This window comes from Lichenostomus cassidix, chromosome 1Ab, assembly GCF_008360975.1.
Source record: "Lichenostomus cassidix isolate B80296 chromosome 1Ab, HeHo_3.0, whole genome shotgun sequence".
NCBI classification, from domain to species: domain Eukaryota; kingdom Metazoa; phylum Chordata; class Aves; order Passeriformes; family Meliphagidae; genus Lichenostomus; species Lichenostomus cassidix.
In genome coordinates, this window is record NC_139481.1 from 7516962 (window position 1) to 7577909 (window position 60948).

Here is a 60948-nt window from a genome sequence, read left to right on the forward strand (position 1 = left end):
GGTTGGCTTTTGGCACAGGAGAGCTGCTCAAGTGCAAGTCCAGCACAGAGCTTATGCTGAACAGGAGCTCCACAGATGATCCAAAGCCCAGATTGTCTCCAGTTCCCTGGCACTGCAGTGAGAGCACTCCTGTCAGCTGCACTGAAGCTTTCCTGGGGATAGGGAATGTTGGCACAACACCATTTTGGTGTTTTCCACTGCTCCCCCTCCAAATACACTGACTTTCCCTTGATGCTGCAGATTTTCCATCAAAAGAGTAATTTCCCTCTGGGAGAATTTCCCTCCATCTACTGTTTGTCAGGGAGGCAATCAAAGTCTCGTGCTTTAAAAACATGGTTGGGAAAACCTCTAAAATCACATGCTATTGACAGGAGCAGCAATAACAGAGCAGAATGTGGCCTAAGAAGCTCCCTGACTTTCTCACTGAAGGATTATTCCCTGCAATCCCCCTCAGTGCACGTTGTCCAAGGTATTTTTTTTAATGAGGTGTTGACTAATTCCCTCGGGAAATTTTTCCACAGTCTGACAGCTCTCATTGTTAGCATTCTCCCCAGCCGAAATTTTGCTCCACCAGACTTTGTCTCCAACTATTTCCCTCTTTCCTTGGTGTATTCTGCATCTTTCAAATATTTGTAGGCAGTTATCATATCCCCTCTTTAGCTGTCTGTCAGCCAAGTTAAACATAATTAGCTTTTTTTAATCTCCCTCCATAAATCCAGCTTGCTTTCTTGAAATGCAGTGCCCTGCTCCTCCTGACGTGGCTGTTTGGTATTTTGGAGATACATATTTTGTGGTCACTGTTCACACGCCATCCCTGATACCAGTAGGAGGAGGCATCAGAAAATCAGACAGTAGGTCAGGGATGGTTTCTAGTCTAGGTCAAGTTTTGGCCTTTTTGTAACACAAGCTTAGCTTCACTGGCAAATAATTTTAGGGATTCCTTTGAATTTTGGTATCAGTTAATATTCACAGAATTCAAACCCTGTGGAGTATTTTCTCTAAGAGGTTAATTAGGAATTTTGTGCACATTTTATGGGTAGACTTACAACAGTAGGACACTTCTGGAAAATTAATTTACCTGTCACAACAATGTGTTAACTGATGTGGAAAAAAATAACTTTTTTTTCCCCCCCAAAAACAATTAGAAAATATTGTCCAGGACTGTTTGGGGTTGTTTTTTTGGTTTGTTTGGCACTAGTGAAACAAGTGTTCCAATGTCCCAGTACTCATTCCCTGAACATTTCCTACAGGATACCAAAACCCCATTTTTCAGATCTATGTAAATGACAGGGAAGCATTTCCCATCATATGCATCCCACAGGACTGGATGGAAGCTTAACCAGAGAATTGTTTTGTACCTTCTGATTCTGGACCCAGGCAGTATCTATGTACTCATTCACTCATTATTTAGGTATATTTATATGTACAATATCTTCTATCTATATCACAAATATATATATATATACATATATACATATATACATATATATATCCTTTGGGAATAAGAAGATAGGGTATTAAGTGCACACAGCAAACATGAATTGAGTATTCATATTTTCCAACGATTGTTAAATTTCTCCTTGAGATTAAAAGACTTCAGGGACCTAAAAACACTTCAATTTCAGAATTATTTATTTCATTTCAGGCTGCAGAGGTACACTGTTGAAATGCTGAAGAAATTCCTCCATATGGAGATTTTAAAAATGAACTCAGTTTGCTCAGTTCTCAAGGTGCCTCTGAAAATCTCAGCTTCATGTATTAGCAACAAATGACTGAAACAATTTCCCAAGGAATCTGATTGATTCTTCATCCACTGGAATGCTTGTACCAAGGCTGGGTAATTTTTTTTCCAAAGATAAGCTGTAATTTAAACAGATGCAAGTAATATCTGCTAAATCTGTACAACTTCTGTTTGGCAAAATGAGCAGATTAGAAGATAATCCTCTGTTTGCCCCTAAGCACACACTAACAGTTCCTTCCTTGCTGTATGAGCACAGATTTGTAGATTTTCACTTCTTCTCCCTCAAATACCACAGCTATGACAAAAAGTGTGAAGAGGCATCCTTCTTGTCAAAATTCCTTCAGGGAAATTAGCAGCTGAAGCAGGAAAATCCCTGCTGGAAGAAAATCCCCTGGAGCAGGGAGAGAAGTCTAGGCTTCCTTCAGTGTTAATATCCTTCCTGAGGGAAGATGTCTTTGTTCTTCTTAGGCTTCTGACATACAAATTCTCCAGTCTGCTCTAAATACAGCTGCAGAATGACTGAGCAGTGTGGCTGCTTGAAGTTTTGGGTATTTGGAAATTTAAATTAAATGCTCTAATTATAAATTGAAAGGAAGCTGGGGAAAAATTCTCTTTTTATTATTTTTTTTCAGTGTCTTACAGTGTTTTCACAACTTTTCCTATGAGAATGTGTCAACATCACTGAGACAGTAATTGTGCTATGTAGGTCTCCATTTTCCTTGGTTTAGCTCGCAGTAAGTTCATGAGTAATTCAAGTGTGGAAAAGCTGAGAGAGAGCTCCAAGTCCAAGCAAATAAAAATTAAAAGAGAGGGAGCTGCTTTTGTTGCAACAAGAAGTCAAAATGCCCTGAACTGCAGATTTTGCTCAGGGACAGAAGCCAAAATCCTGGCTGATTTTTATTTCTTTTGCTGACAATGGCACTTCTTTGGCAAGAACTGCCAACACCACTCCCATAGTCATCACAAAAGTGGAACAAAAGGCTTGAAATCCACCATGGGGGATCTGCCATGAGTAACCAGGATCAGTGCTGAGCTGTGCTCAGCCAAGCTCCATTCATTTCAGCTGTAGCCAAGGATGACCTGCCCACTACAGCAAGGAAGATTTTATGGGCTACAAAATGAAATATGGCAGTGACCCTGGATGTACTGGAGCAACCTCTTCAGTTCTTCTCTCTATCACTAAGCTTGCTGATTCAATTCCTTCTGAATCCATATTTATATAAAAGAAGATCAGGGTTATCATTATGATCTTGCCAAAGGGTTCATTCTGTATGCAATAACTCCTATAATGATCCCACCAGAAATGGGGAAATACTCTTCTGGGCATAGGAGAGGCTTATGAGGGACTATCTGCAGAAAAAGAAAAAAAAAAAAATTTCTGAGGGTTTTGCCAGTAACTTGAACAAGAATAGAGCTAAGCTTATGCTGAATGTTTTTGAAAATCCCAGCTTTGATTTGGTAATGACCATTTGTATGATGGACTACTGCAAGCCATTTATCTGCAGCAATAAATACTCAAAACAGAAGAAGAAAACAGGACATAGCCAGGCAAGCTGTGGTTTGTACCAAAGCTTCATATTTGCTGAAAGACAGATATATAATATTGCTCAGTTTTTTCAGGAAAACCACTACTGAAGCATTTTTGCCAGCCTCCTTGAGTGCATGTCAAAAAATAATACTGAAAACTGACCTTTGGGGATTTTCCTGGGTAGCATTTCACTGTCAGACAGAAAGCCATGGCCCTGAGTCAGCTAGGAATCAGCAGACCTACCTTGAAACATGTGAAAGTCATTTATAGGGGTAATTCAGTGAATCAGAGTTCATGTGAGAGAGATAAGGGGGGAAATTTCATTTAAAAGACTAAACTACAAGAAATCCTGGCAGAGTTATATTTGAAATGTCACATGGGTCCACTCCCTACTCTCTCTTTAAAATGAATTCACTTGTTCTAGCAAAAATATTCTCAATAAAAGTGATGGTGCTTTGCTGGAAGATGGACTAATGGTTGTTTACCAACCTGGTAGTAGAGTTCTGTTGTGGTGGAGTATGAAATCCAAGCAAAGCCTCCAAATACCAATACAGAACAGATTAATGGAGATCTTTCCTGTGCTAATAGCTAACTGGAGTCACAGTTTCCTGAATGCTCCCAAGCACCAGTCAAGGCAGCAACAACCAAGAGCTGCAAGGCAGATTTGGTGCCCAAATTTGCTGTGTCCTTGTAGGAATCATTCCCTGGAAATCAAACCTCCCCAGGGTGCCTCAAGTGGGACACTCAGGAGCCATAGAAGCTAAAACTTTCATAAAACCTCTAGCCTGAACCTACAGTGAATTAGTCCAACACAAAAATAGATATTTCTAACAAAACCTTGCCTGTTCTGATGAAAGACAATATTTGTAATCACTGGTAAGAAGCCCACAGTTGGTTATTTTTTCTAGTTCTTCCTCACCCCTCGAAGCAAGCTGAAATGACCTTCCAACAACAGTTTATTTCTTCTTGGCTTGATCTGAACAAAGCCTTTCTATTCCCATGAATGCAAAGGAGAGTATGGATGCTTTAGTGCTGAAAAATCAAATTTCTCCTTTGAGCTTTCTGCTGTCCTCTCAAAAAGCCAAGGGGGTTTTGTGGTGAGGAGTGCACACACCAGGGCAGGGGACTAAATTAATCCAGAGTTTTCTGATGCTTCCAACACCTTCCTTTCAGCAGGCAGTTTGTTGCTATGGCCTCACAGCATTTCTGGGAATTTGCCATGAGCATGGGATGTTCATGCAGGCAGCGTGGACAAGCTTTGGTCACCAGTGATGCAGCTTTTGCTCCATTTCTCAAACTGCCTTTAGCACAGTTTCTACAGCTGGAGGATCTTGCTTCAGCTTTTCACCAGGCTTCTTCAGAAGAGAAGGTTTAAGGGGGAAGGCATAGAAACTAATGCAGGAATTCCTGTCTCAGTGATTCCAGCTTTGCCAGAAGAAAAGCCAGGTACCTTTGGGGTGAACAGTAAGTTTTAATTAAGGTTTACTGAGTGTGTTGACAAAAAAAGGCTTTTCTGCTATTTGGAGCTATCAGGTCTGCTCACAACATGTGTTTTCTGAAGTATTTTTAGGGATGCCCTCTGTGCTTTTGCAGGTGTTGGGGAGCTTGCTGATGTCAGAGGGGAAAATATGCAAATCTCCCTTTGTTTGCATGGCAGAACTTTAACAAAAGCTGTCCCTGGCAGTCCATTGAAGTGCAGTGAGGGCTCTGATGCCTCTCTCACACTAAAGTTTCTGTTCCAGGGCTCCCTGGAAGGCTCTAAGGGTTCTCCTTCAGCCAGCAGGGTCTGTGCAACTGCAGCCCTGCTCCAATGGTGACAAGGGACAAATCTGGACCTCCTGCGAGCAAACCTAACTCCTTGTGCTTGCCATGGGAAAAGGAAGGAGGGAGGATCCAGTAAATCTGCTCCAATTTCAGAATGGAGCAGCAGGAAATGGATGTATTCACTTCTGTCCAGTGCAAGAGAAGACTTTGTTCTGTCTGTCCCTCTGTTCTGTCACCAAGATGAAATGTTACCCCTACTCTGCCTCCGTTTCTCTAATTATCTTACCCACCTAAGTTACTGCTAGATCAGGATATTAATTCAGAACTTTTCAGAATTTTGGCTCTAAAATAAGTAAAAAGCAACTGCAGTAATTTCTTCACAGAGCAGGTGACATTTGTTCATGTGCTGCTTATCTGGGCTGGTTGTGTCTTCTCTGTTAATGTCAAAAGAGGATAATTTCCATGCCCACCCAGACTAGTCTGGTGGGACACACTGGGGTAAGACTACATTATAAACTTGACCAAAGCATCATTTCCCTTAGGAAAGGACAAATTTATTGAACTGTAACACTCAAGCTCTGGGCTGTTGAAAACTCTGCAAGTATCTTGTTTTTCTAAGGGGCTGAAGCTTCCTGCCTTTTATGCAGTACTTGCAGTCACACACTCCTGAGAAATGAAAAACATTTTGATTTCCTAAAAAATCACCACTAACGATAAAATTCCTATTCAGCTGAAGAATAGTTCAATTTCCCCAAATTTTTACAATGCCCTGCTGTGCCAGTGTTTTGAAAGACCCCAAGCAGCTAAGGAAAGGCTCAGGATTTCAGAGTTACTGGCTTGGAGTGTCTCCCTTTTGAAATGTTCAGCCTGAGGTCCAGTAAGCCTTATCCTTGTGAGCAAAAATCCAGGTGTAGGCAGCTGGAATTGGCTTCTCAGAATCAGGTATTTCTAACACCACTTTTGAAAATACAGAATTCCTCACATGGACTAATCAAATGGTGAGCATGGGGGGCCAGAAGCTATTCCCACTCAACCCAACAGTTTCACAGTGACAGGAATTTGGTTTTCAAGGCTGGATGCTTGTCCAGGTTGGGTCAACATCAGTTTGCACCATCTGGGGATGCAATATTTGACTGTTACCCATTGCCTCTTTCCACTCTGACACATTTTTTTCCTGGCAGTGCAAAGGGCTTAACTACCTTGGGGTTTCTAAGGGCTGGAGCTAACTGAGCATTCCTTGTGGCACTGAGTTGTATGGGAATTTAGCAAAGATCTCTTCTCAGGCAGCAGATCCCTTGTCTCAAGGAATCTTCTGATTAAACCCTCAAGCTGTGGGACGTGCAGCTTAAGAGAACAACAGAGTTTGAAGGAACATTTAAAGAAATATTTTTGACAATTCCCAGTGCAGCTGGGATGATGACACACACTCTGGTCCTAGCAATCTCGCCTGGCAGGCGAGGTCTAGGGCTCTATATGTAAATACAAACACATATTTACATATTTCCTAACATCTGCTATGAATTTGTTTTCCCTTTGGTTCTATTTAAAGTATGTCTTGTCCTATTATCTCTGAGGCTGAAATTTGGAAGGGTTTCTTAATAAACTCTGTGTACTGCAGAGCCACAAGAAAAATTCTCCCTCCTCCACAGCTTTTCAAACAGTTCTACAGTTATTCCTTCCTCATATTTCTAAATGCAATAGCATCTCCCCAGCCTGTGAAAGGAGCAGTTTTCTACGTGGATTCCTGCTGGGAAGGGTAATAATCTCACCCCCAACTTCCAGGGATTTCTATTGGATTAGTCTAACCTGTTTGCCCTGTGCTGTAATTGTTCCTCAGCTTGGTGCTTCTTCCAGAGAGCTCCCAGCTAGCAGCTCAGGGTTCCAGCTATGGTTTCTGCATCCTGGAAGAAAAGCTGCAAAGGACCAGAGCCACCCCTGCAAAGATGGATCCCAACAGCCTCCAAGGCAGAGCAATGCCTCAGCCAGGGTTCTGCTGCAAAAAAAGATCTTGTGAGCAAAGCTCAGCACAGTCCTGACAGGATTTATGGAGTCTGTGAAGCAAAACTGAACAGGACAGCAAGCAGGATTTGGACTGCGTGGGAGAGAGACACACTTTGGTTGTGTTAAGTAAATAGGATAAAGTGAAAGGGGAAAGGGCAAAAAAGAAAATGTCAGGGCAGGTCAACACCAACATTCCCACATGGTCTCTGGCAGCAAAAGCTTCAGTGCAGGGTGCTCACTGTGAGAAAACTTGGTGTGGATTTTCAGAGCTGCTCAGTGTCAAAAAAACCTGAGTTCCCACTGGCAGTCGAGATGCTTTGCTGAATGAAGAAGCAGGATGATGTCCTGACCCAGAAGTGCACCCACTGCCAGCACCCACAGCTGATTTCCTTATTTTGACAGCAGTCACCTATCTAATTCCTTCATGGCCCTGGGCCTGCTGCAATGCTCAGTGTGAACTCTAAGCCCAGTACTTGAGCTGGGACGAGGGGACTTCTGGACATTCATAAAATTGTCTTGCAAAATGCTTTTCCAAGGAACAATTAAGCGTCAGTGCAAATAAATATAATTTCCTTAAAAGTTCAGGGCTCTGTTTGGCCAGATGACACACAAATCAAAGGGTTTTCTGCACTGATGAAATTCCAGGAAATATGGGGTGGGGAGTAAGGAATAGAGAGAGATAGCCAGAAACAAAATGCTCAGATCATCTATCCAAAAAAGTTGCTTCTCCAGCCAAATTACTCAGTCTTTTATGAGAAAGATGTCTTGGTTTGGCAAGGAGGAAAAGACAGCTCCACCAGACTTAAGAAAGGCTCCAGTTGAATTCTAAATGCCAATAATGGAGGGGAAACAAGGCTTGTTCTCTTGTGTGGTAGAACTTTCAGCTGAAACCCTGAAATTAGTAACCCTGGCACAGGTACCAGAGACCCTGGGCTGATGCTAGCAAACATCAGAGTTTCTATTGGCTCAGCAAAAGCATTCCTGCAGATTTGTCTCCAGAAGCAGCTCATTAAAGTGAGCTGTGAATCACTGAGATAAATGCTGAACTAAACCGATAAGCTCCTTATATATACTGAATTTACATGAGTATCAGACGTCTCCCTTCATTAAGCTGGTTCTGACTTACCCTGTGGCTATAACTGAGGCTCTGCTGCTGCAAGGTTTTACTGCACAGTAACAAATTTATCTGCAAATTCATTGGTCTGCAGCAGCTAAAAATGCTCCTGTCTTGCTTCCTTGTTCCTGTCTTGCCCAAACCATAAAAACTCAACAATTCCTGAGAAACACTGGAATGCCCATGCAGCAAACATGAAAGAAGACCAGGTCTGTCTACAAATTTACTATGTAACTTCAGCTAGGGCGTATTGCTCTGCACTTATCTTCTGTAATAAGCAGGAAAATTAAGACTCTGAGCTCCCACCCCAGCCCAGAGCTGTGTACTCGGAGCTGTACAAACATGTACATAATTACTCCACAACTGTGCAGCAAGCCCAGCCATCCAGAACTTTCTAAAATCATTATGTTTAAAATGAAACAAATAGCTCGCCCTCAGCCTCATTTTTTAACTAGCGTGTTAAAAAAAAAAAAAAAGAAAAAGTTGTTTCATAATTGCTGTTACCAAAGAGACTTGCAGTGTTATTTTCCACCAGCAGCACAATTAGACCTTATTCACCTCAGGTGCAAGAACAGGCGTGCTGACTTTGAATATACACCTCATAACTCCTGCCTCAATTAGCACACGGCAGATAATCATTCCTTTTGTAATGTATTAACGCCTTCTGCATCACTGGCTTCTTCCATTTACTCCCACTGGTTTTTAAGTGGTCGTAATCTAGCACCCACAGCCATGGCTTCTTGTTTTAAAAAGCTCAAGAGAGAAAACGAATTAGAACAATTAAAGCTTTTTTTTTTTTTCCCCCCCAAAATATCAAAACCTTGAGTTCCAACCCAAACTGCCTGTAATTTAAAAAAGCAGAATACACACCACAGGTACCTTGGCTGGCTGCATGAAGGGTGAAGCTGAATGGTGTCCTGCTCAGAGCCAATATGAACACACTGCCAACCATTTCCTTTAGTTCAGCAAGTCCCCAGAACACCCAGCATACCTAACACCCAGCTTCCCTTAGCATGCCCACTTGTTTCCCAGGAAAAACAATCCAAAGCCTTCTGGTGATCACAGGGACTCTGAAATAATGAAAACTTTTCATTATTTCCCCTTTTTCCCTCTCACCAGCTGATCATGCTGTCTGTTCAAAGCCATCTGACAGAAAGGAACACACACTGGACAGCAGTGAAGGAATGGCCATCAGTCTTTTTTTACCAAATTACTGCTCAATCCCCCTAAATTTCACCAAGAACATTGTCAATAAACTGTCCCTCTCCCAGATGGGGAGGAGAAAGGAGCATGCCCATCTGTCTGAGCTACGGATGAGCTGTGCTGTGTCTGCTCAGCCAGCTGTGTCTCACCTACAGCACACCTGGCCCACAAACCTCATTTATCCTCACCAGAAAACCCCCAGTCAGCTGTTCTCCACCCAGCTTTCCTCTGGGTGCTTTGCAGTGCCAAATGCTCCACAGCAAGGCAGTCTCTGTGGCCACCCACATGATGTTCAAATGCACAAATGAGCCAAGAAGGTTTTTATAAACAACTTGGTACAAAGTGCTGAGATACTGCTGTATTTTCTGCATGACAAGTTCATTACCATTTGGCATTGGCTCATGCTGATGCACAGTGAAAAAGAAAAGGGGGAGAGAGAGACTCTTCACAGTTACATTAATTTCATTTTATTTAATAAAAAACAGTATCAGATTAAAAATACAAACTCTTCGGGTGATTATCCAGCGTTTTTCCCTGTGTGCCTCGTAGAGCTCAAACCAACCAAGGACTGGGAGAAAAAAACAAAAAAAACCCAAAAAGTAACACCAAACAATTTTGGCCGGAGCTGTAAAATAATGTTGCACCAATTAAATTACACCAAATATATTATTATAACTTTGAAATGGCTTTCAGACCAATAAATAAAAAAAAAAGACAAATTCAAATAAAAAAGTTGACTTTGTATTACAAAAAAAATTAAATAAGAATCACAACACTAATAGTAACAATGTGCAGTCAAGTTTTTTTTTTTTTCTTCTCTTCTAGGAATGATAACATGCCAGTAAACATGTAACATGCCAGTAACATGCCAGTAAATCCCTACATAACATTTCCAGTTTGGCAGCAAGCAGTCACTCACTCATTCACATTTTTACACAAGGAAGCAGGCCTGGGCAAAAACCTCAAGATAGGAGCCTTGGGGTGCTCCTGACTTCCCTGCCACGGCCAGCTGAGTTCCCTTCATCCTGAAACCTCTACAAATCCACTTTTTAGTGCCAGATGTGCAGGGAAGGTGTCAGTAACCCCACTGGAGTGATGCTGACAGCACTGACTCCCAGCAGCTGAGGATGCAGCTCTCCCACCCCAGGGCATGGGTTAAAAGCTGTGGCTGCAGGGCACATCCAGCCTTGCTTCAGAAAGGCCATGGAGACTACGTGGAGTTGTTTTAAAATGCACCACAGCAAACCTGTTAACTCAACACACTGCAAAATGGGGTGCTGGCTTGGGGTCAAAGAGCACATGCAGGGCTTGGGAGAGAAGATGAGACGTCTGAGTATCATACAGAGAGGTACACATCTGGAGAGAAGTGACCTGCAGTTGCCCTTCCTGAGCAAATGACAGCGAGCCAGATTTCACTTGACCACCTGAGAGCACATCTCTCAGAGATTTCATGGTATTGATGCTGTTTATTTCAGAGAGATTTGGTCCAGTGTAAGTAAATAAGCAATAAGTAAATGTTCTCCACAGAGGCAGATTGACTGATTTAGGAAACTCAAGCTGGTTCATCTTTATGCAAGGCAGCTCACTTGATTTTTAGGAGGAACCAGCAGATTTAAGTACCATGATACACTGAATAAGAGGAATCTGCAAGTGAAATAGCTCCCTGTCCCAGATGCCAACGATATATGGACTTATCCCCGATTCCCAAGGAATCCCCAGAGGTACTCTATTCAGTTTCTGCACCATCTCTAGGATTTGGGACACAGTGGGTCAAACTCTGCTTTCAGTTCCAGTTCCAGGGCAGGAGGAGACCAGAACTTGCCCCATGCCCCTCTGCTCTGGGTATGAGTGTAGGTACAAGCTTTGCAGCTGTGGATCATTTGACATCATAGGCTGAAACCTGTGATTTAATCGCACCAGTGCACCTCCAAGAAAGCCAGGGGCTATGTGCTCATGGAAATGAGACTGAAATAGGCCTGAAGATTCCAGTTTGCCCAGGCCTGTCAAACACACAGAGCCTTTCTGACATAGGCTTACATTCAGGTAATCCAGTAGACCCACGTGGTACCTTTATGGGAGTTGAAGCCTTCGGTCTGGATAGCTGGATATGTCTGAGAACACAAACACATATCCTTTTTTTTTCAAACTGCTATCATTGCACACTCAGTACCAGCTACACTAGACAGAGGCAGGCCCACAATGTTTTGCTAACTCTGTTATTAAATCTACCTTTATCATTTCATCACTCAATTCTTTCTGCTCCATTACCACCAACCTAGAAACATTTTCATTTGGAGAAAGGCATCTTTCCACTAACCTTCTGACCTCTAACCGTTTCCTACATTCTACAACCTTTTCCTTACCTAACATTCTGGTCACAAACTACTGTCACCCCCAAATACTACAAGCTAGCAGCAAGGTAGCACCATTTGCTGGCAGTGACTGAACTCCAGATTGGAGGGTTAGACCCTTTGTCAGATCCACCTTTGTCTGGGCATTCATCTGGCTGGCCATTTTGAAAGAGTCACAGATTGAACATATGGGTTGAAATGCCTTAAAAGGTCATTGAAAAGGTCAGCTGCTGGTAACACCCATTGCCCTTCCAGTTCCCATTATCATTTCTGTGGCTCTGTTTTTGCTGGTAGGAGCAGTAGGAGGAAACAATTTTAGAACTTTCTGCTCACTAAGAGCAATGGCTCTGGATACTGTTGGAGGTCCAGATATGGATCCAGATATGGATCCATCACTTGTCCACAAACACCTCACGAGGCCTTTCGGGGGCAAGACTCTCAAATTATCTTAGAACACGTTCAGAACCTCTCAGGTCACCCTGGTGGAAGGGACCATGGTGACCACCTAGCCTGCTTTCCTGCATAATGCCAGCCAAAGATTCCCACTGTGCAATCACTGTACCCAGATGAATAACTTCAGGGGGAAATAAAGCCTCTTGTTCTAAGAGGTATCCAAATTTGACTCGAAGAATTCAGCTCATCTCTTGATAAAGCTTATCTAAGATTTATTACAAACCTCTCAAAACGTGTGTCCCTCACTTCCAGTTTTAATTCTGTCTAGCTTTGACTTTGAGCCATCAAATCCTGATGCTTTTGTCTGCTAGCTCCTGATGTGCTTTCATCACAGATACAAAGACCAAAGGTTTTTCTCTGGTCAGGTAGGTAATACTTTGAGGACACAAAATTAGAGAAGTGTGAGATGGCTTTGGGGCTACTTTCCTAGGAGTTCAGCTAAGTAGGTACACTCAGCTCCACTGAATCAAAACCTACCATTGTCAGCAAATCAGTGACCTGGCTTACTCCACCATAAAGGTACACAGAACAACTCCCTTCCCTCCCTTTTCCATCTTCCCTCTTCTAGTTGAGCTTGTTGCAGATCTCTAGGGCTTTCTTGTAGACCTGAGTCACATCATCCATGTCTGTGAGAAGAGAAAAACTGCTGTCCCCCAGACGGTTGCGGTAACGCTTTAGATACTGCGGCCGTGGGCGGTTCTGAAGTCCTTCGAAGTCTTGGATCTGGAGGAAATTTTCAGCAGAGACACAGCTCCGTATTCTCTGCCTGTTTGGCCTGTTCTCTTGCAAATCCAGCAAATCAAACGAGTCACTGGACAAAATACTGTCATCGCTAATCACGCTGGAAGGGCGACTGTAGCTTCGAGGTAATGCGTCCCCAGGCAAGACCATTTCTTCCATGGCCTCCAGCGTTGGGGTGTCAGGGCTAATCAAAGCAGGTTCAGTGCTGTTGGTAGAATATTTGCTGTTATGCTTCAAGATGCCCTTGCGCCTGCAGGAATGGCTGTAAGACCCATTTCTGGATGGCTCTGTGACCCCTGGAGAAGTGTCACTCTTTACTGTCTCATCATTATTGTCCAAGAGTTCAGAAGATTCGCTTCTTTCTGGAGAGGAGTAATAGCCAGACTCCCTCTGCTGAGTCTTCTTTAAGATTCCTTTTTTTGGCATTAGTGAAGACTGCTTAGTGCCATATTTGCCAGCTACCTCTCCCTCTACAACACTTTTAATGGCCACACCAGTCCTACACAACTCTTGCTCCAGCTTAAAAGCAGAGGGTAACACTGGGCTGACAACTCCTTCAATGAAACCTGCACTGTGAGAGCGATGCTCACTGTTGCTCCTTTTCTTCAGGATGCCTTTGGGTCTCTTGGAGGTCGGTTTGGTTGCATTTTCAGCTCCTCCTTCCTGGATGGACTGTGCAATGTCATTTTCCTTTTTCGATTTTTTCAGAGACCTTTGTCTCTCTAGTGTGACTTCAGGACCTTTGGGCTTGGAAAGGCACTTGATTTTGGTATCAGTCTCTGGTTGGAGGCCAGTAGAACGGTGATGCCAATCAATGAACCTTGCCAGTAGTGGGGACTCGGAGTCCCTCATGGCATCACAGTCACAGACACTGCTGTTGTAGCCCCAGTTAACCCACCAGTGGTTGGCAATGTCTTCAATGGTTGCTCGGCGTTCAGGGTTCACCATCAGCATCCATCTGATAAGACCACGAGCATCTGCAGATGAAGAATGGCACAGAACATTTTTAGAACATGGGCATTCTAAAGTGGAAATGTGAAGCCAATCAAATGAGCAAAAATAATGCTCCATACAACAGGAGAAGTGAAAGGGAACAAGGCTTTGACCATCAGTCAATGAAGGAAAATGCCTCTGAGTACTACTTTTTATCAGAAGAATGTGATTCACTCTGGAAAATGCACACTGGGCTATCAAATTAATTAATGTTTGTACTGTATTAGACAGTGAATAGTTCCATGTTACTGAAGTAACTCACCTATCCATTGATTCTAATGACAAATCTTAGAGGAAAACAAAATGGAATTTGGGTATTTTAAATGATCTACACATAATTGTTTCTGTATTTACTTTTTCCATAAACTATGTAGTCTTCTGTGTATTTTAAAGGTTTATTTTCATACAGAGAGTGAGAAGACGGAAACTTTAAAGGGATGGCAAACAACTGATACAAGATAAATATTCATTTAAATATAATATATGCATATATATTTAAAGATGGAAGGAGTCATAATCAATGAGCCAGACTTAGCTGATGATTTTCTGTCAGGTGACTGCTTAAGGTGCTCTCCTAGAAACCACTGTGGACACAGTGGCATTAATTCAGATTTCTGCCTGTCTTCTTTAATGAGAGACTGTGTTGCTCTGAGCATTCACCTTCTCTGTGCTTGTGACAGACCACAGTGTAGTTAGAGGACTGATCTGTACCAGAATGTTGTATCAGCTTACAGCTTGTCTGAACAATTCCACTTGCAATAGCTAACAGACCTTCCACTGTCACAGATCTACTTAAAAGAGCCTGTTACAGCCTCCCCAAGGCAACAAAATCGATCTGCTACAAACTTTAGTTTCAAAAGGGCTTTTGGTAAATGCTGTACCCAAAAGGGAATTTATAGTGCTGGAAGGGGCTGAACAAAACACTCCATTCTGAACTGCTGTAAGCTCAGACCATGGCCCTCACTCTTTTTTCATACCTGAGGTCTGTGTTGGCTCACGATATTCTCCACTGCTGATCTGCCTGATGAGATTTTTGTGATCAAAGCCATCAAAGGGCATCGTTCCATAAACCAGAGTGTAAAGCAATACACCGAGGGCCCAGCTGTCAACCTGAAATACAGACACAACCCTGTGAAGCCCAGGAAAGCTGATCCCTGCCCTTCTCCCTGCCATTGGCACCACAAGAGCAGCACCATGTCCAGCTGCACCTACTGCTGGGCAAACTGGCACCTAACATCTCACTAACCACCCCCAGGCAATGCAAACTAAAGCAAGTGAAGGCAGCTTATGAACTTCAAATATGGGACAGACCCAAGTGAACTCACATGTACAGTAGCATTTGCATTAAGATTATCCCTCAAGAACATTATCAACAAAGACATCCCCATGGAAAAAGTGACCCTCCTTACCTCTGGGCCTCTGTAAGGCCGTCCATTAACTATTTCGGGGGAAGCATACAGTGGACTTCCACAAAAGGTCTGCAGAAACTTGTCTTTATGATAAAGGTTGGAGAGTCCAAAATCAGCAATCTGCAAATAGAATTGCACAAAGCATTTGTAATATTAATGGTTTCTTAAAGTAGCAACAAATCCTTTATCAGGAAAGACTTAGCAATATTTGCCTCTGCCATAGGGTGAGGAACTTGATGTGGATTTTACATTTCATTCTAAAGATTCCTCAGGGAAGAAGGTTCCTAGGTCAAATCCTGATTAGGAACAAGGATGCTGTGGTTCCTTTCACAGACAGGCAACCAATTGACTGCACAACCATCAGCTGGCAATCTTATCCTGGATAAACTGCTTATGTTTGCAAAGGCAATCTCAAACTGGGAAGCCTGCTGGCCACTGACTGCTCTTCATCTTGTATAATCATTAATACCAGAGGAAAGCAAGCAGAAAGTACCACCCTGCTTATCACACACATGCAAGCCAAAAGCCAAGACCTTTAAATTCAACAGGAGGAGGGGGGCAGGAGTGTTACAGGAAGCTAAGCATTACTGGAAAAAGTGATTTTTTAAATCATCTGGAATGTAGCTATGTTTGAACAAGGGGCAAAGTGAGGCAGGGCTCACTCTTCCAGATTCAGGGACATGGGGCTGAGCAATCTGAGCTGTTAAGCCCACGAGATGTCTATCATGAGATAATAAACACAAGTCTGGTTCCTAACTGGAAACAATGGGCCCAAATCCGGCTTTCCCAACACAAACAAAACTTCCCTTGGGACTGTTGGGAATTTTGCCCATGTAGGAATTGCAGGATCAGGTCCAAGTGTTTTGTTTACTTCAATTCTCTGTTCTTGTTCTTACGAAACAAAGGCTGAGGATAGCAACACTAAATACTCCCACAACCTCTGCATTTTCTTTGTTTCTCTGGCACAAGGCAACAAATCTCATTTTTATCTTGTTTAAAACCCAAATGCTTCTGCTTCCCAGAGATACTTGTATTACTGCCCACAATCAACATAATGCCTACACAGAAGACATAAAGCACAGGCATAAAAAAGGTATTACAGCTATAAGAGACAGGAGTTTTCTCTGGGTTTTCATCACCTTATTCGTGTCTTTTCTACCAGAAAGAAATTAAATCCCAGGAATCTTCACAAGAGAAAATTCAAGAAAACACAAAGTGAATGGAAAAGAAAAGGATTTGCCAGCACCATCATTCACTCTTGGCTTTCTAAAATGTGTATCATCAATGCCTCTAACACCTGTCTAATTGCAATGTTTAGTGAACTCTTGGCAGAGGTGAAGTCTTTGTCTCTACTCTCTAAACTCCCACAGCTACACCGAAAAATGACACAGTTGAGACTAAAACAGGAATGTATATACACTTCATAAGAGATACAAATACATATATAGGTGTAGTTGTTAGATACTTTCACATTATAAATACAAACTTTTCCAAAATACCATTTTTACACAATTTTTAAAGTCACAAGTCAGATATGAGATTTCATGCTTCACCCTCCCCTGTTTTGATGTTCTGCTTGTGTAGGTGTTTCACTGACAATTTGGACTCATCCTGCTGAAAGAGCAGCTGATTCCTGTTCATTAATTTTAATTCATCTCACCATGTCCATTCACAGATTGAATTCACTCAGTCCCTCAGACAGACTATTATCAACCCACAGCAGAAAATTCAACCCTTAAATAAATGTGGTTTGTAAAATCTTCATTGTATGGCTGGAATGTCATTGAAAACAGCTGGTGTACAATTGCAGTCTGCAAACATATTCTCATGGCTCAGATTGCACTTAATTGCCTTAAATTCCACTTTCTTATCAAGTCACCCTGCCTGGCTTGCAGGAAGTTGGTTTTAAGCCTTATGAAGTGTGCCCTGTCAATCAGGGGAAGAATGGGATCGTTTCAGTGTTAAAAATTCGTGCTGGTCACTGAGTTTTATTTTAGCTCAGGATGCAGCTAAGACAAGGACAAACACTGCACAGTGTGATTCCTTATGAAAATACATTCCCTTAACACCGTGGAATGTATAAAATGCATGTGGATGTGCATGAATATATATATAGGGATACACATACCATTGTTCACTCTAAGAAACTCTCAGACTTGAGCATTCATGTTTTCATTTTGACCATTCAGGAAAAGAGTATTTATGTTACAGTCCACTCCCATACTCACAGACTGATGTTTATCAGCTTTTCCCATTAAAACTGTCATGCCCCCCAAAACAAGATTAATAGAAGCCAACATTACTTCATGTTCTTGGCACTTAAATGGGACTAAGGCATCAAGTCAAAAAAACTTCCTAAATTGGGAGGAGCAGAAAAGTGGACTTTTATTCCCCTTGCTTCAGGAGTGTATGTTTCATATTTACTGTTAGCTATGATAAACCAGATGTAATTTATTGTTGAAGTGTGGAATATAAATTCCACCAAGTTCACACTCATGGAAATTGTCGGTTTTATCCCACTTAAGAATCTGTCAGTCTGTACTGCGGACAGAGAAATAATTAGTTCTCTTAAAGCAAATGAAATGTATGTGCAGTTGGTGAGACTTCCGGCAAAGTAAATCCCAATTCCATACACTCACTCTGTATATATGAAACCCTCACGGGGTTTTAGTGGGTAGTCTGATTGGTGTCCCCTTACCAGCCCAGGAGAATGTGCAGTTAGCAGGATTATGTTACTGTTAGACTTGCATTGTTCCATTCTTCTATCACTTTGGGGTCAATCATATGGTTTACGTCAGCCTCTGCTAGACATCTCTTTGAGCTGCAATTCCCAGCCCAGCCCAGAAACCATTCCCATCCCTCCTGGGAACAAGGAGGCCATTCCATGGTGCCAGGCTGTGTGACAGAGGTGTCCCACACCCTGGGGGTAGCTTGTAGCATGGGGCAGAACTTGGACAGCCCAGCAACAGGCATTAATTTCCTGGCTTCCAGAGGGGGCAGCAGTTGCTCCCCATGTCCCTGCATGCAGTTTTGAAGATTTTGGCACTGGAGGGAACTGCAGCTCTCTCAGAGAACATGTTGTCCTCATCAGCCCAACCTGCAGGAGCTATGGGCAAACAGAGGCAGCAGCTCCATATCTGCCCTGCTGCTATTTCTTCCAGTAAATCCAGAACTACAGTGAACCAAACCCCAGCATGCCGAGTCCTTGCAAAACTCACGAAGAGTAGCAGGCACCACCAAAGGCTTTTCTGGAGACAACCAAAGGCAAATGCCTAAAGCCACTGTGAATCTCTTTCCACAAAGGGTTTCCTCACTCTCCACTTCAGGTCAGCTTTTTCAATGCTCTGGAGCTGCCTTGGCCTTCCTGCCTGCCTGACCCTGCCCACCTCCAGCTGTGCATGTCAGATATGTATGCATGTTCAGTCTCACAAGGGTTTGAAACTCATTTGATTCATTTCTCTTTGCTGCATTTAGCGGTTTTTAGTAAAAGCTGCAGGAAATAGTACTGCATATAACCAGTCCATGAAAAACCTAAAAATACACCACAGATTGGATCACTTTCTTCCCCTTCTTGTCCTCAATCTCTGGGCCTGTGGACATGCAGGACTCTTCAAAATGTCTAATTTTTTATTGCTTCCAGACACTGGTGTTTCCTTGCTGCTGTATTCTAACACATGACTCTGCTTCCAGAGACTTTAACTCACCATCACAGCTCTTACAAAAAACCCCAACCCTCCTGTGTCTCCATACACTCCTTTATGACCTTCCTTCAATTATCTACAGCTTAAGAATGGTTTCCAAGTTAGTGTAGTAGCAAGTAAAATGGCCAGGGGCCCTTTTAGGTCAGATAATTTCTAATGGATTCCTTGTCCTCTTTATTTCCAGTTTGAAAAGTATTGCTTAAGCTGCTATATAGGGATCTATTTTTACAACATCTTATTTTTTCTTCACATTATTATGACATGCCTTTGTGAATCATAATGCACAGATCACTGGCTTCATCAGAAAAATGTATTTAATTGCACATTGCACCCAAGAACAAAGAGATTCCTTTAATTTTCTCATTCTTATAATCGAATTGCCAATTTTGTGTTTGTAATCCACTGAATGAAATATAAATACTAGGAAAGTACAGATAAGACTATCACTCCATTTCTAGAAAATGCCTTCCTCTGAGTACTTGAAGCCATCAGTCAATACCAAACCCAAAACTGCATTTTTTTCTGCCTGAATAAACCACATGTAAATACTCTCAGAACAAGGACCTGATAAATTTACTCCTAATAAATAATTTACAGTTCCATATGTGTTTCCTTGCCAACGGTTACTGTTTAGCGAAACAAAGGAAAAGTGGGGAGTAAAATTCTGTGCAAGTAACACAGAAACCACAGCATCAGCATCAGGGAAATAGTGGCTGTATGCTTAACATCAAGTATTCAAAGCTGACCTTAGTCACAAGGTTTAAAAAAGAGAAAAAGAGAGCACAGAGGAAAAGGAAAACCATACCAAAAGGCACCTCTTGAAGCAATCCAAATTCAAACACCATTGACTGTAAGATGTATGAAATACCAACACCTTCCCGAGTTCAGTCTGTTTTTCAGTTTCATGAGACTCTTTGCAGAAGGAATTACTAGGGGACAGCAAAGAAACCCTTGCCCAGAACAAGCTCTACCTGCTGAGAGGCATTAACATTGAAGAGAAGTAGCCGAGGAAAGGCTGGAAATATGAAAAATACCTACAGCAGCTTAAACACAATTCAAGTCAGGAAAGGGAAACTTTCAAGAAAAAGACACCCAAATGATGGGAAGGCATGTGGGGAGGTACAGCCACCTGAATTTCTTCCACAGCAGTGCCACTCGCTATGGCAGCTGAAATGCATCTGTGGTTCTGAAGCCCCTGGGTCAGCTCCAGGTGTGGACTGAACACAGAGCTACCTGTCCTGGCCCCATCCTTCTGCTCTATCCACAGGAGAACAACTCCCATGGAGCAGAGAGGGGCGGGACTGGAGCCTTCTGACAAAGCTCAGCTCCCCAGAGGCTGGAGGAAGTGATTGGTTTTGCATATGAGGGCCACAGTGCAGAGATCCAGCCCACCACAGCTAGCAAATTCCACAGATTCCTCTTTTCTCCCAAGAATTCTCTGATTAGCTGGGAAGATAGTTTGGCGTGCAATGTGGAAAGAAAGGTCATCCTGCCTGCGGAAGCCTGATTCGTATACAATGTCCTAGAAAGGCTACTTTTTGTTTCCAGCAGTGCTGAGAACAGCTCTGGCTGCTGCAGACAGCGTCCCTGTAGGAACAGGAGTGGGGAGGTCTGCTCCAACGCTGGATGCTAACAGCAAAACATCCAAATAGTGCATTGGATGGGCCTTCTGTAAAAGCCTATTTTTGGAAACCACATATTTATGTGCCTTTAATCCACTAGTTGATCCAAGTTAGCTTCTGTCATCAGCGTTACACAGATGGCAGCTACCACATGTTACTTTCCATTTCCATTGCACATCAGCTTGAAATGAAGACAATCTCTCCAGTGTGAAGCACAGAAGGCATTGCCTGCAGCCCCAGGGCTTTTAGGGGAGACAAAAGGAAGACCCAGGCTATTTAGATACTGGGTTATGCAAGCAGCTTCTTGATTACTTTTTTAATTAAAAAAGGATGCTCAAGCATCAGGAGAAACTCTTTGGTGTTCTTCCCTCTGCTTGTTTGCCAATAGATGAGCACATCCAGCTACCCAAGGAGGAACAAAGTTGAAAGTGAAACAGGTTCAGCCAACTGGAAATTACACTTACTTTATATAGGAATATATATAGGATATATATAGGAAATTACACTGGAAATTAAATCTCTGCATTATTTAACTTTGTGCTACAGCTATAAACAATAGAATAAAAAGACAGGAAAAAAGGTCATTCCTGTGCTTTCACTGGGGAGAAATGGCATGGAAATGACATCACTGACATCACTATCCAAAGTATACGTTTGTGTCTGAAGTTCCAAGGCCATTTCCTAATGAAGCACATGTGCTTTACTAGGTTTATTTTGAAACTCGATTTGCTTATTTTCCAGCCATGATCAAAAGAACATTCAGAGTGTTCTGTAGGAGGCACTTGAACCCTGTAGACCAGAAGAGTTTTTTCCTAGGCCCAGAAGCAGCCAGCAATAATATCATTTGTACAATAAGCCCAACTGCACGAAATGCTCTGCTGTTTTCTACCAGTGGATAGATACTGCATTGGGAGTCAGGACAGGTCTTTCTACCCCAAAGCATGCAAAGCTTCATTTATTGTGTATGACTGGGAATCAGTGGTGTCTTCCCCCAACCTCTAAACCTCTGAGTCTCTTGCCAGATGCTGTTGCTTAGTAGCTGTTACCATAACACTGGCTCTTCTAATACCTTGGGTAAAAATGTTACAGAACATGCAAATCCATTCTGAGGAGCTGAGAAAAAGAAACCTACCTTAATATTAAAATTGTCATCAAGAAGAATGTTTTCCAATTTTAGGTCCCTGTGGACAACACCGTTCTGAAACAAGAAAGAAAAAAAAGGGGAAGAACATGAGAAAATGTTGGGAAAATGAAAGGTGAGCTGGCAGGGTGGTCTTTGCATCTACATTTCAGGGCTGAATTCGCTGTCATAACACTCATGGCCCAGTGACTAGTGACAGGCGCTGCATTAGTCACTTGGTGTGTGGTTAAGGGAAGAATGACTGGAATCTGTCCTCCCACAGAGACTCTAAACCAGCAGGGGCTGGGGGGTGGAGGGCTGGGGGGTGTCTTTTCGGAACTTCATTTCATCCTGGATCTGCCCCCACTGTGTGCAAGCAGTATATCCTTCCCAAGCAGCAGAAAGCAGTATCTGTCAGTGACGTGAGCCTCCACCAAAGGCCTCATTCCTCAGTGAGCAGCCACGTGGATTGGGGGAGTTATAATCCCACAGGACTGTAAATGTCAGGGATGGAAGCAAACAGGCTGGGTGTAGGTCAGAGCCTTCTTTAAAGAAACTTGGGGAAGTTAACTGCATCAGGGATGGCACTGCAGCTTTTCAGCACTACGCAGTGAGGACTTGGAAAACCCCCTCATTTATCAGAATTCAAGTACAGATTTAAGTGTTTTAAGAACTCAAATACAAATTGTGTTAGCTGCTCATTGCCCTCAGCCTCATACAAGTTTTGGCTCTATGCAGCTGTTTCATAAGCAGGGATAAAAGGTCCATGTTGACAGCCAGTCAGCTACCTTGGGTTTAATTACTTAATTTGTCATTCCAAGTGGGTACAATGATGGATAAGGTCATTAGCAAATGGTATCTTTTGCACTACTTTTGGTAAAGTTACTGTTACCTATCCAGAGTAAGTACATGCTAAAGCTCATACATGAACCTCAGAGCTTTCTCTTGGCTTTTTCTTTCATATATTGCATCTCCTATTCTAAAATTGTTTACTAGCATATTCAAATTGCAAACTGCCATTTGTTTGAATGTATTAATGCTAATGTTGTAGAGGTTATATGGAATGCCTTCTCTGGTTGATGTAATTTTTTGGTTTTAATGCCAGGAGAATTATTTCAAGGGCAAAAATGTAATGTAGGGCTAAAGTAAGGGTGTGGTTAGTATCTGCCATAACACAGGAAAACATTAGTCTTTAAAAAAGGTTCAGTGTAGCACTTTTAATGAAGATCTCCTGTTGTACTGATAAAATCATGTGCTCTGATACTTAATAATGAATGCTGTTTCCTCAGACATGCTTTGAAATATATGCCAGCAAGCCTTGAAACAGCATTTTCAACAATGAAATCCTTTGCTCACCTTGTGGCAGTAATGCACAGCAGAGACTATTTGTCGGAAGAAGTGTCTTGTCTCTCTCTCACTCAATCGCCGCCTCTCGCTGATGTAATCATACAACTCTCCTTTACTTGCATACTCCATGATGATCACAATCTTATCTTTATTTTCAAACACTGCGCAGAATAAAAGGAAAGAAAAAACACCACAGTTGATTCAATCTATTTGAAAAGTGAGGCTTTAAAGAGTGAAGAACACTCAGAATGTCTGAACACATCCTAGACCACCACTGCATCCTGGAAAGATGTACTACCAATCCCACTACAAAAAGTAAGTTCCAAAGCTACTTTTTACCAGAGGAAGATTACGACATCTCAGACCAAGAGAAGGAAGTTGAGGTTATCCTCACTTTGATATGGCTACACAAAGGAAGCTCTTTGTTTCCAGTAATATGGAGTCACAGGGTGGCAAAGTCAACTCATCCTAGTGAGGTGAGGACACTTGTGCCAGTAGCACCTGAATCCTACCTCCTGCTCCAGCAGGGACTTCCTCTTACCAGTAGCCTGCTTGAGGCCAGAGGACAGAAGCAAACAGGAGCACTCATATCATCTGGAAAGCCATAATGAATTCTTGTCTTTAAAGACTGATCCAGGATTGCCACTTGGCTTGCAATGACTGTTGGTTGGCTTTCGGCTGCCACCAAAATCCAGCAAGCAAACCGATGGATGTGTCCTCCTCCATCCCAACTCTGTGTGACAGCATAGTGAGCCTGGACAGCTGTGCTTTCTGTGGCTGCAACATCTCCAGAGCTGTACAGCTCTTGTCAGTGAGACTCTTTACCCCACCTCATGCCCCCAGCTCATCCCCAAGCTTCCTTATCTGCTGCCTGCAGCACATGTCCCACTGCATGGCACAGACTGTGCTGTAATCCCATCGCTTGCGCAGAGCCACCAGCACTGCACAGCTCCAGCGTAAGCAGAGTGAGGAAAATCCATCTGACACACGTCACAGCCCAGCTCTTCTTTGGGGCTGACAGGGCTCTGTGTCACATGCTGTCAAGGACTTCACTGTGAGTGGCAGATAACTCATATTTAATCTAGTAAAGCAGGCTGTTAATAGTCTGGAATTGCTGTAATGTCCTGGATGCTAAATAGTTCTTCCCTTTTGACACCAAAAATCCACTGCAACCCACTGGAAACTTCCTGCACCTGCCATAAATAACCACTGCTATATGAAAACATGGTGATTTCCCTTTTCTTTTTATCTGTGGCAGCACTGGTCACGCTGGCAGCAAGGCATGTAAAAATTAACGAGGTTAAAGGGTTTATTACAAACAGATGCTAGTTCTGACCAGCCCTACTGTAATGATGCCTTCCTATATCTCTTTAGCAAAGCTCAGCCAGTAGCCTTTAGTGACTTTAAAAGAATAAAACCAGAATTAAGCTCCAGCTTTTGCAGTGAAATGTGAAGCTGCCTCTCTCAACACACAGATATTTGCTTCTCTTAGGCTTTGTCTCATGTCCTCTCACACCTTGTCACTCAAATCTGCAAGCCAAAGCCTCTGCAGTTCACTCTAACACCCCTGAACCCCAGCCAAACAGCTCTGATAAAAGGGAGAGCAAACAGCCAGATAAAATTGGCTGCTTACTTGTCTGCTGGCCTCACTGTACCCCGAAGCAGAGGCTCCTGCCAGCGATTACATCCTATGTGCATCCTCATTAGCAATAAACTTCGGAAACTGGAAAAGCCGTCTCTGGATGGATTATACATACAGTATCCTCTCCAAGAATGACAGACTGATACTGTCTGGGAAAAACTGAACATACCCCGTGTCATACAGGGAAGTTCTGTGGTGTGTTACCAATAAAACAGTAATGCACACATCCATTTCTCTAAGCTCAGAAAGGCTTGTTACGTACAGGCTTGTTTAAGAACGCAAAAAGAAATCGTTTCAGTAAGCTGAGATAAATCACTGAGAACATTCATGTAAGTGATGTGGTTTAAAACAAACAGATAAACAACACAATGACAACAAAACTCCCCCCAGCTGATTCCATGAGTCAGGGGTTACTGTATCATGCACCTAGAGGTGAAGTTGCCCCACAGCACAAATTATCTCAGTGCACTTTCATGGGAATGCATGTCCCTGGCAGCTCCAACCAAGGACCACCCTCAGCTCAGAGGCACATTTGCCCTTGGCTCTTCCTGCCCCACAAGCTGATGCTCTACCAGGTGCTGCCACAATAGAGCATTCTGCCAGGCTGTGCTTTTATTAATGTTTTGCCTTCATCACTCAGTCATAACGGTTTTCTCAAATCATTCTTGATGTTCTGAAGTTTTAAATTCTAAAATCTAATTTTTTTGGACTCAAATGTACCATATTAATACAAGCCCTGATCCAGATATATTTTCCAACATTTCTACAGACATGAGGTGGAAAGCATTTGGTTTGGAGGAATGTGCATTCAAAAGCACTTTCCATTTCAAATTTTCTCTTACACCCTCTAGGAAACTGAAATAATACCTTCAAACTGAATCTAGGAAAGTGTAAATCCCTGTTCCAAATTTCAAATTTTTGTCACAAAGCCACAATAGAATCAATGAGAACAGAATCATTCCAGTAACTCATATCTGGCTTTCAGTTTACCAGCACATTCTTCTTCATAAGGGAGCACTGTGAGAGGGAAACTATCCTTGAACTTAGATGACATTACAGAGTCTCCTCACCATTACCATATCTGAACAATTACAGAATCAAACAGCAATTTGTTTCTCCACCCAGGAGCAGAGGTGAATAGGGAGGTATTTTTTACAACTGCATCACTTCCCTTCAGAGCACCCCCACCGTACCAGCTGAACATCATGAGAGGGCACAGAGCTACTTCCTGCAGAGAGGGAACTCAACAGCAGACAAAAAATCTAAAATGAGAGCTGTGGCTGAAGTTGAAAGGCAGTGGGATTTATGTCTATACACACACACAACCTTAGAGAGGAATTCAGCAGTCAAGACTATCAGGCATATGACAAGGTGGGATTCTGGCAAGTCTCAGACCATCAGCCAAGTACACCAGGAGTTTTCACAGTAGCATTTAGGATGTCGGGCAGGTTTCACACAAGCACTTCCGAATTTCCCTTCTGAGCACAGCATGCAGTTTTATAAACATATGCTCAAGAAAGCCTCATAGCCAACGGCTGGGGGAAGAGAAAAGGGCATTAATTAAAGGCTGGATTGACTTACTGCAAATAATAATGAGGTAATAAATATACTTCCCTGTTAGCACCTGGGCTGTAACCTGTGACTGATGATGGACGGGTTGCCTCCATATAGCTTCTGGGACTGCTTGGTTCCCTCTTTGTTTTTGTTGCAGATGATTTATTACCTGCCATCCTACTGCACATTCATTCTGAAACTCACCCCCACCTAGAAGTGCGCCTGAACCCTGGCTGCACCTACTGCCAGCAGAGAAGCATGGCTTTGGCAGGATGCTGCACCCCAGGAACTTCCCAAAACTTGCTGCTTCTGGGATGGCCATGTCATACAAGGCTGCTCCTCAACCCTGTGAGAGGCCAAGGGAAGAAGGCCACGGATGAGTAAGGTGGGGCTGTTTCAGCTTCTTTCAACCCATCAGTACTCTGCAAGTGGCTGGGCAAATAAGGTAAGTGGAGAACTGTCAGTATCAACAGCCAGACACGGATAGCAGGAGAGATGGCCTGCCAATCCAAAATCAAGAGATGAGGGCTGCTTAGATATGAGGCATGAGCTCCACCCATGAGAGGGGACAGCAGCAGGAGAAATGCTTGCTACGGGCTGTGTGTCATTTATTTCTGAGCCACTGTGTTTATGTTCACCACTCTGCAAACTGAGTTACACTGAGAGCTGCAACAGGACCTTGATGTGGTAGGAGAGCTGCTGCACTAGCTCAGCCATAGCTGTCCAGTGCTGCTGCAGAGCAGTGGCTGCAAATCACTAGAACTCCTTAGCAGACAGAGCCTGCCAGCTGAAGGACTGACTTCTGGGATGACTGCACTTCATGTGGCCACAGGGGAGGGAAAGCAGGGACAGCAGTGTGAGAGCACACCAGGAACCAGCAGCAGGAACAGCATGAACCTCCTCAAGGTGTGAGGAACAATGTGGTTGTATCCCCAGAAGATCACCCAAGTACTAGGACACTGGCCACAGCAATGTGGAGAAACAGCATTTTCCAGTGGGCTACAAGCTTGCTTGGGCTTGGTCTGTTCACCCCAAAAGCCTTGGCAACTCAAGCAGCAAAGGGTGCTTTGATCATGCAGTGGTCAAAGAAATATTTCTTACAACTTTTTTTTTAACTCCCCCCTTAATTCTAATGTGTTTGTTTGTTTCTTTTTTAAAAGTGATAGAAAAAAAATTTTCTATACTTCTAGGCTGGTAATTGAAACCAAATCTGCTGAATTCAAAGTTCCTTGAAGAACATAAATGTGAGACTGGGAAACAATTTCAATTCTTGCTATCAAAGACATACCTGAGACAAAGTACATTTTGTAACATGAACAATCTGTCCCTCTTTCACAGGTTGTTCAGCTATAGCAATAATTCTTGGCTATAACCTCTCCACTTATTTATATTTAGAAGCTGTGAAATTATGAACTCAGCTTCTATCTACAGCTTTCCATTTTCCAAATAGTGCTGGTTGACCTCTTGCTCTTCAGCACGCTTCTTTTCAACCCTACTGCCAAATTCTTCCCTCTAGCTAAACCAAAGTCACCTCCTCTGAGGTGACTCATGGGAAACTGAGGAAACTCACGGGACACATCTGACACCAAATGAACACACTCACTACACTTTTTCAACGCTAGGAAGGACCTCACCCTAAAATTATTGAAAGCCCACACTGCAAACATCAGTCAGAAAGATTTAATGGTACACTGTACACCTATTAGGACAGTTCACTTTGGACTTAATTACTACCAAAATCAAAAAAAAGCAGGCAGTTTTGCCCTTCCTCCAAGCTCACAGAATACAAAAGCCAGAGTGAGTGCTGATGCTGAGGGGGCTGGATTTCCCCCCCTCAAAGGACTACCTCCTTGTGGGCTGATTCCATTTGGTTTACATGTAACCCTGGGGTAAGGATTTTAGTTTGTTAGTTTAAGAGGGGCGGCCAATCTCTTCACACTGGAACCATTTGAATTCTCCTCATGCCTTTGCTCTCTATCAGAGCAATCTCCTAAATTAGTTCCAGTATGTTGACATTCCTTCCATCTGGTGTCTTTCCATTCAGCGGTATTTTTATTACTCTCCTAACAGCCGCAGACAGAAGTACCTTTCCACTGCTACAAAATGCTCCTTTATTAAAGGTCAGCCAAATCAAAAGAACAAGCGAGTTTGTTTTTCATTTTGGAGATGCAGACTAGAATAACCTTTTCATTCAGAAAATTCATGTATGACCCAATTACCTCACTTGTGTAATAAGGCTCGAATTATTCTTCAAAAAGACATGCGAGTACTGAAAACTGTCTTTCACCTTGGAAATTCAGCCTGATTCAGCTTTTGTGTTCTTGACTGCTTTACAGCCTCTTGCCATAATTTTTATTTAGTTGGGTTTTTTTTAGTAGTAGTCGTACTTTATTACTTTATTATTTTTAACAGAGCATACAGCAGACATGAAAATATCCCAGATCCAATGAGGAAACCACTTGTATGCATATACGTAAATTTATGCATATGCTTAATTATAATTGAAGATATAAAGATATAAAGTATGTGTTTTAATGCTAAGCTTGTGTTAAATTGTTTTCCTGAATTATGGCTTTATTCAGCCAAATTGCATCTCCTTTTAAATTAAAGGAATGTAGTTAGGATCCTGCAATAATCTTTTTAAATAAGACAGCATGCTATAATTTACTCCCCAATGAGGAGATTAAATCAGAATGAGAACCATTATCCTTGGTGAGGTTGCTTCTCAAAGAGCGAGACTGAGGATATGCAGATTATGATGGTTTGCTCTTTAAAAGGAAGGAAAAATGACAGCTGCTAATTTAGCCACAATAACGTTACACCTATTGTCTTTGTTTCAGCAAAAAATACAAAAGCTAACCTCCCTTTATTTAAATTATGATTAAAACTGTTGAGGACCTTTAGACAAGCAAATATTTACATTGCTATGGTAGGACTGTGTAAATGGGAAGATGGAAATAAATTTCATCGCTGCTGGCAATCAGTTTGACATTTAAACTGGACCTGCCAGTGATCTCACACATTTGAGTTTATGTCATGTCCGATGAAGTGTTGTTTAGGCAATCACCCTGAATGACAGGAAATTCATAAAGCTGGGGTATGGTGACTAAAGAGTTAAGTTTGTTTATTCTTGTTTCATTATTATCTCCAGACACTTGAAATATTACTGTATGTTCTTGGATGTTATCAACTGAAAACAATGAGAATAAAGCCCTCGAAGGTCAAAAGCCTACATAATTAGAGGAAATCAATTAGAAAGGTGGTTAAACAGTATCACTGCTGAAGTACTCTCTCTTGGCCAAAAAAAAAGAATCATTCCAGCTTTTCAACTTCCAACATTCTTGATTAAAGCCCAGTCATCCACGTGATGTTTTAAAGGGCTTGTGGCTTTTTCAGGTGTTTTGCACACAGAAAGGGTGGGGTCACTGGGCACCAAAGTTTGTTTTGATTATGTCTGAAAACCAGGAGATAGCAGAGGCTGGGACAGAGGCTGGGGGTGCTCTGAACTGTCCCAGCCTGAGACAGGTGACTGTTCTGCCACCCTTGCTGCCTGCCCCACCCTGGGGTGAACTTGTCTGAGCCGGTGCTGCTGCAGGGATGCAGCTCCTCAGCTCATGTCCACACAGCTCAGCAGCTGCCACACAGGCACACTTCTGACACTGCAGCTGCTTTTGCTGAGCATATGGTGACTTGACTGACACAACTCCCCACACTGGAGACAGGCCTGTGTGTGTCTGAATCACCAAGAGTGTGTGTGTGCTGTTGCACGAAGTCTGGCACAAAATGTGAGATTGAACATGTATTTGGCAAGTGCAGGGAGTATCCTGGAATACCATGCCACTGCTCTTACACACTGTCAGATAATCTCCCACTGCCTTTGGGGTTTGAAAGTACAGTAGAGCTAGCCAGTTTCCTGATTAGGCAAAGCATGCAACCTAGCTCAAGCCACTGTGGACTGGCAGACCCATGATGGAGAATCTCTGTGCTTTTTCTTAAGAGTACCAAAAATGCAAAAAATCATGAGAGGTGCATCTTACTTGGGAGATCCATATTTTGTGACTTGTTAATGCAAAGGGTCCAGCACTGTTATAAGCATCCTGGCCCCAATTCAGCAGAGCACTTCAGCACACACTTTCCTGCAGTCACTCGTTTACGTTAATGCCATCATGTTCCGCTGGCACCAAATTCTGATCCTAATATTTATTCATTCTTCAGGGAAGATCTTCAGTAAACTATTTCTACAAACATGTCGGCTAATAGTCTGTTCATTTTTAAGTGCATTTTGCAAAACGAGCATACTTTTCAGTAAGGTTATGCTGACCAAGGACAACTCCTTCAGCACAGAAACAGTCACGTAGACAACTGTATTTCACACTACAAAGACTCAAGAGCTCACTCCTAAATGTACCAAGCATAACTTCACCCTCATGATTGGCCCAACACATGTTTAAATGTTTGCAGAATGTTCTTTCCCTGGTTTAACTTTTATAAAGTATTGCCAGATGAGGTAGATTTTGCACTCAGGCTACCCCTGGAAAAATATGTTAGCTCTCAAAGGCTTTATTATAAAATCCTGGAGGCAAAAGAGAAATAGGGCAGAGGAAGGGCGAGGGGCAGGGGAGAGACAGACAGATGAATGGACAGAGGCATTATTCTATAAATTAAAATTTATGTGCTGAAATCAGAACACTGCCAGCAAAGCCGATTTCATTTATCCAGTCCCTTTCAAGGAGTTTGAAGTCACTTAAAGGAGCACTTCCCTCACAGCCACACTGGACAGACTGCCAATTACAGCCCTGCTGAGAGGATGGGATTTCTCTAGAGTCACAACTGTACATCTGCCCTGGCAGCAATGGGCATGGTACATGCCTTTTGATTAGGTTACAAAAAAGTACCTCTAAACTGGAAAGCTTTGTTTGCACACATCTGAATTTGCTTGGTATCAATAAAAAAAGATAAGCTTGTGTTTACATCAAGTAGACAAATTCAAAGGTTAATTGCTTTTAGCAGAAAGGTCAAAAGGATACCTAAACAAGGATTGTACTTCAGGAAAACACATGTTTGTAAATGCAATACAAATAGCTTTCAAAGACACTACAGGGACATCCAGCATTATCCACCAGGTGTGTCTGTGCAACCTGGCACCTACTGATACAGCTGTTAGATGTGCAGTGGCAGCCTGAAAACGTATTGTAAAAGTTTGTGAGAGAGAAGTGAAATATCTCTAGGGTGGCTTCAGTTTAAAAGCTAAGCATCTGATCTAAGTTCGTCTGCTAGACTCCAACAGGAGCCTCCAATATGACATTTATCCCCCCTGTCTCAAGAAAACATCTCCCAGGAGGGAGCCAACCATGCTGTGAAGATGCTGATCTCTCCTGACTAGAGAGGGACACTAGACTTGTAGCACACACCAGCTGCAGAAACGTTTCATCACTTAATTTTGGTGAGATTAAGCCCATCTCTTAGGATTTACTGACTTCAGCATTTTGTGTCAGGGGATACAATCTTATCACTCTTTCTGCATCACTCAAGTGGAATAGCCATGTGCTTCAAACCCAACTTGACGAGGATACAAACACTTCAGACCTAGATGCAGTCCCTTAACTTGACTACAAGTACTCTTCAGCTTGGAGAGAAGCCCACACTCAAGAGCCCCTGAGCTTACACCCTGAGCTCTGGGCAGCACAGAACTGCTCCTGTGGGCTCAGCTGCACAGCCACACATCTTCCCAGTGCCACCATACCCAAGCTACAGCATTGGCTGCTGCATGCCAAATGCTGACTCTGACTGCTGGGAAAACACAGCAGCACCTGGCATAGGGTGCTCATCCTCCTCAGAAAGGATCAACTCTCCATCTCGGAGCTCAAGTGGCTTTGCTGCAGAAGCACTGCTCCTCCCTCTTCCGAGCCAGACAGGGAAGTTTTTGCTCCCACAGGACTTTAGTGTCTGCTTCCTAAAAATGCTGTAATCTTTTTAACTTTTACGAATGTTTTAACTCAGTAAAAACTATTTAAAGTAAGGATGAGAAGGGCAATTGGTCAAAGGACCACAGCATGCTTAATATTCTTTCTTCCTGAGTTCCCGTGCACATTTGAAGTAACTTTTGTTCCATTTGCAACCCACATGCTGACACAGCATCCCTCCCCTTTTCTGTTCCCAGATCCTTTTATGAGTTTATTCAATAAAAAGACAGATACTCATCTCTTTTCAAGTACAAGAACATGCTTTTGAATAACTCAATATGCGATACTGTAACAGGACGCCAAGAGAGCCCTTGTTTTAATCAGTGGTATCAACTCTCAGAGCAGAGCTGCCATACACATCTCATCACCTTGTGCATTTACCTCATGGCTATGGAAATGTGTAGGGCTAAACTCAGGCTTCCTGTTCTGCACTGGGGAAGAGGGAGGGAGGGAGGGAGGAAGGAAGGAAGGAAGGAAAGCAGGAAGGCAGGAAGGAAGGATTTTACCACAGAGTGACAATCTGTAAATACATAAATAAACTGGCAAATCAGGGGGGAATGCCCTTGGCTCCCTGCTCCTTGCTGTAGGACCAGCGAGCAGCTCTGGGAGGCAGGAATTAGCAGGCTTCCAGCTGTGTCCCAGGAAGAAAGGAGGCAGAGGGGGAAGACAGGACAAGGAAACAGGAATGATAAGCCACCAGACTGACAGGAAAATGTGCAGAGGTGGACAGGAAGCAGATGCTGGGATTCAGGGGGAAAAGCTGTAATGACAGAACTTGCAACTCTAATTGGCTTGTAAGGGAGGACCAAAGTCCTAGAGCAGGTAAGATTAATCCTGTGCAGTTCAGGGAAAATAAAGCAAACAAGGACTGGTTTAGGGGCTGGGAGCAGAAAGAGACATCAGGCTGGTTCATGAGTGAGGGTGAAATGAAGCAAGGACATGAGGTGATACGTGCAGTCATTTCCCACCTGCCATCGACACAGTGAACTCACACAAGAAGAAGCTCTTCCAAGCAAAGGATTATGCATCTGTGAAACACTGGTAGCTCAGAGGGAAGGCAGTCTCGTTGGTAAGGGATGGGTTACACAAGGAGTAGGGGTTGGTTTGGTGCAGGATCTCAAGAAACATGAACACCAGGTCTGCAAGAACGTAACAGAACAGTCAGGGAGGAAAATCACATTCACTAACCTTCATATATGGTGATGATATGAGGGTGGCTGAGGGATGACATGATCTCAATCTCCCGTCTGATGTGAACCATATCTTGTTCATCCTTAATTTTGTCCTTACGAATGGATTTTATTGCAACCTATAAATTCAGGAAATCAAGCATTATTCTTGGAACTGAACAGATGCATCTAATCCTCTAAGAAGAGTTCAAAAAATAAATACAGATGTTAGATGCTGGCAGAACATGGAATGACCAAAACAAACCTTTAAAATACAAACCTCTATGCTTCAGCTCCCTCATTGTATAGCAATAAATACACTCTTATTACAGTAATGGGTGACATGAAGTTTTGGCCTCTTCAGGTCTTAGGACTTCACTGAGGGGGAACACAGCATCTTCTGGAAAGATCTCTGTGATAACCTAAGTACTGTTCTTATGTAAATGGCAAAACTCCTCAAGAGATTTTGTTGGGAAGTACATTTGCTAAGACATGATTGCATCTGACAATTTTGAACAGAAGCTCTGGAGACAATTTCTCTGAAGTCAGGTTGAGATCTCTGACAGAACAGAGGCAGGGAATTTAGGGTGCTGATTTATATATTGATATATTGATTTTATATATTGATTTATATATTGATATCCATGTTAATACATACAGGATCCCATTAGCACAGGTTAGTCCATGGCTCTCTAAAGCAGGCAAACTGTCCAGGAGTTACGACTAATTCAAAAATCACAAGAAATAAATCTTTGAAATTCACATCTAAACTCGTCCTCATATAAACCCAAGGCTTCAGGTCCTACACAACACTTATGCAATCACTGCAAAACCATTTCCTTCCTGCATCCTTCCTCAATCAGCGAGCTCTTTTACAAGCATTTCATGTGACTGGAGATCTTTCCAAAAGGCAGGGTGGGAACAGAGGAAGTGATAGCTGAACTTGCAATATAAATTCAAATTATAACAGTCCTTGGGAGTGTGTGTATATGTGTTGCCTGTGAAAAAAGGGCTTATCTGAACACCCCCATAAATAATCACAGAGGTTATCTAATGCTCTATGAGAAATGCAGGAGGCAACAATGCAGAGAAGTTGGTGGGAGAGGGAAGGTGAGGGCATTGTGCATACTGAATGGCAGCATGGCCTTTATTATACTCAATATTTACCCTGCACTATTGTTTTAAGCTAGAGTTCAGGGAATAAATTATCAGCTAGCTTAAAATCAACAATATGTCTTTGAAAAACATGATTGACCTGCTGAGATGACCACCCTTTTATGGGTAAACCAAACTTGGGTCATTCTTTGCAGCCAACTACTGTGGACTTCTCCTGGGAAAACATTTGTAAATCTATGATTTACACTATTTCCCCAGTTAGTCTAGAAAAAAAAAATCACTGCCTACTTCAGTAATTGCAAGTGGCACGACTAGTATTGTTTTCATTATATGACGTAGAATTGAGGATATTGAAGAAAGAAGAGAAAAACTTACAATATTATAAAATTGAAATGTACATAAACAGGAGCCCGTTTAAAGGATCAGGTTTCCTACAAAGCCTTCAAGTCTGAAAAGCAACATTGTTCAAAAAAGCATTAAGCACATGCCCCATCCCCTTGAATTCCCGAAGATTGCTGCACGTGCTTAAAATTAAGTTCATGCTCAAGTGCTTCTCTACTTTGGGAGAGCAGAACAAAAAGCAGAAGTCAAGGGACAGAATTATTTGCATGTTAAAACCAAAACAAGTCTTTTCTTCCTCTTGACCCAAACATTTGGTATAGAGATTTTAAAAAGTAGTAACATAACTACAGTCTTATTTGCATGGCACATATTTCTAGAAAAGGTAATACAACAGAGCTTAATTGAATGAGTGACCACGATACTCTCCAAGTGACTCTAGAAAGGGAAAAAGCAACCAGCTCTAAAGATGACATTGGATTTTTCCCCCTTCCCATGTTTGCACTGGGACTGACTGCAAATGCAAATACACCCTGCATACAGAAGGATGTGGGTGGCTCTTGGAGCAGTATGTGCATTCCTGAAAGAAATAAATATAGACATGGGTAAAAACACATTTTTTTATTAAAAGACAGCCTTGTACTTGGCTCTGAGGAAGAATTTAAGAAGGGTTTCATTGTCAAATATACAACGGGGAGCAAATTCTTTCCCATTCACAACTGGTAAAGTAATAATGGCAGTCTAGAGGACATGCCAATCTCCTGCTAACTTGACTGTGTGTTTCACAGACAGGACTTTTGCACATCTACCCATAATTACTGCAACTGACCCCTGAGGAATAACAGTACATTAGAAAAGATACATTTTTAGATACAAAAAGGCAAATGTGATTGAAAAGTGTGGTGGCACTTTGTAAATATGTTTGGATTAATGTTCTAATGCAAACAGATGTGTTGCTTGGGAACATATTTTTTAACGAGACCAGAGAATTTACAGTCTCACATCCCATGCTAGAAAGTTGTTAAGGCACCTTAATTCACAAAAGCCATTCCTAAAAATTTACCCAAATTTCAAAGATGGTACTTAAGCTCTCCTGAAAGCATCACTTTCCACTTGCAGGGGTGGAATTCAACAGCCCAACCAAAGCACTTGGGATTTTGTCAGTGACGTCCAGGCTCATCCCAATAGAAGGAAAGAATACATGCTGAACACATCTCTAGGGGTTTAACATTCCAGAGTTTCTCTCCCCTCACTCAGCTCGTTCAGATCACTGTGAACAGCACTTAGAAACAAGGACAGACAACTGGCAGGTGTGAAATATGTGTACTGCAGTGGTGTCATGGAGCCAGGGCAGCTCTGAACATCCACCTGCCCACAGTCAGACCATGCCAGGAGTGCTGGGCAGGAGGCAATGCCCCTTGATGTTACCAGCACAAGCACTCAGATGTAAGTGAGGTTTACTCACATGTACTAACAAAGTAGTAGCACTGTCTGTTTGCACAGCATGTTAGCTGCAGCCACTTGTTAGTTAAACCTTGATAGGTCAGTGGTGAAACAGCACAGTTTATCTGCTTTTAGGAGATGAGGAAATCGAAACAGAAAGCCAACATGACTCCTAAAGGAAACAAGGACAGCAGCATCTCAGAAATTGCTGCCTGCCTCTCCCTCCCAAACTGTGCAACACACCACAGAAGTGCCTTGTTCAACAAACCATCTGGTTATTAAAGGATGATTTCTGATACCTTTCTGCATGTTCAATTGCTGGTTTTCCCCTCAGAAAGGGAAAGGTTCAAAGGTACCTCAACAAATACTTTTCACCCCATACCATCTGCCTGCCCAATCCCCAAGTGGACAGCCTCCACATTTCAAAGGCTACCAGGAGTGCACAGCCTTGCTGGTGACCTGGTCTGAAAGGCCAAACAGTGAGTGATTGGTGTCAGCAGACTGTCACTGTCACAGGTGGCATCCCAAAGCAGGATTAGTGCAGCAGGACAGCATTCATTCCAGCTCTTCCCTTCTAGGAAAGGGATTTCTGCAGTCGAGTCTTTCACCTGCACCAGTCTGCTCACACCATGTCAGCAAGAACACATAGGCTCAAGTCTACTGATGTGAAAAAACCAGCACAAACAAGAAAGTAGCCCAGTTGGGTTTTATTCAGTATTTCATGGAAACATTATAAATCATAATCGCCTTCTAGGTATTCATTACACTTCATTGTTTTTGTATCTCTGAGCAAAATAAGACCCCAGCTGTATGTAATGGTATCAGACTGTAAAACAAGCCTCTCTTCCAGGTATTCTAAAATACCAGTAATGTAACTTCTTTCATGAAATGTATTTCTCTCAGAAATATATTCCAGAAAATACATTTTCAAAGTGTGCTTATGCTTTTAACCCCAGAGAGAGCTAGTTCCATTTTTCTAAACCCCACTTATAGAACTGCTGCATGATGAACCTGAATAACTTCAGCATAATAGGAAATAATGTCAGTTGAGAAATGCCTTATGAAAGAACTTGTTTGTTCATTCTTAAGGTCCTTTTCTTTCTTTCTAGCCTGCTCTTGCTTTCTCTGAAAGCAGCGGCTTCACTGTGTGCAACATCAAGATTTATTAAGGGTCACAGCCTATGAATCAAGAGTACAGAAAAAGCAACATGCTTTTTTACATCAGCTACATTAACTACTCCAAATATTCCAGCCCAATATCTGCAGAGAAAGTGCTGTTAGTCCCTTTGGTACTCTCAAAACACTGTACTTATACCTCTACCACACTTTCTCAATATATTTTACTGGGTTTAAGACTTAGATAATTTAATTATAGTATTTTTAGTAACATTACTAGTGGAGGAATTTGTCTTTTTCCTAGCTCCTTGTCTTAATGAGAATTTCAGATAACTCCAGGACCTTGCACTCAGAGAGAGTAAGGTATCAGATTCCTAATAATGAAATCCAAAGCCTCTCACCCCAACAAAACAGGTTCAAGTTCACCCAAAGCCCCTATAGACAACAGTCTCCAATCTGGCAAAGCACTTTAGCACATGCCTAACTTCACACATGTGAGCAGCCACTGCCTTTTGTGGGACAGCTCACACGTGCAAAGTTCAACAGAGGCACAAGCACCAAGGTCACAGCTCCAAACTAGCCACGGGATGTTTCCCTCTGGGGATCAATACTGACTGTAGGCACCAGGAACATCCCAGTATCTTCTGCAGCTCTGACTGGTCCCACACAAGGGGTCAGAGGGGCAGAAAGACCAGCAGACATGGGATGAAACCACCTGCACTGCCAGTTCTGGTACCAGCCTCTGCTCAGCAGCAGGTAAAGAGAATACCCTCTCCAAAATCAATGGCACAGGGGAGAAAAAGCAGGGGTTGTGAACCTCTAATATTGCCAGGCACTTCCAAACTGCTGTGCACCAGCACAGCCCCAGCTTCATTGCTGCTCTGCCTTCCAGAAGCAGAGAGGAAAGAGGGAGCAGAGCTTTTGGCTTCCCATCCATCCGTGAGTCAGCTCCCAAAGTGTGCTGGGCAGGAAGCATAGAGAAATAAATTGCTTTCTTCAAGGCTGCAATAAATTACTGGTTTCCATTTGCTGGAAAGAGGATTTATACTCACTCTCTGAACTGGTGTAGAGAGATTATGAAGTATTTTCCAACACACTTCATGCTTCTTTGCTTTTGTTTCATACAAATAACTGGAATTGGACTATAAATACTTCAAAAGTATGACGGTTGCAAAGGTTTCTGTACATTCAGTCCTATCTGTGAGAGAAATGTCTTTCTTCCTTTTCAAGCTTCTCAGCTGCTTAGCAGAGCAAAACGGGTGGAATATATTTTTACAGAGCCTGATCAAGACCAGTGTGTACAGAAAAGTATCTCCAAGTCTTAACATCTGGCAAAGGGCATGGCAGGCGGTAGGTGCCCATTTCCATATCAAATCTTCATGTCTGCTGAGTCACTGCTGGCATCATCCTTTATGGCATGAGCAAAAAAAAAATAAAGCTGTATTTTCATCAAAGTGAAAATCTGTTTCACTTGATTTCAGGAAGTTGGTTCATGTGTTTGTTTTAATCTAGTGGACTTAAGTTTGCCTCATTTCCAGCTGAGTCGTGTGAATATAAACAAAGATTGAACTAGCCACAGTGCAGAGAGTCACAGATTTTTAAGTGAGTGCTGCAGCTGAGCCTGACTACTTAAATGCCACAAATCACTGACCCTTCCCCAGCAACTTCTGCATGCAGTACATTCTGACCCATTGAAAACAATCTTCCACTCTCTATTATCTACCAGGGCTATTTTTAGGACCAAAGTGAGATATGAACTGTTTTTTTCCACCAAGGGAGGCTGTGACTTTTAAGCTGGTTCCAGCACTTGCACATACCACCCATGCTCAAACAAATTCCAAAGGGCTCTTGCAATACCATTGTGGAGAGTCAAAAAACCAGCATCAGGACAGAGAGCAAAGTTCCCCAAGAAAGGGAAACCAGCTTGTTGTCACTGAGCGATATGTCAGAAAAGAAGCTTAAAGAAAATTATTCAGAATTATTTTCTTTGGGTGAAGAGGGAGAGGAAGGTTAAATACACATAATCCTCCCCTTTCTGCAAGCTGTGAACTGAGTCCATCCCCACCCTGCAATGGGAAGTGGGTGAGCCCAGCCGGTTTCACAGCTCTGCTTCCTTTCTTTGAGACTCGAAGGTGGGAAGTGCAATGTGCCAAGTGCCAACGGGGTGTGGAGGTAAAGAATAGGTTGATCAGCCAGGGGAGGAAGAGAAAGGGAGAGCGGAGGATGTTTGGGGGTGGGGAGAGAAAAGGTACATTGTTCGTTCTCCAGCTCCACAGAGCCAAGCAAGAAAGAATAAAGTCTGGCACCATATTATGTTTTTTCCAGGGGAGTCTCTGCCTATGGCTCTTGGCCCAGACATCACCAACCCAAGAGGAAAAGAAACAAAGCTATGAAATTGTGTGGTCCCTGAGGTGGCTGCAATCAAATGATAAGGAGGGGGATGCTGATAATGGAGTTGCATTGAAATAAGGAAATGTGCAGCCACTTCCAGAGGTTGGACAAATTAAAAAAAGGAAAGACAGAGGGTGGGCTGAATTACTGTCTATCTGGGAAGAAGGAGCCATGGAGAGATATTCCAGTGGGGAAGTGAAGTATCCAAAGGGTCCTGCAAAGGTATTCTCATGAGGACTTCTTTTAGTAAACCTGCTCCAACATGATTGTATCTTTACTGTGGAAAGAAAAAGCTATCTTGGAACTCCAACCCTGGGCCAGGTGCAGCACTAAAAAGCATCATGCAGGATGTATAGCTCTAAGAACAAGCTTCTGCACAGTCATAGAAAACATTTCATGCAGTCACTGAAAAGTTGGACAAAAGGCCACTGTAAGTGTAAGCAAAATGAGTGCCTGGTGTTGTGCAATCTGCTAACACATCTCTGAGAGCTCTCCCTTTCAGGGAAAGGGTAAGGTTGACACAATGCCATTGTTTCCGAGATTGTTAGTTTTCACATCCTAAAAGCCAGATCATCTCCATGGTGATACTGCCTGGGAGACAAGCATTCAACAAAATCCTTATTAATTATTTATCAGCAGCCCAACTCTATTGTTTGATATGTTGGCAAACTATGTAGTTATCAGGGGAGTTGCTCAAAGCAGTAACCAGTGCCATCTGCACCCAAGTGAGCCTCTGCTGATTTAAATCTCAGCTTCTGCTTATTACTTTGTTCCATCACATGTTTGTTCATGTCATGGATGCTACCAAGGACAAAACACTGGTATTGTTGCTGCAAGCCAGCAGCTGCACATATAAAGGGTGAGGATGCACATGCCACGATGCACCTCTCAGGTTCATTTGCTTGTATGAGGTAAAGGTATTTCTTACAGCTGCCTCACTCGGCATGGTAACAGCATATAGCAAACATCTGCATCTCCCTGTTTTATTGCCCTCTTCACAATGTACCAGACAAAACAGATTATACTTCTAAAAACCAAAGCTGATGTCACTACTTGTAGAGAAACTCACTCTTGTGCCAAGGCACTGCAAGTCCCAAGTCGGTGTGATAAACGTTGAATCAAAATTCTATTTGCATAAACTGAGGCACAACGTGCTACTGTCTCTTGGAGAATGAAGGTATGATTGCCTCAGGTTTAATTTTCCTTTTCTGGTTCTGCTGCACACAGTTGCTGCTATCATATCATAAATGATGATTCACCAAGTGGAGAAGAGCAATTAACTATTCACGAACATTCAGCAAGAGGATTATATATTCTCTCTAGATCCCCCTTTATTCACAGAGAAAGATGTTTGTGGAATCAAGTTTTAATGAGCAGTAGAAGGTACCAGATGAACACATTTATACTGTACAGATATAAAGTGGGTGCCAGGAGGAATATACAACACCCTTCCTCCACTTCTTTCCTCACTTTTCCTCGCCCCCGCACATGGTGCTTGTTACCAGGATTTGTGAGCACATTTCCTGAGTAACTACTGCCTTACTGGGAAACTTGCATCCCTTCATTGTGTGGTACTTGCTACCCTGAGCATGTAAAAAAAGCCTGGCATATTCACACCATGCATCCTCTGACAAATTTCCCTGGCAGACCTTTCTTCATTTAATGCTGAGAATCCTTGCCTCAAGTTATGAATGTCAAAAATAGGAAAAAACTTCTCCCTTCCCAAAAGTTTTTTCACCATACTACTGAAGTCCCAAGTCATAACACTGTTCAGTTCTAGAAGAAAGATCCTACAAATAACCACCAACCCTAGCAATAAGGATGTGTTTCCCACAGTGCTGCCTCAAGTTGCCCCTTCTCACTCCTCCCCACCGTCCCAATAGAACACTACCACAAATCTGCACCCACTGCAATCCTCCCTGACCCACAGTAAAACAAATTTGCTCTGGTAGGAGCAGGGGTTGCAAAGGATTTGTTGAAAAGCAGAGATCTGACACGATCAGGTTATTAAAGATGTTTGCAGCTGTGGCCTGTCAGGGCTGGAGCCCAAGGCTGGTCTGGCATCCTGGGAGAGTCCCTGTCAAGTGCAGATGTCACCTTCCTGGAGAAAAGACTGGGACTGCTTACATTGTTTCTAATACACTTCTAATTGTAACTCCATATCCTCCACACCATGCACAGATCAATGGAAGACCATCTCCCTTCCAAGGTCTAATAACTCACAAATATCCCATCCAACTACCTTCAAACTATCAAGAAAAGTTCATGCTTTGGCACATAAGAAATTATATCTGGAAAGAAACTGGGGTATGAGATTTCCCTGAGGCAATGGAGGTTCATAACTGTAATTAAAAAGAAAAAAAATGCTTTACAGCCTCAACTATGGATCATTCTCCTTAATAGATATCAACCAGCACTGTATGCCACATTCACTGAAAAGATGAAAACTGCATTTACAGTTAAGTTCTAGTGAAGTTGCCAAGCAGATGTTTATTTTTGGCTTCCACATTTACTAAAGCCAAATGCTACACTGAGCTGGGATTTCACAAAGTCTAATTGCTTTTCTTCCAGGTCACAATTTTGTTGAAACCAAAAAGGAAGAAAAAAGGAGGGGGGAGAAAAAAAAGCAGAAAAAAAAAGCAGAAAAAAAAAAGCAGAAAAGAAAAAGCTGACTCCACTTTTAAGTAGGAAAAAAACTGGTAGCATCCGTTTCTATCATGTCTGTTTATATCATAGTTTAAATGAGGTTAGAATTGTGCAATCATTATTGATCAACTTCCAAACACAGCACAGCTCCATCCAGCACATGTGCAAAAGAGGAAAAGTCACTGAAAGCGAATCCTGTGTCAGTCAGTGTTTTAACTTCTGCAAGTCTGTGTGCAGACTGTTTAGCACTAATTAAATTACTGGCAAGGCAGGATAAAGAGGAGTGAAAGAATTCACAAGCCCCAAGTTTACTGTTCTCAGTGTTACATGGGTATTACAGATCCACTCTCCAAAAACTGGAAGATAGATTTCACAGTAATTTTCAGGCTTGATCTCACAGCTACCACAGCTGCTGATGTAATGCAAAATGCTAACCTGAGGCAGCAGAGAGGGCTTTTAATTCAATGTTGTTTTTTCATTGTGAATGAGCAGTGAACCACACTGAAGTAATCCTCCAAAGCAGGAGTGCACACTGTTCAAGGCATCAAATTGGGGATGAAACACAAAACCAAGATCTTGGCTTTGTCGTTACAAAAAGCCCTTTATGACTTTCTTAGGAAGACAGGTATAAAGCCCTGGTGCCTGGATCTAGTTCCAGTTTGAAAATTACACAGTCTCCTGTAATTCCTCCAATAATTTAAATTGGAAATGGGGTTATTCACACCCTCTAAGCGACTGCTGCAAACTGTTACAATGTGCTGCTAAATAATGGTAACCTCAGCAGTTACCAGAGTCTCTAAAGTGATTTTACAGGTTTAGGCGAAAGGTACTACATCAGTGCAAGGCTGTAATTCACATTAAACAAGGAAGAGGGTTAGACATTGTTTGAACTCTCAGAACCAGTTTTCTCCCAGGAAGCCACCTCACAGCACATTTTCATTCATTGGTACGTTCTGCTTGAGCAAGTTGTGGATAAATAAATGTAACTCGGCTTATTCTCTCTTTTTCACTGAAGCTTCTGTGAGTTCAGAGAAACCTCAGAACCACTGAGAGCTTTGCACATCTTTTGATTTTGCTCCCCGGTTCTACAGCCTTTCAGAGAAATAAAAGGAAGCGCCATTTCACAATGGGAATAACACTAGTACAAGGAAAACTTGGGAAGAGTCTTTTTAAAAAGAAATGTCTCTACTTTCATGCACCACAACACTCATTAAAACCCAACACCACACTATTTGACCACCTCAAACTCCTAATTAACAGAATGGAATTTTGAAGTGTGGAGAGATTTTTAAAGCTGCATTTATGGACTTTAGTCTTTTGGATTAACATTGATGAGCAAGGATTCACTGTGCAAAGATGGTGGCAGGCCACAGAAATTATATGATGGAGGGTGCAGAGAAGGGTTAATGACACAAAACTATCAGAAGCACCTGCATCTAGTATATTTTTCTCAACTGATCTAAGGTGGATCAAAATATAAACACTATTTCCTGGTGGGAATCTAGCAAACCATAAACCCACATCCTATCTGGAAAAATACTCTTGGAAAACAGAAAGATTGGCAATGATGTATCAAAGCCTCACCCAGATTATTTTGCTCCAGGGCTTGCAGATCGCTTTGCAATATTAAATTTGTTTTTGTTAACGCACTGCTTCAGTATTACATTGTTCTGCCTGGACATTACCTATTTAATGGTCCCTTCTGGGAAGGGACCATCTCAAAATTTATGACAGAATGTGGTGGAATTACTACAGCGGAGGAAAGGAGTTTGCTAAGATTTCTTCCCCATCCGTCTCTGATTTCTGAGAAATATTTATACCCCTGAAGGTAGAGGAACCTCCTGTTGTTCCCTTCTATTTATTGAAAGTAAATTACCAGGGCCACCCCAATGGCTCAGCGGAGAGAGTAACACAGGAACAGGAACACTCTTGCTCCCTGCAGCCAGTTGGGTTTGGAATATATGTGAGAGGGTGAGGAATGAATTACACTTTCCTACAATTAAGTGGCTGGCGATCCTGCAATTCTGCAGCCTTAAACGCATAATTCCAGCTTTCCCTGCTAGAAGAGGAGTTCACAACTGCAGGCAGTTCTTCTAAGTAGTTATGAGGAGGCTTAACTTTGGAAGGGAGAAACAGCAAAGCAATTATTTTTCAGGATGGAAAGCTTTTGCCTAAGAACTCCTCCAGACCCTGCGAGCTCCAGGACTGTTGCCCCGTTCTTCAACACGCACAAACACCTTTTTTGGCACGTGTTTTGGCTGGAGTCAGCTGAACAAGGGAGAGTTAGAACTCATGTTTCTGGGATCCCCTTGCCAGAAGCTAAGCTGTTAGGTAGTGTAACAACAGCAGCCCAGGCTTCCCACTTCACCCTGCCAGTGACCTTCGCACAGACTTGGACTTAGCCCCTTCCTCAGAGTGAGGAGCAATTCCCTCTCACGCTGCTCGGTCCAGAAACTCATCCCAGCAAATACCACAAATCATGTCAGACCGAGCAGGACTATTAAAGCAGTGCTGCATAATGTGAATTGCTGTCCACAAGGGACAGGACCAAGAGACTGCCTAACCCACTTTGTTTAACTTTTTAGTTAAACAATCCTGAAAGGGGAAGCTGCATTGCTACTCTGGAAATTACAACTTTAATCTCATTTGAACCACGCACTCCTCAGTTAAACTGCAGAAATGATTTAAGAACCAACTCCCAAATAAGAATTTTGCAACATTTCCTGGAAGAAATTTTGCAAGAATTTCCTACATTTCCAGGAAATACATCATTTCCAATGCTGTGAAGTAAAAGCAGACTTATTAATTTACCCAGGTTAAAGTTCTTCCAGTAGCCCAAATCAACTCTAATGTAAAGCTAATTACATGCATTTCACCAGAATGCACTTTCCCATTGCTCAAAGCAACACCACACAACACCAGTGGAACATTGATCGTTTCCAACTCAAGCCCACAAACTATTCACACATATTGCATTCATCGCTCACTCGCACTGCATTGCCCATGGCAGGAATCCATAGTGCTTTCCTGAAAACAGAGCAAGTTTCCTTTCCATTCCTGGGCATGATTTAACACAGCTCTGAGGTGCCAGCTTTTACTGGGGTATTTAAACAGCATTTAGAGTTTTGCTGGGCAGATAAGAAGAATAACTTGGGTGTGCAGTAAAACAAAGATATAGCTGTTTGTGCCAAACATTCAGTTTATGGCAATACTTCATAGGAATTATTCCCCATAACAACTGAACTGTCATATCCTACAACTACATCCCAGGCAACCTCCCAGCTGAACTCACTATGGCTGCTGTCTGATGTGCTCTACATACAAACACCCAGAACTACCCAGATGTTCTCTATGTAAAACATTTGGTTTGAAACACGCAGAGCTTCTTTCCAAAAATCCATTACATTTGTTTAATGGACTTGCACAGTTCAACTAAAATATCCTGGAGCAGACATTTGACTGCAACTCTACTCTGCAAGTCCCATCTGCAAAAAGAAGAAAAAAAAGAAAGAAAGAAAAAGCAAATGAGAATGCTTTACATGATTTATGCTGTCTTTATGATCAGCCAGTTCATAAAATACAAGCTCTGCTCTACAGACAATAACACAAATCGCTTTCAAGTGTATTGTTTAGTCCTTGCCTGTGTTAAACAAATATTTCAATTGAAACAAAGGGCCGAGCTCTACTCTTCAGCTTACAAGTGTTAATGTAACTGAGAGCAACGTTTTACCCACGGACATCACAGGGGATGCAATTTTTTTTGTTTTATGCTTGGAGTGAGTGAGTAATGACATCCAATAATGTTAACCAGTTACATTCACAGTTGCAGAGTTTTCCTTTCATCCAAGAAAGGCTGGAAGGAGGCTGAAGTACAGCATGAAATCCTTCTCCCTGATGAATTCCTTGTGAGCTATGCATAACCCACAACGAGGCCTTTCACAGGTTCCCTGAGATCACGTTTATATCACAAAATACCAGACAGAATGGGAGAATACTTTGTTTTACTGAAACAGAGAGCCTGGTAGAAAACTCTCAAACTGTACACAGAAAAAAAACCCTGTAGTTGAAAATCTGGATGCAAATGCACTGCATAGTCCAGCTAAAGGTACTCATTCCTCCTGGGTTGTGGTGACACAACGGTGGTGAGTTGTATTAAGTGGTGCTCAACAGCACTGAGCTGTCTCCAAGGCACAAGACATGGCAGGCTTTTGAAAAATTGGCACCATCCCTTCAAGGAGTGACCATAGCCGTGGAAGAGGACGTTCATTTGAAGAGCAATTTTCCTGAGATGGTTATACCCACACAAGGAATGGCTCAGCACAGTGCTGCTGCTGTGGTCGACCTCAGTTCTCCTCGTGGCTCCACCACAGACTTTCTGGATGAACCTCAGGGAAACCACTCACCTCCTGGATGCCCAAAGCATGGCTGTAACAACTGGTTCCTACAGGAGTTGGAGCTAAAACCCACAGATCACCATTTAATTATTTCACCTCATTTCAGTACCCTGAAGAAAATAAAAACATGGCAAAGGAAGTAGCATGAAGGATGATGTTCCTCATGTATAGTCTTGATTAAAAATGTATCTTCCCAAGAGGGCAATGTGAACTCCTCTAAGTTACATCCCTACACAGGTCAGCTCAGCTGCATTGCCTCCAGCAGGTATTTACAGGAATTTTCCAGGTTCCAGGCCACATGGCCTCAGAGCATACACCAGATGGGAAGGTTGCACTCTCCCTTCTTCTCCTCCCAAAGGCAATTTTATTTCCTCATGCCAAACCAACAGCCTGCAGCTCTGCCCTGCTGAATCCACTGTGCCAGGTGTCCCCAGGCATCTCCAGCCACCTTCACTCCTCCTTCCTGAGCTGCACTCTGCTGGGGAAACCATAATATTTGACTTGTACTGAGTGGCAAAAACATGCAAATAAGTGACAGCTCTGAACACATGCCTTGGAAGCTGTTTCTTTAACAAATGCTTTGCTGTCTTCCCCTGTCAGAGTTGTGTGCAAAGGACTTAACCTTTTTGTGTCAACAACAAAGCCCTGTTTAACAAAAAGGAACATTTGTTTAGTTACCACACAGCTCAAAAAGGTATTTCTACCCAACCCTCATTGCTATCTTCCGTGATTAAAAAAATATTCACACTCATTTTTAAAATAACACTTGCATCTCAAATAAAGGGAGATATCTTTCACCATCAGGCATTTAACAGAGATTAGAAATTGCAGCAGAGATCAAATGCCTTATTGTGCACAGGAAACACGATATGAAGGCTTTGAGATCTCCATCAACAGCAGGACCCCAATTTTTCTGACCTACCCAGGAACAGCTAAATTCAGTCCCTGAACTTGGTATCTTTTCACAGGAGCAATAATTTTTTATTCTTTTTAAGCCTAACGTCCCTTAAGTAGTGTGTTTATTGTGAGGCAGTGCTGCTCAAGGCCAAACACGCTGACTCAGCCCCACAGCCCAGCCAGACATTAGGGTAATTTCAAGTCCCTCAAGCCACCAGACCTCAGAACAAAGAACTGCTCCGGCCTTAAGTCATCCCACATGTGGCTGTTGTGCCAGAGTGGCCGAGAGGCTCTGGGATCACCACAGGCCAATGTGCCCCAGGAAGGTGAGGCAGCAGGGGAAGCACAGCCTGCCAAGCACTGATGCTTGGTCACAGAGGCAGCCAGCCCCACCCAAGGTGCAGCAGAGCCTCCTGCTCACCAGGCTGGCAGCCCAGGGACCCAACAGCCAGAGCTCTCAGGTGCCATGCTGAAGGTGTGGTGAGAAGTGGGAAATCCAGAAAGGAATCCAGAAATTAACAGTTACATTAGGTGCATGTTAAGCTCAGCAACCTCAGCTGTCTTCTCAACACTTCAGAAAAACAAGACCGGCATTTCTTTTGTAATTTTAGCATTCACCTGCCAGGATGGTTTCACACATGCCAGCTGTGTCAACCCCTTGTCCCATAGCTGCTCTATGACTGGGTTTTTTCAAGTGAAAGGAACCACCCATTGAAGTATTTTATTATCTCCTACATTGGTAAGGACAGGAAAGTCCTTATTTGTGCAAGACCCAGGACTTCCATCACATCGCGTGATGGAAGTCCAGTGGCAGCTTTAAGGACTGATGGCTCATAAGCCATCAGAACAAAGCAAATCTCATCCATCTTTGGAGAGCTAAGGGACACAATGAGCTTATCCCATGCAATAGTTTAACAGACTGAACTGAGGGCTGGCCCATGGTCTATAGTTCAAAATATAGAAATTACTGAGCTCAGATAAGAGTACAAGAACAATGGTAGATCAAGGGATGGCTACAACCTTGCCCCTCCACTCTTTGCAACACACAGCAAAGGTTACAGGAGGGCCTCCACGTCTACTGAACATCTGGCATTTTTGGTGTGAGTCCAGGATGTTTGATGGGTATGGCCAGACACAGTACACACACAGAGTACCTCACCCAGCCTCCCAGTGTTCAAAGGTCTAGGATCCCCTAATTTATACAACGTACTACACTGCCTGTGAAGACACGGTGATAAATATATTCTGTTTAAAAGCAGATACTTCTCAAATCATAACTTGCAGATGCTCAAAGTCTTTCATGTGGGTAAGACAAATGAGAGCCATAGAGACTGATTTTGTAGCCAGGGAGTACAGGAAGCAACAGCAGGAGAACACTATTGAAAGCCTGGATACACTTATGGCTTTAATGAATTGGTCATCAAACATAACAACACACATATGTAGTTTTTACCTTGCTTTGTAGTTCACTCCCCACCCTCCTCAGCTATTCCCCATATATCTAGCAAAGTGGAAATTATTTTGAGTTTAGTTTATTAAATGGACACACATGGCACTCACATCTGCTGGAAGATATTTGAGGGAAACACTGACAAATACCATTTACATATTTAGTTGGAGACCTTTTCATCTGAGACATTTCCTCTGACATATCAACTCTCCTAAATACATCACCCCATCAGTGCTAACGACAAGAGGTTTTTCTATAAAGTGTCTGGTGCATGCCTAGGCAATTTAGGGGCAAATCCTGACTAATGGAGGAGGCAAGAAAAATAAGAAGAACATTCTCTGTAGGTCAGGGATTCCCATGCCAATGTGCCTGTCACTGGTGGCATGCAAATCATCAACACAGAACAGCCAAGCTGAGCACTGGCTGCAGCCTCCAGCCTTACCCAGGCCAGGAGCTGCTGAGGCTCTGGCCACCAACCACACTGAGGAGCCACCAGTGCCTTTTGCTATCCCTGCTGGGAGCTCCTATGCCAGCCCCAGCCTGGAGGCAAACCTGCACCTCTGGCTTCAGGCGATCATTCCGAGCTGCGGCAGAAAACATTGTTTGGTCCCACTTTTTATCAGGAGAACATCCAAGCCAACAGTAAGAACAGTGTCCTACTGAGAGAAGCATGGCTGTGCAGCACGAGGAGGGGCTTTGGCAGCAGCACACTCATTCCTATAGACAGAGAGTACCAAAGCATGGTACAGGAGGCAGAGACTAGAAGCAGGCAGATGCCCACATCAAACCAAAGGTCACCAACCAGACTCCAAATCGCTGGTGTGCAGGTTTTGGAAATGTGTCCCATGTGCTCTACATTTGGATAACCATGGCTGCACATTCACCTGCTGCTGTTCAAGGCTGATATACCCAGAGCTGGTTTTCAACCCACACATTTGTCACTCTTCCTTGGCACTGCTGTGGCCACCGCGTGCCTCCTCCCAATTCCTCACTCCGGCAAAGACTCTCTGGTTACTTATTTACCAGACAAAACACAGACTGACTGCAATTACAGCTCTGTAAAGAATAAACAATTGTTCACAAGAACTGCACATTCCACACGGTTTTATTCAACATGTATGACCCCGAACTACAATATCCACAATAATTGTCTCCACATGGCAAATCCACACTGTGGTTCCTAAAAAAATAATAATAATTTTTAGAACACATGCCACTAAAAAACGCAGTACATTTTAGCAATATCTAATGAAAGACTTTGTACAAGCAATTTCCATTCTCTTGTGTTCTCTAGCATATGGTGCTGTGAAACCATTTGTAAAAACGCTTAGGCATTTTATAGTGTTTTTAGCTGAAAGCTGCATTAAAAACATTGGCTCCAATTCTGTTGTGAATTTCACATGTAGAGGGAATCACACTAGGTATGTATCTAGCCAAAATGTGCCCTGCTCAGTAGTCTAAGTTTCCTGTATTAACCCTTCAGAAAGGAACACACTGAGACACAGGAAAGTTAATTATCTGCCCAAAATTGTTCAATCCAATGCAGGAGGGGGAAAGAAAGGCAACAGTCCCTTAGAAACTTTTACTTTCTTCACCTGTAGGAATGTGCAACATCATTGAAAGAATATCTTGATGCTCACTCAAAGTTCAAAGAACATACTGTTCTTTAATTTAGTAAAAGATTTGACAAACTACCATGTTCAGATGACCCCTTACTGGCTAGTCATTAATTCAGACTTTCATACCACTGAACCATACTCCCCTAACAAATCTGCTTCCCCAACAAAAATTCTCAGGGCAGAAAACTAGCATTGTGTTCTAATGCCTTTCTCCTGATGACCTTCATGCTGTAATCAGTTATTTCTGTCTGCAGCCCTTAATATTAAGTCTTCTTTGGCATTTCAATTATCCAAGTATTTATATGAAGACTGTAGCAATTTGATACAACCAGGTAGTAACTCCTATGGTAATAAGCCCACAATATTCGCTGTGGATTACATTAGAATAATTCCAGTGGGGTTTTTTTTTCCATTTGCTGCCTTTTTTTTTTTTTCTTTTTTTAAACCACAATCTCGGAACACATCTAATAGTTAAGGGTGGAACAAATAACAAATTAACACCAAAACTATTTTCAAGCCCACATACCCTTTCCAACTTCTATTCATTCCACATCTAGAATTTCCATGCATGCAGAGGATGACCTGAGTTTCACTAACATGCCTTCAGCACCATGAAAACACTGTCCAGATTTAGTCGCATTACGAGTCCCTGAAGGAACTCGGTCTGAACACCTTAAATAAATAAATAAATAAATAAGATTTATGTGACACATTTTGCAAGAATCCCTTTTTCCCTGAGGAGCCTCTGGCCCCATGTGAGTGCAGCACAGCAGGAGAGGTGCACACAGCAGCCACCACAAGGCAGCTGGGGAGCAGGGAGCAAAGCCACACGCCCTGCACGGGTCACCGAGCTGGCACACACAACAAAGAGGGAGGCAGCCGAGTGCAAAAGGGCCAGGAATGGAGATTGAAGCTGGATGTCACACAGGGACAAAAGCCTCGGGTAAAGAGAGAGCCCAGGAGGCAGGACAGACTGAGCTCTGCAGCAGGAGGGTGTCACCCGTAGGACCCTGATGTTACATACTCGTCAGGAAAAACCAGGTTGTGCACTCAAAACTAGCTGAAACTTCTGATGATTTTGGCTTTAATTGGCAAGTTTTTCCTTTCTCACGTGTAAGATGGGTAGCAATACAAGCTGTTGTTACTACAAGTGTATTATCATAGCTGTGGCAGCCACATTCAGGAATCAGGAACCTGCTGGGCAAAGTACTGTCCAGGCACTTCCCATCTATGTAGATATACATACCTGTGACTGCAACAAAGGAAGATATCTTAATAAGAGCAACAAAGAACCTCAGAAGAAATAAACAGTTCCGTTTATTTCTATCTGTTTATTTCTATCCTGCAGAAGATGCACACTGAACTATCAAGATAAAAATCAATATGAAGCAGTGATCCAAGTGCTAACAGAAGAAGAAGTTCTCAGGGGGAAAAACCAGAAAGATATCATTAAAGATAAAAGAATTCATGTTCATCAGAGGGATCCAGACATTCTCTGTGGTATCAGCAGCACAGGTGAGAGAGCTGGGAGAAATGTTCCACCTGGTTTGCACTGCCCTCAGTGACCCACGAGCACACTTTCATCCTGTTATAAGGAACCCTTAAAAACCACACTGCAGACAAATAAACAAACAACTGGTTGTGTGTCCAACAAGGCCTTAATTACTGACATGACAGAGCTGTCATTGTTGGTATTCATCTTCTGGTTTTGTCATGATATGGAGAAATATATCAGCAAAGCAACGGTCCTCGTTTCATGCAATCTGTTGCTGTTCCAGGTTTCAAAGACCCTGTGCAACCCTTCAAAGCCATCAAGAAGCAGGGCTGTTCAAAGCAGAGTTTCACTGCAGCTGTAAATAAAAAAATTTGTTGCTTTAAAGTTTGAGGGGTTTTTGTACAAGATTTTGATTCGGAAACCAATTTGATTTGGCCACATCCTTCTACCTGCACTTACTATGAGAAAGAGATAAATAACACATGGCAGCCACCACACATAACATGCCTGTCCAAATATGCACCACGTGCCTATTCTTCATGTTGGGCTGCTGCTTGTCATCAATTCCCAAAAGAATTAACTTTCTGGAGGAACGGCTGGAGGAGAATAGTGCTTCCTCCACCTGCTGGTGAGGAGGAAGAAAAGATGTCGTGGCTCAGGCAGAAAGAGGGAGATGAAGGTGGAGGGAGGGAGGTCCCTGCAGCTACTCCCCATCGCCTCCCAACTGCAGCCTAAGGAGAGAAAGGGAGATAAACCTCCTGGCTTTTGCAAACGGCAAACAGAAAACGCCTATCTGCAATTTAAATTTGCATTCTGATGAGTGTTTACTCCAGTGGAATAAATTACTCAAAGAAGAATCCATCAGCATTTACCATCTTCATGTACCATGCACAGAATCAGCCAGAGGTGGTCAATACACACCTCAAGTGAGGCTTAAATAAGTGTAACTGTGGATTTCTTGGCTAACAAACACTGAATACATAACACGAACAACAGTTCTGTTCTTTGGTTTAACATGTGCAAGATGACAAGTGGAAAAAGCACCCACAGAAACATCAACATGAGTGTTACTTCACAGGCTTGAGATATCATCTCTTCATCATTACACTTGCTAACAGGTGCCTTAATTTAAAATGTCATAAGTTACAACTGTGTACACTGAGACAGTACTAATGAAGAAACCTCGCTGGAAAAATTAGGCACCTCATACATCATATACTGGGCAATATTTGAACTGCTCCCTGCAGCATGCAATACTGTCTGTAGTCACTGTGGTAACTAATGCACAAATTCACCTAAGTTGTTTCCAATAACAAACCAAATGTATCATACAATCTACCCCGGAGCTTTATGGCAGGAAACTTTATGATCATGTTCCACTGCGCTATAAGGAAAGACAATAAAGTTAAAGTTAAGAGGAATAACAATTTGAATAAACCTGTAACCTGCTAAACCATGCCAAATACTACTTTCATTCAAGTCAACAGAAATCCTGCTATTGATTTCCAATGGCACAGGATTAAAGCACATCTGTACTTTGCGTTGAACTGTCTTCTCACCTTGGTTTTACTTTATTTACCCAAACCTGCCAGTTTATTTCATTTCTGAGCTCTGTTTATACAGATGACGACAAATCCAGAGCTGGTGCTTCACATTAAAAGCCTGGCTAATCACACAAATCTCTTTATTAAATGCCATACAGCTAAAGAAATTCTTGACAGAGAGGGGGAAAGGCCAAATAGGAGAACTGCTTGAACAAGATTGATGAATGGGAACACAAGGTCCAGCTTTGCCATCTGTCACCATACAGCTTCAAATACCTGCTTACCACTGAGTAAAGAAAGAGATGATCAGCTAAGCCAGGAGCAGAATAGGAAGTTAATAGCCTGGACTAGAGCAACCTTAGATATCTCACTGCTGGCTGAGATAGGATTGGCACTGGATGTGGTGCAGCAGACAGTGCTGGCCTCATCCCCTGCTCTGTGCATCCCCTGCTGGACACGGCAGCAGCTGGTCCAGCCTGCTCATGGATGATGCAAACACTGCCCACTAATAAGAACTGGGGAAAGGGCAGAGAAAGAGAGGTGGAAAAAATGAAGGGAAACTGGCCCTCTCTGATCAGTCATCCTGCTGGCTCTCTTATCTCGCCCACGGAAAGCAATCAGTGTTCACTGTAACAGCCAGACAAGGGAACTGTCAGAAAACAAGAGGCGTTTTCCATTCACTGAGATCTGTCTGGATTCCTGACAACTAGCTTTTATTCTGCAAGCAGACCAACTGTGGATATTTTACATACACTCACAGATGTTACAGTTCAAATAGACACACCAGAACTCGCCTGCAGACTAGTTAATAATTACAAAGTGCCACACGCCAAGGCTTGCATTACTCCAGTAAAAAACTCACACCCTGGTAAGGACTTGTTTAGCTGCTACATACCGGCTGATACAGCAAATGTTACATTTTTATTGCATTTGACATCGCGTGGGTATTCTGATTTGCACTCTCTGCATTTCAAGCTGGCATTAGCCATATAAATTCAGTTCAGACCATATCATCAAAGCATCCTTTAGCTGGGCAGCTGAAAAGCTTGACAGTTAGCAAAATATGGAAAGACCTGGTGTGTTGTTAAGTTAGATGAGACACACATCTACTATACATCCTTCCTCTGTGAGAGCTCTTTCCAGAGCCAAATCTCATGGTACATTACTGTCACCTCTTTTTTGTTCGTTTCCCAACTCCTTGAAAAAAGATGTTTTCAATTTATTTGCTTATTGACTACATTTTTTTAATGCAACTCAAATATAATCTACTTAAAAATAATAGTTAGCATATAATATAGCCCTGAAGCTTTTGTTAGCCTGAAGTTGTAAAACAGCCAAGACAGCAAACTTTAAAAATCACGGATTTAGAGTGAGCATGTGCAGAGATGTCCATCTCTGGTTTCTCTTTAGCCAGCCTCCAAATGAGCTAATAAACTGAAAGCATATATGATATGACTCTACATCTTGGCTAAAACTCTCGTTTTCACTGTCGACACAAAGATACTCAGTTGCAAAGTAAGTGTTCCTCATTAAAGTCATAGCATCTGAATTTTCATTTTCTGTTTTACAGATCCTTCTGCCTCTGGGTGCGCGTTGAGCTCCCCAGCAACCGAAAGGGAAAGATAAATGTAACGTCACCGGGGAAATGCCTTGCTTTAGATGAAGTCTAGTGAAACCTCAATTAGTCTACTTCAGGGTAAAGACCTCTGTAGAAAACCACCTATTTCTCTGAGCAAACACAGAGAATCACACAACACAGAGCAATCTTTAACCCAACAACGCCTGCCTCTCATTTGCCTGCCCTCTGCGGACAGTTACGTATTCCTCGGAAGGAAACCTGACAATAATTCTGACTAATGTGTACATTGCTTCAATCGCGTTTGTGTGCCCGGCCGGAGCGCTGCAGCAGCGAGGAAATGCTGAAGCTGAGTTATTGCTGGACAAACCCCGGGCTGCTTGAAGTGCCGAGCCAGCCGGCACCGCTGGGTGAAACGGATCGGAAAATCCAACGGCGTGGGCTGCAGTCCCTGCCATTTCTTTAGGTGTCAGCAAAGTTCAGGTCACAGAAGTATGACCGAATCACGGCATTTTTAACCAGGGATGCAAACCTTTGCCGTTGTGACACCACTTTGCGAGCAGCGCTGGTTAGCCAGGGGATGTGACAGGTTTCTCCAGAACGTGAATTTCCACTGGGGAAAACACTATGCACAGTGGACCCGCATGTGAAAAAAAAACCCCAAAACAAAACCAATAAGCCACCCTATTTTTCCAACAATAACTCATCCCGTTCTAATGTACCAAGGTGCTGCTATAGCACCTCCAGCACTCCTGGCAGACACAAGTCTCTCCAGGGCTGGCACTGAACAAAGCCGCTCCGGGCACGGCTGGGATGCTGAGCAGGCAGCAGCCTCGCCAAACCCAGGGCATGCACCCCGCCGGCTCTATGCCCAAATCGGCCTTGCGATCTGATCTGATGTATACCTGCATATATAAAATAAAGAGGCAGAGACAAGCCGCTCCGCCCGCCTTACCACTCTGCCAGAGAACCTCTCGATGGCCCGCTTGACTTTGCCATAGGTGCCTTTGCCCAAGGTCTCCTGCAGCTCGTAGCGATGCTTCAGGTTGTGCTTGTGGTGATGCCGTTTCACCCCCTGCTGCTTCCTCGCCGCCGTTACCTCCGGGGACGGAGCCGCCCCGACCGGCTCCTCCATGGCCGCCGCCGCCGCCGCCTCTCCGCCGGGCGGGCCGGGGCCGCAGGAGGAGCAGCGGGGCTGCGCGGGGCTGGGGCTGCTGCTGCCGCTGCTGCCAGGGGCGGCCGCCTCGGCGCCCTCCATGCCCGGCGGCGGGCGCGGTGTGAGCGCCCCGCCGGCCTCGCCGCCTCTGCCTCGGCCCCGCGCCCGCGCCGGCACCACGGGGCGCGGCGGGCGGGGCGGGCCGGGGGGCGGTGTGGCGGTGTGGCGGCGCCCCCGCTCCCCGCCCCTTCCCCGCCGCCCGCCCCGCCGGCACCGGCGTGAGGCGGCCTCTCCGCCCGGCCCGCCCCGCCCCGCGAGCCGAGGGGAGCGCCGCCGCGGGCCTCCTTTGTGCGCGGGGAACGCGGCGCTCCGCGGCGGCTCTCTGGCGGCTCTCCCGGCCCGCAGGAAGGCGCCTCAGCGGGCCGAACCCCCGGGCTGAGCCGGGCTGAGCCGGGCTGAGCCGGGCTGAGGGAGGCCGAGCACCGAGCACCGCACCGCACCGACCCGCGGTCTGCCCTGTGCACCTGCAGGGGCTCGAGCGAGCCTGCACCGCAGTGAGCTCTGGAAAGTTTTTTCCAGAAAACGTCTAATTTTCCCCATTCGCCAAGCGGGCGAGGGTTTCCTGTGGGGTTTCCACGTTGGTGGAACTGGCAGCAGAACTCGGGCACACCCAGGTGCCGCCTGTCCTTGGCATGGGCTGTTTGTCTGCTCCAGGAGGGTTTTGCTGGTGAGAAACCTTCCCGAGCCCAGTCCTGCTGTGGTTGACTTGGTAATCGGCGCCAAAAGCTGAGGAACACCTCCTGTCTGCACTCGGGATCTCTGAAATACAAAGACTCCATCGGTTTTACGCTTTCTTCCTTTTAAAGGAAGGGTTGTTTCTTACACAAAGACAGCTTGAAAACTTAAACCGATACAGACATACAAATTGTTGCCAAGGTTAAGGCGAATCAGATGTTCTCTGTAGAAAAGAAGCCATCCCCAAGTGCATGGCCAGAGGAGGCAGATGGTCTCTTGTAGCAGAAATGGGAAATTTACATGGGGTGGAATTGTTTTGGCGTGCTCCAGTATGGCCAGTTTTGTGGACCAACACACAGGCTTTCAAGTGAGAGCCCTGGTTCAGTGTCTCTTCCCTACTGCCTGTTCTTAGGTGCAGATTACAGCTGGGATTCCCTGCTCTGAAGGGTAACACACAGACCTTTTGAAATCTTGGGTTCCACTTTGTGGTCACAGCAATGTGAAGGCACAGAATTTCAGGAGCTGATAGCCACAATCACTCCAGTTCGCTGTGGGAGTGTTAGCACAGAAGCTGATCCGTGTGCTCAGACAGTTTTACTGGCTGGCTCCTGCAAAGGCTCAGGTCTGTCAAACGTAACTAACTCTGGAGTGTCAAGGTGATGAGGTGATACCCAGGCACCAGCTTTTGGTTCCTCCAACTCACTGGGCCTGTGTGTACAGCTGGACTTTGCAAGGTTTCTTCCTGAGACTGTGAACACTCTGCCCTGAGGTTACATCCTTAGCTTCCCTGACTTGAACTTGCAAACAGAAGTTCCTCTGTATATACCATCAGTACACCTTCATTTTAGCATCAGAAAAAGGGTCCAGCTGGTCCAAGGCAAGTCTGCCTAGTGCAGTGCACATGGAGCCAGCACCATGCCACAACGGTTGAAGAAGACAGGAAGAATCCTGAGGCAATCAGAAGAAACGTGTCCTGTGCTAGCTTCTTGATCTTTGGAAGCCTGATATTGGTGTAAGCCTGGGAGCATGAAATTTGACATCTGCTTCACAGAGTGCACCCCAAAGCGGCTATTCCAAAGCAGAAAAGGTAGGGAAAGCTTCACTCTGTGACTATACTAAAAAAAAAAAAAAACCAACAACAACAAAAAACAGCCCCTTCCTTTATCTTCAATGTGGAAAGGACAAAAATTCTGTGGCCTTCTCTCTGTAAGAAATAAGATGACATTTGTAGCTTGGATGTTTTTCTTGTTTTATTTTAAAACAACAGAAACTCTGAAGTGCTGCTACATTCCCCCCAGCTGGCACAGAATAAAGCAATGCCTGGGCTGCCTGAACATGCAGGAGAGGGACAGAGGGACATCTGCTACTGCCCTGGCCGCCTTCCATGCCCCCAGTTTGAAAACCACTTATGTAGCTCTTCTCCCACTTGAGGGGAGACATCCATGTGTAGGAATGCAGGACAGAGCAGCTGGAGGTAAGGACTGGCACAGGGGTGGGAATGCAGCAGCACTGAGAGGCAGGAGGGACCTAGGAGAGAGGCTGGTGACACAGGGGACATGAAGGGTGCCCTTGACTGCCAGAAGTGAGAAACTGTCCTGGCATGTGTTCTCCTCTGCGCAACTTCACTTAAATAGATTAAATCAGAGACTCAGTCTTGCTGAGTGCCAGGGACACAGCAGTCTGTCAAGATGACAGTAACAACTGCCTGCTGGTTTTGCATGTCCAATGCAAGCCCTAGTGCCACCAAAGAGGAGAGCAGCCCGGGTCCTGCTCTGACCTGTGCCAGCAGACTGGGCTGCAGGAGCAGCTCAGGACTGGCTCAGGCCCTGCAGAGGCAGCAGGGAAGTGTCCAGCTATGGCTGTCAGACAGCCTGGAAGCTCCTTTCAGGCTGAAACTCAGTACAGCCTATATTCGGGTCCTTTATGCCTCTTGAATGGCAGAAAAGCATGAATGCCCGTGATGAAAAAAGTTTCATTATGTGGTACTCATGGGCATTGCTAATGTCCCCAGGAGTGTTCTCTTCTAGCTGCTTGGAAGCATACATCATCATTTTCATGGAAATCATCAGGTTTAAGGAAATATGTCATAAATCATTGCTGTATATTGTGATTGGAGAGATAGAAGGCATAATAAAATGCCAGAAACTCCAAAATTAAAACTGCCATTTTGGTGATGGAATAAGCAAAGGTAGCATTAGAAATATGTAGCATTAGGAATACCACTTTTCCTTTTAAATTTCCATGTTTTTAAATGTAAAGCCAGTGGGCATTGAGCAAATCAAATATGTAAACTAAAAGTGAACAAAAGAAACTTTCTGTGCTCATATGGAATAGCAATGATTATTGAAAATAGTGATAAATATAGAAGTATACATATGTTTGAATGTATCACCAACATATAGAGATATCTCCTTTCACATTTTAGCAAGTCTGTGTAAAACATGCAGTGTTTCTGAGATAAACATTTGGTGAGAATTTCAGCTCTTTGAATTTATAGACACCACTAGGGAATTCTTCATTTCTGACAGTATTATTTTACGTAACTGCTTTTCCTTATTCACAAAAAGGAATTATCCTCCCATTGAAACCATCAGACTTCTGCTAGCCAGCTTCAAAGGAAATAGGATTAGGCTCTAATTTGCAAAACAGTATTGGAGGATATGTTGTACCAAATCTGAACTCTACAGATTATCACAATAACAACAAAAAGCCATTGATTTCAGCAGGCTTACCTTCCTGAAGTCAGTGTAGGTTGGAAAATAATCTTAAAAGATTGCAACATTCTAGAAGTAAAAAAATATTATGAAATTCAGTGCATTTTTAAGATTAATTTTGCCATGAACTTTCAAAACAGAACAACTTACTTGTAATCTGGCATACAGACACTCAGGATAAAAGAGCTTAATAGAACTCAGTCAAATATTTAGGTCTCAAAAAATTGACAGCTTCTGTAATGAGACGTGAGTTTCCTAGAGCTGATGTTATTTCATTCCATGTATTGAGCTAAATAAAAACAAAACAAAACAGGATTTCAAAGATACTTGCTAAAAAATTTAATTTACAAACTGAGGTCAGGTACTCTCTGTGCAAGGATTATGCATATTGCATCTTAACTTGGTGAGATGGTATCATCTGTACTCAGACCTTTTGCTCAAAAGCATTCTCCAGTGTTTGTGAATTGTTTAACAGTGTTGTTAGCACCCTTGCAGAGATCACCTTCCAGGGGGTGTAGAAGAGCTGGAATGCATTCCTTGACTGTTCCCCACAGTGTGAGATAGAGGAAAGGGGAGAAATGATAGCTAAAGGGATTCCTGGATGCAATGGATATGTGTTCTTGGATACTAATATGGTGCTCCCTTAGGTTTCATTCCTCTCTGCTGAGCTCTATACTCTGGACATGGGGAAAAACATAACCACCATTCTTTAAGTCAATTGTGTTGCTTTGACTGCTCATCTTTGATGATCAACTAAATGTAGGTTTATGCATTCACTGGACCAAGCTAAAGTGCTCAGCACTGTCCAGACTGCAAATCTAATGATGATGTTCAAATAATTTGGAAGATACTTGCAGGTGAAACTGGAGGACATTCTCCCAGTGGAACTGTCTCTTCTGTG

At 43.2% G+C, this 60948-nt stretch overlaps 1 protein-coding gene across 1 annotated transcript; it reads right to left on the minus strand.

The window, feature by feature from the left end:
* Positions 1-9795: 9795 nt before the first annotated feature.
* NUAK1 (NUAK family kinase 1) lies at positions 9796-56775 on the minus strand. Its single transcript, XM_085049666.1, has 7 exons — positions 56398-56775; positions 33436-33556; positions 23098-23249; positions 21754-21819; positions 15299-15418; positions 14867-14999; positions 9796-13873 (listed from the first exon to the last, which is right to left on the minus strand). The coding sequence occupies exons 1-7, from the start codon at positions 56698-56700 to the stop codon at positions 12720-12722; spliced, it is 2049 nt and encodes a 682-aa protein (XP_084905792.1). The 5' UTR covers positions 56701-56775; the 3' UTR covers positions 9796-12719.
* Positions 56776-60948: the final 4173 nt, after the last annotated feature.

Coding starts and splice junctions, on each gene's coding strand:
- NUAK1 (XM_085049666.1), bottom strand. CDS start 56,700: ATGGAGGGCGCCGAGGCGGCCGCCCCTGGCAGCAGCGGCAGCAGCAGC. Junction 15,000..15,298: donor GGCCTTACAGAGGCCCAGAG/GTAAGGAGGGTC, acceptor TCTGTATTTCAG/GTTGACAGCTGGGCCCTCGG. Junction 13,874..14,866: donor TGAGCCAACACAGACCTCAG/GTATGAAAAAAG, acceptor CTTCATCTGCAG/ATGCTCGTGGTCTTATCAGA.